The following is a 72,089-nucleotide window of genomic DNA, read 5'->3' as shown; positions in this document are numbered from 1 at the left end:
TTTTCAAAACATTACTAGGGTTTTAGAATTTAACATTCCTAATTAACTTTTAATCAACTTTTAAATTCCAAAACTTAAGGGGAAGTTTTGAAACATTTTTCAAAACATTAGGGTTTTAACTATTTAAATTTCAAAACTACAAAACTTTTGGGTTCAAATTTAAACTATAAAACCTAAAGGGCAAAATATGAAACTTTTCATAACAACAAGGATCAAATAACAAATAATTTTAAATTAACATTTAATCACATAATTATCCATATTTGATTTATTTAATGATTTCTTGCAAAATAATTTATCAATTTACTCAAAATAATTAATCAATTATCTTATAAGGAAACAATTATCTTATTAATTGATAAATATCTTTATTTAGATCAAAAATATAGTCAAATATATCATATAATCGGATTAATATTGATCTAACATAATAAGGTAACTATCCATATGCAAAAACAGCAAGAAAACCCGGGATAAGAACTATCTGACGAGTTGACTCGTCGAGTCAAGCCTGGACTCGTCGAGTCACCCTGGACTCGGCGAGTCCAGCCTCTAGAACACCAAAAATCGAAATTTTCAGATATACAATGCATCAATACAATTGAAACCATCCTAGGCTTTGATACCACTGATGAGTTTTGGTCATAAGACATCCTATGTGCTCATACAAACCCTAATGCTCAGATCTAAGTTTCTCTATTGTACATGCAAGTTATCCAAGACTATAAACCCTAATTCTAGCATTCAAGTAATCATATTAACATAAGAATAAGTTTATAATGTTACCTTGATTTTTATGTAGCAATAACAATCCTAAATCTCCTTGTATTGACTTGGGAAGGCTTAGAGTCACAAGTGTCACTCCTCTAATGGCTTACAAACACCATAAGCAAGTGGAGAAGGTATAAAGAGAGAGGAGAGAGGTTAGAATTCGTCCTTAGGACTCCTTGGGAAGGGATACACGAATTCATGAGCCTTGGGGTCTTTATATAGGTGTAGAGATAGGGTTTCAGTCATTATCCTTATCTAGTTGCTTATCCACAAAGCAACCCATATGATAATCCTTGAATCCTTATCATAGTCGAATTCTAAGGCCTTATCACCTTAAATTCGTTCACCCTAATAATAAGATAATCCTTACCTTATTTTGTAACTATCACATAATTACAAATCAGCCCCTCTAGTTTAATTAATCACACTTGATCACAAAATTAATTCCTAATTAATTATTGATCAATATTAATTAAACAAATATGATTTCTCCTTTAATATATTATTCTTATAACATATTAATAAATCATAATAACCTCTCTCTCTTTATTTATTTCTCCAATCAAGTTGCTTTGGTGAAGGCAACCCAAAAGGACCATGCACCATCGGGTCAAGTACATACCAAAATAGTTATGGACTTAGACACTATTCCAACAACAATCTCCTAGCAGGTTATATGTAGCATATTGAGCTTAGAACAAGACAATACGAGTAACCTCCACAGTTAGGGTTGTTAGAAGAATAAATAACTTCTCTTATAGATAAAGAAAAATAAGATTTAAGCTAAATATAGAATTTTTCACATTCTCAAAACATGATCTAAGCCATTTACATGATTAGCAATTTATAATCGCAATATTTTACACAAAATTCTATCAATTTGGGCGATTCCATTAATGTTCGACAACCAGCTTTTAAGTGTTTTCGGAAATTTTGGATTTTAACTTTAAAAAATAAGTAGTTAATTTTTGCATTTATCACTAAAATTTATCGTTTTTAAATATTCACAAAATATTCTTTGGTTTTTTAAGTGGAATTGAAATTTATATTTAAGTTAACCATGTAATGTTTATTTAAATTAACAATTTAGATATTTTATTCAAATGTTCAAAAGTTGTAGCTTTAAACTGCTAAATATTTACATATAACAACATATTAAATCTAATAAGTTAAGTATAATATGTTAAATGTTAAAGACATAACTTTATATGTAGAAGTAAATATATTATTTTAATATTGAAATTTAGTTTATTTATGATTACACTTTAGGTTTGATATTTATTTAACCTCATTAACCAACTTATAATCATTATTAGAAATACACTATAATTTTTCACTTTTAACTATTTATTAAATATTATTTGGGTTGTTTAAGTTGAACTAAAACTTATATTTAAATTGAGAGTGTAGTGTTATATTTAAATCAACAATTTAATTATTTATCCAAACTGTTCAAAAGTTATAGCTTTAAAAATATAATGGTTTACATACAACATATTAAATATATATATATATATATATATATGTGTGTGTGTGTGTGTGTGTGTGTGTGTAAGTGTGTGTGTGTGTGTGTTTGATATTTATTTAACTTTAGTAACCAACTTATAATCATTATTAGAAAGAAATTGAAAAGTTATGGGAATTTCAAATGAATGTGGTGAAAGGAAAAATTGTTCCTTTATAAGTATACTAGGCGAATACCTGCGCGTTGCGCGGGAATACAACTATGTAGTTAAAATAATAACTTTTACCAAATTATTATTTAATATTCCTATTTTAAAACAAAATGTTAGTAGTAAAGCAAATATATAGTTAACATATTAGTTTTATTAAACATTATTATTTTAATTTTTAAGTCATTGTGATATATACAATTATTTGATAATTTTATAAACTGTTTAAAATTATGTAAATTACATATCAAACGTATGATAATCTATATATAACGGGTAACAAAATGTATGAACAAAAATATGAACTACAACTTTTAGTAACATAAAAATACAAAAACATCTATTATAAAATTTGTATTAAAAAAGATATATATACAACGAATAATAAAATATATGAAAAATAAGCACTACAACTTTCAATAACATAAAAACACTAAAACATCTATTATAATATTTATATTAACTCTTCATATTTAAATCACAAATCACTTCAAATACATTAATGTTTTTAATGAGAAAAACTTTACAACCTTATAAAAGAAAGGAAAATAAAAAATTATTAGTGATTACTAATTAATAATTATAAGTTAAAAACTCTTGAGTTGTAACTAATAAATATACATAAATTAGAAAACTCTTGAGTTATAGTGTGAGTTTCAAATGAATACGGTACTTAGAAATGTGTACTTATTATTATTATTATTATTATTATTATTATTATATCCATCTAAATAATTGGTTTTGATGCATCATTTTAATCCATTCAATTATTAAACATAAAGATATTTAGTTATAAATTTATAACATACATAGGGGCATATATATGTTAAACAAATCACATATAATATATATTTTCGTAAATATCATATGTAATTTTTATCATAGTAATATGGATAAATTATTTTCATATGAACAATATATCATGATAAGTCAATCATAATTACATATCAAATGTTAAAATTTTTGTTATCTTTTAAATATTGTCTTGCAAATATGTTGTGTAAGATAACCCAACAAAAAAATAATAGAAAATAAACATAATCAAAATAGAAAAACTACAATCAAATAAATAATAACATTGGGTGGTTGGATATGTAAATAAAAATATTACATAAATATACATTCAAATAAAAAGAAAAAACTAACATTCGACTACTTTGCTCAAACAAAAAAAAACTTATATCCGTTTTCTGAATCTCCTTTCTTCATTTAACACCATTCAACCATAGAAACTTGATGACAATTCTTCACTAACCTATAATCAAAATGTTTTTCTTGACAAAGAAGAAGCATAAAGATATTCCAAGCAAAACATCAATGTTTGGAGAGTCACATTCAAGATTGAGTAATACATACAAATCATATATAAAGATCAAATGAGAAACTGAATATAAAGAAAAAATAGAAAAGCTTCAGTTGTTTTTGTTGAAAGAAAAAATCATATTACAATTACCATGGATGTGACATAACCCATTTATTCAAATCATCATATTTTTATCATGAATGCTCCAACTATATGAAAACTTTTGAATCACAATATCTTCAACCAAATGACGACTTTTTGTAAGAAAAATGTAATAATATAACTATATATATAATAAGATAATGCAAAAAAAATTATTGAAAATTTATAAATATTATAAATATTATTAATTAAGGAATATAAAAAGTTATGTAGGTTTCAAATCAATATGGTTTGAGAAAACAAAATATCTCTAAACATATGATTTTGAATGGTATGGTTTGAGAAAACAAAATATCTCTAAACATATAATTTTGAATGGTCTCATTTGTACTACTGGAAAAAAAAATATAACACAATCAAACTATGAGTAAAAAAATGATACATTCATCCACAACCATGACTTCTAAAGGTCTTTTAGAAACTTCATCACTACAAATACGTTCTAAAAGAATCGTGTCTATCGAAAAAATTTCTTTTCATTTTCTTATGACATCATTCTTACATGTAAGAGTTTATATAGCATGTTTGGTGTTTAATACTAAATCAATTACTTAGAAGTCATTTGACAAGTCATTTGAGAATATGAAAAGACCAAAGAGTTTCAAATCAATTTGGTGCTTAGAAATATAATCATTTGAAAATATGAAAAGACAAAGGAATTTCAAATCAATATGGTGCTTAAAAAATGCTTCTATTATAAGATATATAAACTAGGCGAATACCCGTGCGTTGCGCAGAATACAATAATATATTTAAAATCTTTACAAATATATGTTTTTTTAATATATCAATGATGTTGTTGTTTTCTTTTATATAATAAATTGGTATAAACATTGTTTGTTTTGAATTATATGAGAATGTAGACATCTTTTAAAATTCTATAATCCTAATTATCTCAATGGTCTCTACGTACGGGTTACTTATGAATAAAATTAAATATAATATATGGTTTGATAATATTTATAGTTGTTATTTTAATTAAGTTTAACAAGTTTATTTGCTTAAGATTTTAATTTCTTTCATTATAAATATTTAAAAAACAAACATTGTTTTTGTTTTTAATGGTAACAATATATTTTTTGTATATAATGTTACTTTTAAGTATTATTGTTGTAAGTTATTTAAAATAATGTATTTGGAAACTCTTAACTATTTTAATTTGGTTTTAGAAATTTAACTCTTCTAAAATTTATTGGATGAATATTGTTAATTTCTTTGATTATAATTATTTAAAATAACAAACATTGTTTTTGTTTTTAAAGATATTATGTTTTTCAAATAATATTATTTTCAACTATTCTTAATGTAAGTTATTTTTAAGCTACTTATTTGAAAATTCTTAATGATTATAAAAAAATAGTCTTATGATTTTTTTTGTTAATCTAGGATAACAATTTAGGTTTAACACTAGAAAGTATAATTTTTAACTATTTATAAAATAGTCTCTCGACTTTTTTCAAGTTTAATTAAAATTTTGATTTAAGTCAACCGTTTAGCATTATCTTGAAATTAATAATTTAACTATTTTGCAAAAAATCATAAATAATACAAAAGTTGTAACTTTAAAATGATAAATTCTGACACACTACAACATATCTAAACTTATAATTTTACTATAATATGTTAAACAATTAATGTCATAATTATATAAATAGAAGTAGAATATGATATTTTAATATTGTAGGTTAGTTAATTTATAATTAGAGTTTAGTTTTTACATAAATTTAACATTATTAACCAATTTATAATAATTATTTAAAAGAAATTGAAAAGTCATGGAGGTTTAAAATACATATAATGTAATAAAAAATGTTTCCTTTATAACTATACTAGGCGAATGCCCGCACGTTGCGCACAAATAACTATATAGTTTGAATATTTCCAAATATATGTTTTCTTAAATATAACAATACTGATGTTGTAATATTTGATATAATAGTTCATATACTAAGTTAATATAATATATTGATTATTTTGAATTATACGATAATATATACAACTATTAAAACTGTAAATAATTTTAATCGTTTGAATGACCTCTATCTGCAGATTACTGATGAATAAAATTAAATATAATATAAGGTTTAATGTTATTTATAGTTGTTGTTGTTAATTATTTTTTTAAAATTTATTTTCTTAACGTTTTAATTTCTATCATTATAATTATTTAAAACATAAAATATAGTTTTTTGTTTTTAAATGTAACAATATAATCATTTATATATAGTTATTTTTAACTATTATTATTGTAAGTTGTTTTAAGCTACTTATTTAAAAACTTTTAATGATCATAAAATATTTTTAAGAAATATTTTAGTTAAATTGATATTACAATTTAGTTTTTGCATTTACCACTACAATTTATCACTTTTAACTATTCACAAAAGATTCTTTGGGTTTTTTAAGTGGAACTAAAATTTATAACTAAGTTGACAATGTAATATTATATTTATATTAATGATTTAGGTATTTTATCAAAATTGTTTAAAAGTTGTAGCTTTAAACTGATAATGGTTTGCATACAACAACATATTAAATCTAATAAATTAAGTATAATAAGTTAAAAGTTAAATACAGAAGTAAAGATATTATTTTAATATTGAAATTTAGTTTATTTATGATTAACCTTTAGATTTGATATTTATTTAACATTATTAACCAACTTATAATCATTATTAGAAAGATACAATAATTTATCACTTTTAACTATTTACAAAATATTATTTGAGTTGTTTAAGTTGAAATAAAATTTATATTTAAGTTGACTCTGTAATGTTATATTTAAATTAACAATTTAAGTATTTTATACAAATTGTTAAAAATGTGTAGCTTTAAAACGATAATGGTTTACATAACAATATATTAAAACTAATACATTAAGTATAACATGTTAAAAGTCAAAAACATAACTTTATAAGTAGAATTAAAGATATTATTTTAATATTGAAATTTAGTTTATATATGATTACACTTTAGGTTTGATATTTATTTAACATTATTAACCAACTTATAATCATTATTATAAAGAAATTAAAAAGTCATGGGAGTTTTAAATGAATGTGGTGAAAGGAAAATGCTTCCTTTATAAGTATACTAGTCGAATGCCCATGCATTGCGCAAAAACTCGTATATAGTTGAAATCTTTATAAACATATTTAAAAAAAAAACAATAATAATATTATTGTTAAATTTGATATAATAATTCATATACTATATTAATATAATATGTTAATTGTTCCGAATTATATAATAATATATAATATATATATATATATATATATATATATATATATATATATATATATATATATATATATATATAGATCTATTATAACTGCATAATCTCAATCGTTTGAATGATATGAGTTAACAATAACGTTGTCGTTATATTTGATATAATATTTTGTATACTAAATTAATATACTATATTAATTATTCTGGATTAGATGATACTATATACATCTATTATAACTACATAATCTCAATCGTTTGAATGACTTCTACCCATAAGTTACTTATGAATAAAATTAAATATAATATAAGGTTTAAGGTTATTTATAGTTGTTGTTATTGTTAATTAATTTTTTAATATTTATTTACTCAACCTTTTAATTTCTATCATTATAATTATTTAAAACATCAAACTTTATTTTTTGATTTTAAAGGTAACAATATAATCATTTATATAGAGTTATTTTTAACTATTTTTATTATAAGTTATTTGAAGCTATTTATTTGAAATTTTTTAATGATTATAAAAATACATTCAGGAAATATTTTAGTTAAATGGACATTACAATTTAGTTTTTGCATTTAGCACTACAATTTATCATTTTTAAGTATTCAGAAAATATTCTTTGAGTTTTTAAGTGGAATTGAAGTTATATTTAAGTTGATATTGTAATGTTATATTTAAATTAACATTTTAAGTATTTTGTCCAAACTTTTCAAAAGTTGTAGTTTTAAACTGATAATGGTTTACATACAACATATTAAACCTAATAAATTAAGTATAATATGTTAAAAGTTAAAGACATAAATTTATAAGTAGAAATAAAATATATTATTTTAATATTCAAATTTACTTTATTTATGATTACACTTTATGTTTGATATTTCTTTAACCTTATTAACCAACTTATAGTCATTATTAAAAAGACACTACATACAAAATATTCTTTGTGTTGTTTAAATTAAACTAAAATTTATATTTTAGTTGACCCTATAATGTTATATTTGAATTAATAATTTAAGTATTTTATACAAATTGTTCAAAATTTGTAGTTTCAAAATGATAATGGTTTACATCCAACAATATATTAAAACTAATAAATTAAGTATAAGATGTTAAAAGTTAAAAAAAAAAAATAACTTTATACGTAGAAGTAAAGAGATTTTTTGATATTGAAATTTAGTTTTTATATGATTAAACTTTATATTTAATATTTATTTAACCTTATTAACAAACATATAATCATTATTAGAAAAAGAAATTGAAAAGTCATGGGAGTTTTAAATGAATGTGGTGAAAGAAAAAAAATACAAGGGATTTTCAAATGAATGTGGTAAAAGGAAAATTTCTTCCTTAATAAGTATACAAGTGAAGAAGATTACCTAGAAGTTTTGATTATAAATTAGAAAAATCCTTCAAACAGAACTATAAAGTCAAAACAAACTTTAACTAAGATTAACGGTGTGAGAAGGCTCCGATTAGAATTATGTGTGTGAAGATTAAACTAATTGTGAATAATGTTTACAAATTATAGAATTAGCTGATTAAGAATTACAACATTAATCAATAATTTAACTTAATGCATGATTGGAAAATTATGTGTGTCTGCATGATCCGCGTGATCATCCTTTGATGGTTTGATTGCACGTTCGTCTCCTGATAAGTGAGGATTAATGAGTTATATTTTGAAATTTTAATGGGTCTTACATAAGTTTGACTATATTATTTTATATATAATCCATAATTTTTATGTATTAAAATATAAAGTTCGCGGTTCGGTTAATAATGGTTCGGTTAACCTATAAAACCATAACCGAACCATTTGTTATCGGTTAACAAAAATTAGAAACCGAACCAACGGTTAGATTATTATGGTTTGGTAATATCGGTTAATTTGGTTATGGTTCGGTTTTTCGGTTATTATGCTCACCTTTAAAGCTACATACATGTTAACAAAGTTAATTGCTTTAACTGATAAATACATTGATGGTTGATTTACCAAAAGGTAATGAGAAATAATTATCAATCCCACTTCATCATCCTGTGATTATAGAAAGATGCATAACACATAAACTTAAAAAATGATCTCAACTATACCTTTACGAACATACCTAAATTTGAACCTTAGTTAATATCTAAAGCTTTACATGGACCTAATTTGAGTTTATATGAATTTATAATAGGAAAAGTTGTAATTGCTTTCTAACATCCATGGAACCATTCACATAACTTTTCAAACCCTACAAATATATTCTATCATTTTGTGGTGACATACATGCAATATGTAATCTACAAATTTATTATATAGGCTAAATATTTCATTTAACTCATCAATTAAATATCATGATTTAAAGAGTTTTTTAGAGTTACAAATCATAATGTATTTGGAAACTCTTAACTATTTTAATTTGGTTTTAGAAATTTAACTCTTCTAAAATTTATTGGATGAATATTTTTAATTTCTTTGATTATAATTATTTAAAATAACAAACATTGTTTTTGTTTTTAAAGATATTATGTTTTTCAGATAATATTATTTTCAACTATTCTTAATGTAAGTTATTTTTAAGCTACTTATTTGAAAATTCTTAATGATTATAAAAAAATAGTCTTATGATTTTTTTGTTAATCTAGGATAACAATTTAGGTTTAACACTAGAAAGTATAATTTTTAACTATTTATAAAATAGTCTCTCGACTTTTTTCAAGTTTAATTGAAATTTTGATTTAAGTCAACCGTTTAGCATTATATTGAAATTAATAATTTAACTATTTTGTATAAAATCATAAATAATACAAAAGTTGTGACTTTAAAATGATAAATTCTGACACACTACAACATATCTAAACTTATAAGTTAACTATAATATGTTAAACAATTAATGTCATAATTATAAAAATAGAAGTAGAATATGATATTTTAATATTGTAGGTTAGTTAATTTATAATTAGAGTTTAGTTTTTACATAAATTTAACATTATTAACCAATTTATAATAATTATTTTAAAGAAATTGAAAAGTCATGGAGGTTTAAAATGCATATAATGTAATAAAAAATGTCTCCTTTATAACTATACTAGGCGAATGTCCGCACGTTGCGCACAAATACCTATATAGTTTGAATATTTCCAAATATATGTTTTCTTAAATATAACAATACTGATGTTGTAATATTTGATATAATAGTTCATATACTAAGTTAATATAATATATTGATTATTTTGAATTATACGATAATATATACAACTATTAAAACTGTAAATAATTTTAATCGTTTGAATGATCTCTATCTGCAGATTACTGATGAATAAAATTAAATATAATATAAGGTTTAATGTTATTTATAGTTGTTGTTGTTAATTATTTTTTTAAAATTTATTTTCTTAACGTTTTAATTTCTATCATTGTAATTATTTAAAACATAAAAGATAGTTTTTTGTTTTTAAATGTAACAATATAATCATTTATATATAGTTTTTTTTAACTATTATTATTGTAAGTTGTTTTAAGCTACTTATTTAAAAACTTTTAATGATCATAAAAATATCTTTAAGAAATATTTTAGTTAAATTGATATTACAATTTAGTTTTTGGATTTACCACTATAATTTATCACTTTTAATTATTCACAAAAGATTCTTTGGGTTTTTTAAGTGGAACTAAAATTTATAACTAAGTTGACAATGTAATATTATATTTATATTAATGATTTAGGTATTTTGTTAAAATTGTTTAAAAGTTGTAGCTTTAAATTGATAATGGTTTGCATACAACAACATATTAAATCTAATAAATTAAGTATAATAAGTTAAAAGTTAAATACAGAAGTAAAGATATTATTTTAATATTGAAATTTAGTTTATTTATGATTGACCTTTAGATTTGATATTTATTTAACATTATTAACCAACTTATAATCATTATTAGAAAGATACAATAATTTATCACTTTTAACTATTTACAAAATATTATTTGAGTTGTTTAAGTTGAAATAAAATTTATATTTAAGTTGACTCTGTAATGCTATATTTAAATTAACAATTTAAGTATTTTATACAAATTGTTAAAAATGTGTAGCTTTAAAACGATAATGGTTTACGTAACAATATATTAAAACTAATACATTAAGTATAACATGTTAAAAGTCAAAAACATAACTTTATAAGTAGAATTAAAGATATTATTTTAATATTGAAATTTAGTTTATATATGATTACACTTTAGGTTTGATATTTATTTATCATTATTAACCAACTTATAATCATTATTATAAAGAAATTGAAAAGTCATGGGAGTTTTAAATGAATGTGGTGAAAGGAAAATGCTTCCTTTATAAGTATACTAGTCGAATGCCCATGCATTGCGCAAAAACTCCTATATAGTTGAAATCTTTATAAACATATTTTAAAAAAAAAAACAATAATAATATTATTGTTAAATTTGATATAATAATTCATATACTATATTAATATAATATGTTAATTGTTCCAAATTATATGATAATATATATATATATATATATATATATATATATATATATATATATATATATATATATATATATATATATATCTATTATAACTGCATAATCTCAATCGTTTGAATGATATGAGTTAACAATAACGTTGTTGTTAAATTTGATATAATATTTTGTATACTAAATTAATATACTATATTAATTATTCTGGATTATATGATAATATATACATCTATTATAACTGCATAATCTCAATCGTTTGAATGACTTCTACCCATAAGTTACTTATGAATAAAATTAAATATAATATAAGGTTTAAGGTTATTTATAGTTGTTGTTATTGTTAATTAATTTTTTAATATTTATTTACTTAACCTTTTAATTTCTATCATTATAATTATTTAAAACATCAAACTTTATTTTTTGATTTTAAAGATAACAATATAATCATTTATATAGAGTTACTTTTAACTATTTTTATTATAAGTTATTTGAAGCTATTTATTTGAAATTTTTTAATGATTATAAAAATACATTCAGGAAATATTTTAGTTAAATGGACATTACAATTTAATTTTGCATTTAGCACTACAATTTATCATTTTTAAGTATTCACAAAATATTCTTTGAGTTTTTAAGTGGAATTGAAGTTATATTTAAGTTGACATTGTAATGTTATATTTAAATTAACATTTTAAGTATTTTGTCCAAACTTTTTAAAAGTTGTAGTTTTAAACTGAGAATGGTTTACATACAACATATTAAATCTAATAAATTAAGTATAATATGTTAAAAGTTAAAGATATAACTTTATAAGTAGAAATAAAATATATTATTTTAATATTCAAATTTAGTTTATTTATGATTACACTTTAGGTTTGATATTTCTTTAACCTTATTAACCAACTTATAGTCATTATTAAAAAGACACTACATACAAAATATTCTTTGTGTTGTTTAAATTAAAGTAAAATTTATATTTTAGTTGACCCTATAATGTTATATTTGAATTAATAATTTAAGTATTTTATACAAATTGTTCAAAAGTTGTAGTTTCAAAATGATAATGGTTTACATCCAACAATATATTAAAACTAATAAATTAAGTATAAGATGTTAAAAGTTAAAAAAACATAACTTTATAAGTAGAAGTAAAGAGATTTTTTTAATATTGAAATTTAGTTTTTATATGATTACACTTTAGATTTAATATTTATTTAACCTTATTAACAAACATATAATCATTATTAGAAAAAGAAATTGAAAAGTCATGGGAGTTTTAAATGAATGTGGTGAAGGAAAAAAAAATACAAGGGATTTTCATATGAATGTGATAAAGGGAAAATTCTTCCTTAATAAGTATACAAGTGAAGAAGAACCAAAAACTTAACTTACCTAGAAGTTTTGATTATAAATTAAAAAAATCCTTCAAACAGAACTATAAAGTCAAAACAAACTTTAATTAAGATTAACGGTGTGAGAAGGCTCCGATTAGAATTATGTGTGTGAAGATTAAACTAATTGTGAATAATGTTTACAAATTATAGAATTAGCCGATTAAGAATTACAACATTAATCAATAATTTAACTTAATGCACGATTGGAAAATTATGTGTCACACCCCAAAACCGGAACGACGGAAACGTTCTGGGGTGAATGACGTCATGTCAAGTATCACAATACATGCATTATAGTAATCAAAATACAACAAAACATTGCATTAATAGTAATAGTTTTACAAGGTTACATTACAACAATTTAAAGTAATACAAGTAAATATAATAAATACGGCAAGGTACTAAGCCATCTTCATCAACAGCTCCGAGGGTGTACCTGTCTAATTGCTGACCTGAGAATACATGTTATTTGAAAAGCGAGTATCAGCATTTTTTCAAATGCTGGTGAGTTCATAAGCATTTAGTGACATTTCATTCGAATAAATTAAGAAAGTAATAGTTTAAGAGATTTCAGTGTATTAGAGTCCTTTCCAGAAAATCCTATATTTTCTTTAATAAAAGCAGCCTTCTACCAAGACTGGTAAGTGATGTAGGGTAAAAAGTAGTTTTCCCTAAATTGCTATCATTATCAAAATACCGAATTTGATTATTGAGGAAAGCAACAACATCAAGGAATATCATATGCCTCAGTAGTGAGGACTGCTGACTAAGGCAAGAACCATAGACTCCAGGAAAGTATCAAACATACGATACACCTGGTTCAGTCTAACAAGTGGAGACACAGACCCCAGCAGGTACCAAATGAAAGATACATCTTATAAGGTCAAACAGAGATAACAGAACCCAGACAGTATCAAATGAAAGATACATCTTGTAAGGTTAAACAGAGATAACAAACCCCAGACAGTATCAAATGAAAGATACATCTTGTAAGGTCAAACAGAGATAACAGACCCCAGACAGTATCAAATGAAAGATACATCTTGTAAGGTCAAACAGAGATAACAGACCCCAGATAGTATCAAATGAAAGATACATCCTGCAAGGTCAAAACAGTGTGACTCTGAAAAGGTGGCATCAGCATACAGTGTAAATCGCTGACGAAATACCGTTACCTTAAAGCCATGAATTATAAGGCAACCCAGGATACTCGTAAATCGCTGACGAAATAAGTGTACAGTGGAACATCCGAGTCGTGAAGTATAAGTGTACAGAGGAACATCCGCGTTATGAAGTATAAGTGTACAGTGGAACATCCGAGTCGTGAGGTATAAGTGTACAGAGGAACATCCGCGTTATGAAGTATAAGTGTACAGTGGAATATCCGAGTCGTGAACTATAAGTGTACAGTGTGGGATACTCGAATCGTGAAGTATAAGTGTACCAAGTATAAGTGTATCACGAAGCAGAGACGACAATAAGTGAAGTAAGAACGTCTATCAAGTATAAGTGGAGTAAAGTCGTTATCCAGTATAAGTGAAGAAGAATCGTATTACTAAGTAAGAGAGTGAATAAGTATAAGCGTCATCAGGTATACGCGACTACAAGTATAGGTGAAAGCGTTACCGAGTCGGAGTATAAAATAAGTATAAGCGAAGCAAAAGTATTTAATAAGTAAAAAAACATACGTCTAAAAGGGAATTCTTTAATGAAAAGCCTTTATGTACAGAGAAAATCACAAATTGTATTCTTTTGTAAAATATGTTTAAAAACCTTAGAGGATCTTTCATAAACCAATTTAGAATGAATTTGGATAAATCAGTATAAGTAAAAGTTATGAAATAAGTAAAAATCATTATAGTGTCCCACTTGGTAAAACAGTGTAAAGTGGTAAAATCTTGTGCATGCGGGTTATCAATCACATGTGATTGACATGATAACTGGCATGTTTAACTTGTATTCCCCTCCCCCTTATAAAACATTTAAAAACATTAAAAGGTTCATTCAGGGGTATGAACTCACCTGGTGTAAGTAGGTCCGACGAGAGTGCTGTTTGGGCGTTCGGTGCCACGTAAGGACTCGAACACACTCAATGACCTATTTAACATATGATAACATATGTTTACATACAATTAGTACATTTAATGCTAATTACATAAATATAGGCGCTCAAAGGAGCGGAAAACACTTTTGGTTAAGTGTTTGGGGTCCCGTGTAGCGTTTAAGGGTGCTATGGGTCTCCTATCAGTTGTGGAACTTTGCTAAACTCAAATACCAAGTGTCTGAATGGGTTTAAAGCATTAACATGGACCATTTTGGAGTTTACGGCCTAACCCAAGGGAGTTTACGGTCGTAAACTCCCAAGGTCATATTCTTGGGTGTTTAATGCTTCTAGCTTACTCATGGGATTTTTCTAAGGACTTTTCATAAAAGTCATGAGTGGGTTTGAGGCCTCTAAGGGCTTGATCTATGAGTTTACGGCCAAGGAACCACTCCTAAAGTAGTTTACAGCCGTAAACTCTAATCCTTAGAGTTTTGGGAAGTTTAAAGCCCCTAATGTCTTTCTAGTGATTTCTAATGAAGTATGATGCTATTTTGGAGGATTAAAACCATCATTTGAGTGGGTTTTGGGGAGTCTACGGCCTAGACAATTTCTTGGGCCGTAAACTCCTTTTTATCCCTCCATTGGTTGTGTTTAAGTCCTTAAATCCTTCCTAGCATTTTATAGAAATAGTCTAAGGCCATTTGGGGGACAAAAACCAACATTTTGGGCATGTTTGGGGAGTTTACGGCCTAAGCATGTGCTTGGGCCGTAAACTCATTTTCATCCTTCATTTTGATGTGTTTAAGTGATCTAAACCCAAAGGAATAAGCCCTTAATTTATGTGTTAAGCCCTAGTGTGGTTTGGGAGTGTTTTTGGGGCCTTTTAACATGATTTTGAGGTGTTTACGGCCTAAGCTTGTGCTTGGGCCGTAAAATCTCTTTTAACCCCCAAATCCATGAGTTTTAATGTTTAAACACTCCTAGGCTAATACCTCAATTTATTTCCAAGCCATTAGAGACAAGTTTGGGTTATTTTGGCCTTGATTTGGGTGTTTACGGCCTAAGGAGGTTCTTAGGCCGTAAACTCCTTTTTCATTGCTTCTAAGTCCGATTTTTGGGCTATAAACTCAATTCAATATGTTTAGAATAAGCTATGGTAAGTGGACTTATAATTTGGAAGCGTTTGGTTGCGGTTTCGGGGCGAAAACGGGTCTAGAGCGAGAGAGTATACAAAGAGAGTGTAAAAAGTCTCCAATGGACTCCACTCACCCTTACATAGGGTTTTGAGTCGGGGCTCAGAGGAATTTTACCCGATACTGCCGTTAAACGGGGCTTTTGGTCGCACCCGATTTAGTGGTCGTGATAATAAACTAATATTTTCCAAGTAAATGGAAATATGTGTCCTGTGTTTTTATTTCCTTTCATCACGACTTAACGGCATGCTTATTGCAACCAAATGGAATGTTTACTAAATTGACGCCCTCTAAGTAACGGAACTTTTATATAGTGGAATATTCTGTTAATGGTGACGGGAAATGTAACGGAACAACTTGGGTTGTCACGTTATCCCCCCGTTAGAGGGAATTTCATCCCGAAATTCAAGTTTAGGCAAGGAAGTAGGTATGAATGGCCAAGTAGAGGTAAGAGAGTACTTCCTATGTGGTTGTCCTCGCATTCCCAAGTGATCTCTGGTCTGTGTTTGTCATTCCAACAGACCCTCGCGTACGGGATGCGGATTCTGTCTTGTGTAGCTAGTGGGTTCCAACTGGTGTATCTACAAGGTTAGGGTTCTCGATGGATTCTATCAAGATGAGTGAGGCACGAAGAGTGTTGTCGGGAAGTCACCTATCAAGTCAAGTCTAAGAAATGGGTCGTCCGGGTGTGAATCCTGTGGTATATCCGAAGGTAGTAGCAGCCTGAAAAAGGGTTGGACCATGTCTCCATGAGGATTTTCGGATGGTCCTACACTCTTGGAAAGGTAGAGCTTTTCAGTACTTAGAACATAGTGTACTTCTATGGAAAGACCATCATTGGCGTGATCGCCATTCCAAAGTTCCTAACGTTCTCTCTCGTACTGGTAGTGTAGTCCTTCAGGTTGGTTCTTAGAAATCTCGAGGGGTCTTCGGTTTAGTGTTTTCTTTCAACTGGCTGATAGAGACTTTGTAGATTGCCGTGAGGATTGTGTGACTATGGTCATCGGATTGCTGTAGAGTGTCTATCTCAAGCTCGTGCAAAGTGAGTCTGCACTTAAGAATCTTGAGATACGGAAACCCTGAGGGTTGGAGAGATAGGGCTTCACCAAACGAGTGTTGGACTATCTCGGGAGGTAGTTCTATTATCTTTGCGTGAGATAGTATTCGTGGAACACCTAATAGTCCAATGAATCTTTAAGACTTCGGTTTATTCTAGCTTGGAAAGTGCGTGCTCCTGCATAACTCCTCGACTAACACCAAGGTTGGTGTCGAGTCTATAATCTCTTTGGGATCAGGGTCACGAGGCTTAACGCAACTATGTTCGCGCCTTACCAAGTATTCTTGGTTACGAAGGTTATCCTGTGGTTCTCGGTACCCTAGTGTCCTCTTTGGAGAATGTATTTTATCGTCTACCGGGTGACGACGGTTTCCTCCATGCAAGAGTGGAGGATGATAGGCACTACCTGTCTGTAACAGGGTAGGTAAAGTGCCTGAGTAGTTAGAGCATCTACTGCCACTACTCTTTTGAAGGTTCTGGGTTTTCTTGGTCTAGGTCTAATCTAGTGGGTATATGATTCATCATTCGAAACTTTACTTGCTCAACCCGCAGTGATTCTCTTGACTTCGGCTCCTATGTTATGGAAGATGGTGAAAGTGTTTTGCTAAGAGGTTTGTGGTAGAGCTAATACCAAGCCTAACCGAAAATACAGCTTATATGCGAGCAGTATACAGTTGAGGTCGGCGGGACGTTCAGCTGTGCGACTCCACCCCAAACCCACAACCCAACGAGGAACAGGGAATAGGGAGGAAACACACACCTTAAATCTTCTTGATCTGAATTATATGCCACCCTTATACATATACCTGATTATAGCGGTCAGTCTCACAAGTTCTATCTTCTGGGTTCACGAACATGATGTGCATGGTGCGAAGGGTTTTTCCGAGGGAATCTACGGAGTATGCTTCGGCTGGTTGTTGTCTTCTGGAGTATCTTGTAGTGTGTTTCGCTTCGGTGTTCATCTGACTACGAGGGGTCGGTCAACAGCGTATGGTACCCTCCCTTGGGTACTTCGAAAAGGTTTAAGATAAGAGGGACGATTGACGGATCGTATTAGGTTGGTTTATTTGTGTTAGGTTCAGGTTCGGAAGAACCTTTATTTGCCGATATGGCTATGGAGAAAGTTCTTTTTACACAGCACTTAAGAATTTACTCACGGTTGCACGAAATCAAACCATGATCAATAGAGTCATCGAAGTTAGCACACTCCAACATGATATAAAGTGAAAATCGATAGAGTCATGTGCCGAACAGGCACACAAGTTCGAGGCGTCTTGGGTTTCATCCTACGTATCACTACCGCGGATACTTGGACCAGTAGAGTCGCTGCGGAACTATAGAGAGTTCTAAGTGTTTCCGAATAGAGTATCTTTTCATGAACGGATTCTCACGAGGCATTTCTATAATCGCCTCACATATACTAGTCATGTATATTTCAGGTGGGGAGAACTGTTGACTGAGTGATCCCGCCCTAAATCCACAACCAAACGAGGAACAGGAGATGAGGCGGCATTCGCTCACTCTAGGTCTGTCCCTCTTAAATATACATGGCCGTAACGTATATGTTTAGCCACTATAGTTTTACCTAATGAATTTTAAATTTTATAACAGTGCTGCGACTTTCGCCTTACTGGAAAGAATTTGCATTTGAATTAGTCTTTTATTGTTCTTAGCTTAGTTATCTGAGATCGAGAGTCGTACCAAAAATCTACCGAGTTCCTTGACGTTTCTCCCTAAGCAGTAGTGTCAGGCTCCTTCTGTGTCTTTGTCTTTCCCTTCGGTTGGGCAGTCCTTCTTGAAGTGTCCAAACTCACCACATAGGCAGCAAACCTGTGTGGCCGCCGCATTGGCGATTGATGCAATACGTTCCACCGGAGTTCTGCATACACGAGTAGTATGCCCCTTCATGTAGCACCTAGCACAATAGAGTTCCCGGCAAGCACCATGATGATGGTAGCTGCACTTGCTGCAGTGGGGAAAGTCTCCTAGATACGGTCTTCTTGGAGTCGGGAGGGAAGGGTTGATAGGGGTACAGACTGCCTCAGCTCGTTGCCCTTCGGAAGGTCCTTGAGCCAAGGTACTTCTCTCCTCTATCTTGAGTTTTCTCTTTAGTGGGTTCGATTGAGGTTCTTGGGTGGCTGAGTATGGAAGTGTTGGTTGTTGCTGTCGATTGCCAGAATTGGAATTCCCGACAGGGCCCTTGCTAACATTGGCGGCGTTAGCATTCAGGTGAGCCATGACAGCTGCTACGGCTGCTGAGACTGCAGCTTGGAATGTAGCTTCATCGAATAGGAGAGTGGGTTTCTTGCTTGCGGATTGGTTATGCTTCTTTGGTGGCATGGTTTTACTACATGAAAAGGAATACAAGGCAATAAGAGACGATGGTTAACCCTAGACATTTCTATCCCGATCGCATTAGGCATAAAAAATTTTCCCGTGCCTCGGGTATTGGTTGTCTTAGTGTTGACCTACATCCCTATGATGTAGACCTGGTAATCGAAGTGGGTGTATGAATATCAGAAAAAGGCCATAAGATGCGAGTCGTTCCTACTAAGTTACCTTTATACTGAGAAAGGTTTCACTCTCCGTCCTGGAGAGATTTGAGGACAGTTCGGAACGAAGCTGTGGAAAGAGAGGCTCATGAGGGCTTATGGCTAAACAACCTCACAGAGGTGTGGGGATCTGCTTTAAGCGTATTACTGGCAACGGGAACAAGGCCATTTACCTAACACATAGCGTGAGCAGTGTAGCCACTAACTCACTAAATTGTATTATTTTATGGGTGTATTAGCGTGACGAACACGAGGAAAAGACACTTCTCGGGCTCCACGTACTGGCTCCCTCGGTCTGCCTCGTATCTTTGACTGGAATCGGCGTTGGTTTCCTTCGGGAAGTTTCCTAGGATTCTCTTCTCGTATGGACATATTGAATTTCTACTCCGCCTTCCCTCTGATTCCAACTATGGGTGTCATTTCTTCATGATGGATGACTGGGAATCTCCGAAGTTTAGGCGAGTTTCTCACCGATGTCCCTAAAAGAACATGGGCACATGGTGTATTCAATAGTCTCGACCCTATTCATTTATTTTCAAACAGGAAATCTCCTCAATGAACCTCTTCGGGGTCGAATTCAACTCTTCTGTTATGCACTGAAGTGGGTAGGGTTTTCTACAGGGTTCGTGCGAGAATGGAAATGTCTAAAGAATCCTAACAGATTATTAACATTTCGTTGGATGATCCATATCGAGTCCTGCTACGATTACATAGGATATACAAATCATATATATCTTAGATCCGATAGGCCTTCGAATACGTGATACTACTCTAGGACCACATCCCAACGAGGAAAAGGAAATAGAGCGAAACCACACATTCTTAGCCTATGGGATCCTTATTATATATAACCTTAGAAGTACACCCTCTATAGTTGTAGGTATATCAATAAGGATCTTTTAGTTCTCACACCAGGTTATTTATGTATTCTAAATACCCCTATGGTATTTTAATTTTTGTTTGGTTCTCGTCTTTGAATTATGATTCTGGTTTTAATGTGAATCTTTTAGCGTTCTAAAATACTCCTATAGTATTTTAACTTTATGTTTGGCTCTAACAAATCCTAGTTGGTAAGTTTCGGACCTGTTGCACACCACAATCACTCCCGAGCACACGTTCATCGCATCTCGAATAAAGGTAGTTGATCAGGTCACATTTATTCCAGCGTACGATTACATAACTGCCCAGATTTGTCTGTAGTGCTCAACATCCGAAGACTTTTATTCTTGTTCTTCTTGTGATACTTGTGATCGAGTGCTTAGATTCCGGATGTTATTATACTTTGGTCAAATATGGTTATATTTTAAAGTATAATTCTTGGTCAGAGTGTTTTATCCCTTTTGTATTTATAGGCTGTATATCTTTTATGAATTGATATACTTAGCTCACTATAAACAATGCTCTGATACCAATCTGTCACACCCCAAAACCGGAACGACGGAAACGTTCTGGGGTGAATGATGTCATGTCAAGTATCACAACACATGCATTATAGTAATCAAAGTACAACAAAACATTGCATTAATAGTAATAGTTTTACAAAGTTACATTACAACAATTTAAAGTAATACAAGTAAATATAATAAATACGGCAAGGTACTAAGCCATCTTCATCAACAGCTCCGAGGGTGTACCTGTCTAATTGCTGACCTGAGAATACATGTTATTTGAAAAGCGAGTATCAACATTTTTACAAATTCCGGTGAGTTCATAAGCATTTAGTGACATTTCATTCGAATAAATTAAGAAAGTAATAGTTTAAGAGATTTCAGTGTATTAGAGTCCTTTCCAGAAAATCCTATATTTTCTTTAATAAACGCAACCTTCTACCAAGACTGGTCAGTGATGTAGGGTAAAAAGTAGTTTTCCCTAAATTGCTATCATTATCAAAATACCGAATTTGATTATTGAGGAAAGCAATGACATCAGGGAATATCATATGCCTCAGCAGTGAGGACTGCTGACTAAGGCAAGAACCATAGACTCCAGGAAATTATCAAACATACGATACACCTGGTTCAGTCTAACAAGTGGAGACACAGACCCCAGCAGGTACCAAATGAAAGATACATCTTATAAGGTCAAACAGAGATAACAGACCCCAGACAGTATCAAATGAAAGATACATCTTGTAAGGTCAAACAGAGATAACAGACCCCAGACAGTATCAAATGAAAGATACATCTTGTAAGGTCAAACAGAGATAACAGACCCCAGACAGTATCAAATGAAAGATACATCTTGTATGGTCAAACAGAGATAACAAACCCCGGATAGTATCAAATGAAAGATACATCTTGCAAGGTCAAAACAGTGTGACTCTGAAAAAGGTGGCATCAGCATACAGTCTAAATCGCTGACGAAATACCGTTACCTTAAAGCCATGAATTATAAGGCAACCCAGGATACTCGTAACCATACTGACTAGAGTTCTAGACGCCCTACAAGCATCTATATAATGTGACATTTGTCTCCCCTTGGCTTGGTAGGCCGTGGACTGTAGCTAGCAGTCAGGGTGCGGGGTTGTCAATCCCGTATAGGCCTATACACACAATGTCCGCTCTCCATACAGGAGACTCTAGTTACCAACTAGACGACGGAGAAGGCCGCGTCCCGAAGATGCATCCCAAATAGAGGATAGTGTATTACTAGGAGGGAGTGGGTTTCTAATGTAAGCGTAGACTAGAGGTCTAGACTCTTAACTGAATTGATTGAAGAGAACTCGTATCTCTATGCTCGTGTACATAATATATAACTAATGAATCGAACGACCTTCAGATGGACATCCGATCCCACCAGACCATATCTCAACGAAGAAATGGAAATAGGGCGGACAAGCCTTCCTAAGTCCTTACATCATTATTTATATGTATCTATACAAGCATAAACATACATCTAACTACGCTTGAGTGTGTATCAAGTGGTATCATACGGTGAAGTATAAGTGTACAGTGGAACATCCGAGTTGTGAAGTATAAGTGTACAGTGGAACATCCGAGTCGTGAAGTATAAGTGTACAGAGGAATATCCGCGTTATGAAGTATAAGTGTACAATGGAACATCCGAGTCGTGAGGTATAAATGTACAGAGGAACATCCGCGTTATGAAGTATAAGTGTACAATGGAACATCAGAGTCGTGAACTATAAGTGTACAGTGTGGGATACTCGAATCGTGAAGTATAAGTGTATCACGAAGCAGAGACGACAATAAGTGAAGTAAGAACGTCTATCAAGTATAAATGGAGTAAAGTCGTTATCCAGTATAAGTGAAGAAGAATCGTATTACTAAGTAAGAGAGTGAATAAGTATAAGCGTCATCAGGTATACGCGACTACAAGTATAAGTGAAAGCGTTACCGAGTCGGAGTATAAAATAAGTATAAGCGAATCAAAAGTATTTAATAAGTAAAAAAAACATAGGTCTAAAAGGGAATTCTTTAATGAAAAGCCTTTATGTACAGAGAAAATCACAAATTGTATTCTTTTGTAAAATATGTTTAAAAACCTTAGAGGATCTTTCATAAACCAATTTAGAATGAATTTGGATAAATCAGTATAAGTAAAAGTTATGAAATAAGTAAAAATCATTATAGTGTCCCACTTGGTAAAACAGTGTAAAGTGGTAAAATCTTGTGCATGCGGGTTATCAATCACATGTGATTGACATGATAATTGGCATGTTTAACTTGTATTCCCCCCCCACCCTATAAAACATTAAAAGGTTCATTCAGGGGTATGAACTCACCTGGTGTAAGTAGGTCCGACGAGAGTGCTGTTTGGGCGTTCGGTGCCACGTAAGGACTCGAACACACTCAATGACGTATTTAACATATGATAACATATGTTTACATACAATTAGTACATTTAATGCTAATTACATAAATATAGGCGCTCAAAGGAGCGGAAAACACTTTTGGTTAAGTGTTTGGGGTCCCGTGTAGCGTTTAAGGGTGCTATGGGTCTCCTATCAGTTGTGGAACTTTGCTAAACTCAAATACCAAGTGTCTGAATGGGTTTAAAGCATTAACATGGACCATTTTGGAGTTTACGGCCTAACCCAAGGGAGTTTACGGTCGTAAACTCCCAAGGTCATATTCTTGGGTGTTTAATGCTTCTAGCTTACTCATGGGATTTTTCTAAGGACTTTTCATAAAAGTCATGAGTGGGTTTGAGGCCTCTAAGGGCTTGATCTATGAGTTTACGGCCAAGGAACCACTCCTAAAGTAGTTTACAGCCGTAAACTCTAATCCTTAGAGTTTTGGGAAGTTTAAAGCCCCTAATGTCTTTCTAGTGATTTCTAATGAAGTATGATGCTATTTTGGAGGATTAAAACCATCATTTGAGTGGGTTTTGGGGAGTCTACGGCCTAGACAATTTCTTGGGCCGTAAACTCCTTTTTATCCCTCCATTGGTTGTGTTTAAGTCCTTAAATCCTTCCTAGCATTTTATAGAAATAGTCTAAGGCCATTTGGGGGACAAAAACCAACATTTTGGGCATGTTTGGGGAGTTTACGGCCTAAGCATGTGCTTGGGCCGTAAACTCATTTTCATCCTTCATTTTGATGTGTTTAAGTGATCTAAACCCAAAGGAATAAGCCCTTAATTTATGTGTTAAGCCCTAGTGTGGTTTGGGAGTGTTTTTGGGGCCTTTTAACATGATTTTGAGGTGTTTACGGCCTAAGCTTGTGCTTGGGCCATAACTCTCTTTTAACCCCCCAAATCCATGAGTTTTAATGTTTAAACACTCCTAGGCTAATACCTCAATTTATTTCCAAGCCATTAGAGACAAGTTTGGGTCATTTTGGCCTTGATTTGGGTGTTTACGGCCTAAGGAGGTTCTTAGGCCGTAAACTCCTTTTTCATTGCTTCTAAGTCCGATTTTTGGGCTATAAACTCAATTCAATATGTTTAGAATAAGCTATGGTAAGTGGACTTATAATTTGGAAGCGTTTGGTTGCGGTTTCGGGGCGAAAACGGGTCTAGAGCGAGAGAGTATACAAAGAGAGTGTAAAAAGTCTCCAATGGACTCCACTCACCCTTACATAGGGTTTTGAGTCGGGGCTCAGAGGAATTCTACCCGATACTGCCGTTAAACGGAGTTTTTGGTCGCACCTGATTTAGTGGTCGTGATAATAAACTAATATTTTCCAAGTAAATGGAAATATGTGTCATGTGTTTTTATTTCCTTTCATCACGGCTTAACGACATGCTTATTGCAACCAAATGGAATGTTTACTAAATTGATGCCCTCTAAGTAACGGAACTTTTATACAGTGGAATATTCCGTTAATGGTGACGGGAAATGTAACGGAACAACTTGGGTTGTCACATTATGTGTGTCTGCATGATCCGTGTGATCATCCTTTGATGGTTTGATTGCACGTTCGTCTCCTGATAAGTGGGGATTAATGAGTTATATTTTGAAATTTTAATGGGTCTTACATAAGTTTGACTATATTATTTTATATATAATCCATAATTTTTATGTATTAAAATATAAAGTTAGCGGTTCGGTTAATAATGGTTCGGTTAACCTATAAAACCATAACCGAACCATTTGTTATCGGTTAACAAAAATTAGAAACCAAACCAACGGTTTTTAAAACGGTTTGATTATTATGGTTTGGTAATATCGGTTAATTTGGTTATGGTTCGGTTTTCGGTTATTATGCTCACCTTTAAAGGTACATACATGTTAACAAAGTTAATTGCTTTAACTGATAAATACATTGATGGTTGATTTATCAAAAGCTAATGAGAAATAATTATCAATCCCACTTCATCATCCTGTGATTATAGAAAGATGCATAACACATAAACTTAAAAAATGATCTCAACTATACCTTTACAAACATACCTAAATTTGAACCTTGGTTAATATCTAAAGCTTTACATGGACCTAATTTAAGTTTATATGAATTTATAATAGGAAAAGTTGCAATTGCTTTCTAACATCCATGGAACCATTCACATAACTTTTCAAACCCTACAAATATATTCTATCATTTTGTGGTGACATACATGCAATATGTAATCTACAAATTTATTATATAGGCTAAATATTTCATTTAACTCATCAATTAAATATCATGATGTAAAGAGTTTTTTAGAGTTATAAATCATAATATTTCAATTAATCATAAATTAATTTATATAAGTTGAATAGTCTTGGGAGTTTCAAATGCATGAGGTTCAAGGAAAAATGGTTTTGGAAGTTTCAAATGCATGAGGTTCAACGAAAAATGTTGGCTTTATATGATATATAGATATAGACTAGTCGAATCTTCACGCGTTGCACATGAACATAATTATTTAATTAAAATAATAACATTTAACAAATTTTGATTTAATACTTATACATATAAAACCATTATCAATAGCAAAACAAACTCTATAGTTAACATATTAGTTTCATTAATTTTAATAAATTTATATCATTAGTTATTTCCACTATTAATTCATGATTTTATAAACCGTTTTATGTTGTGTAAATTATATATCAAACATATATTGATTCCTATGTCTGAAAAACAAAGCAGTATAAAAAATACTACAACTTTGGATGATTTTATAAAGCGTTTTAAGTTGTAGAAATTATATATAAAACGTACGTCGTTTTGTATATAAAACAAATAACAAATAGTATAAAAAACACTATAGCTTTTAATAAAATAAAACACTACAACATTATAACATTTACATTAAACAAAACTTATTAAACACTTATAAATCATTCAAAATGAATATTTAGAAATCAACATACAAATTATATATAGAAACATTATTATAAAAAATTTGTGTTGAAATAACCATTGATAACACAAACTTTTTTTTTTCAACTCTTTCATTTTGAATCACAAATATTTTCAAACATATGATTTTTTAATCAAAAATTACTTATATACTACTAATATAGCTACAATGTGTATAATAAATAAGTGGAAAATAAAAAAACATTGGACATTAATAACCATAAGTTTAAAATTTCTTTTGAATGTAGTGGTAAATATAAAAACAAATTACATTAAATTTGAAATCATAATTACATTTAAATATAAAAAAAAAACTATTGAGTTGTAGTGGGAGTTTTAAACTTTTGATTTGTGTCAAATAATGTAATTTACATATTAACAATTATATGTTATAAAAAAATATAATAATTATTTATCATTGAAATAATAATTTTTATACTAAGTTCTAACTAATATTATAATAATTTTATGTATACGATAAGAAATATATAAAAAGTTTGTGCTTGAAACAAACTGAATTAAGTTTTTGATTTAAAATTATTTTAAACTATACTTATTTTTAACTAAATTATAAATAATTTATTTGAATATTTTGTATTTCCTATATTATTATTATTATTGTTGTTGTTAATATTATTTCAAATAACAATAATTTATTAATGAAATATAATCTATTCTTTAGTTTTATGTTATTTTGAACAATTATTACTTTTTACTAATTAAAAACTATTTATTTGATAGTGGAGCGGAGAGGAGTTTCGTGAGCCACCAATTCAAATCAATACTTAAACAAAATCCCCAGTCATTAAAAGATTCATACGTCATAGAAATGGAAAAAGGAAAGGTTGAGCGCACTAATAATATATACATAGGGTGTACCCTCACTCTAGATAACCATTCGTTTGAAATCGATCTAATTCCAGTCACCATAAAAAGTTTCGACATCATCATTGGTATGGATTGGTTAAGCTCTCATCGTGCCGACATTCTATATTACGAAAGGGCCCTTCGCCTTAATCTGCCAAACGGTGAAACCCTTCTCATCTATGGCGATAAACCCAGTGCAAATTTGCAAGTCGTCTCTTGCGTCAAAGCCCAAAAGTACCTTTGAAAGGAATACCATGCATTCTTAGCCCACACCGTAGATAAGAAACAAGAGGTGAATGACATCAAAGACATTCCCGAGGTGTGCAATTTCCCCGACGTATTCCCAGAAGACCTGCCAGGTGTACCACTCGCACGAAAAGTCGAATTCCGAATCGACTTAATTCCCGAAGTTACTACCCGTTGCCAAAGCTCCATACCGCCTAGCACCAGCAGAGATGCAAGAACTGTCCAGCCAGTTGAATGAACTAATGAGCAAATGGTTCATTAGACCGAGCTTCTCACCTTGGGGAGCACCAGTCCTCTTTGTAAAGAAGAATGACGGATCATTTCGCATGTGCATCGACTATCGAGAATTAAAAAAACTTACCATCAAGAAACGATATCCCCTACCCCGAATCGATGACCTTTTCGATCAACTTCAGGGAGCAAGTTATTTTTCAAAAATCGACTTGAGGTCGGGTTATCATCAGCTGCAAGTTCAAGAAGAAGATATCCCCAAGACGGCATTCAGAACTCGCTATGGGCACTACGAGTTCGTAGTGATGCCATTCGGATCAACAAACGCACCTGCAGTGTTCATGGATCTGATGAACCGAGTATGCCAACGCTTCCTAGATAAATTCTTGATGGTGTTCATCGACGATATCTTGGTCTGTTCAAGGAGCAAAGAAGAGCACAGGCAACATCTGCGACTAGTACTGGAGACTCTAAGAGCCGAGAAGCTTTATGATATGTTTTCGAAGTGCGAATTTTGGCTCCAAGAAGTAGGATTCCTTGGCCACTTGGTAAGCAAGAAAGGAATACACGTGGATCCCTTAAAAATCAAGGCGATTGAAAATTGGTCAGCACCTACAAAGCCAACAGATATCCGACAATTTCTTGGACTCGCAGGCTACTACCGAAGGTTCATACAGAACTTCTCCAAGATTGCTAAACCCCTTACCACTTTGACTCAGAAGGGTGTGGTGTTCAAGTGGGAAGATAAACAAGAAGCCGCCTTCCAAACGTTAAAACGAGCCCTATTCAGCGCACCGATCTTGTCTCTTCCAGAAGGAACTGATGAATTCGTGGTGTATTATGATGCTTCAAATCAAGGTCTCGGATGCGTGCTCATGCAGAGAGGGAAGGTTATTGCTTACGCATCAAGGCAACTTAAGACCCACGAAGTTAACTATACTACCCACGACCTCAAATTGGGAGCAGTAGTGTTCGCCTTGAAGATCTGGAGACACTACCTCTACGGCACAAAGTGCACCATCTTCACCGATCACAAAAGTCTTCAGCATATCCTCAATCAAAAAGAGCTCAACATGCGACAAAGAAGATGGGTAGAGCTACTAAACGATTATGAGTGCGAAATCCGCTATCATCCGGGAAGGCTAATATTGTAGCCGATGCCCTAAGAAGAAAAGAATATTTGAGTTGTCGGGTGAAGTCATTGACAATGACGATCCATTCTCACCTGTTCACACAAATCAAGGAAGCTCAACTTGAAGCCTTGAAACCAGAAAACGCAACGGGTGAGGCATTGAGAGGGATGGATAAAAACCTAGAAGTCAAGGAGGACGGAGCTCGCTACCTCATGAACCGGATCTGGACACCAAAGTTCGGTGGGTTCCGAGATGTTGTCATGAACGAAGCACACAAGACACGATATTCCATCCATCCAGGTTCGGATAAGATGTATCTAGACCTCAAGAAGTTGTACTGGTGGCCGAACATGAAAAGTGAGATTGCTACCTATGTGGGCAAGTGTCTGACTTGCGCCAAGGTCAATGCAGAATATCAGAAGCCGTCAGGACAACTACAACAGCCGGATATACCTGAGTGGAAGTGGGAACGGATAACCATGGACTTCATAACCAAGCTACCTAAGACATCAGGTGGGCTTGACACCATATGGGTAATTGTAGACAGATTGACCAAGTCTGTGCACATCCTGCCAATAAAGGAAACCGACAAGATGGAGAAGTTAACCAGGACATACATCAAGGCAATTGTGCGACTGCATGGTGTACCAATATCCATTATCTCCGACCGAGATAGTAGATTCAACTCACGATTTTGGCAGTCCCTACAGAAATCTCTGGGAACTAGGCTAGCTATGAGTACGGCCTAGCATCCACAAACCGACAGGCAAAGCGAGCGCACCATATAGACATTAGAAGACATGTTGAGAGCCTACATGATAGACTTTGGTAAGGCATGGGATACTCATTTACCACTTATCGAATTTTCCTATAATAACAGCTATCACACTAGCATCAAAGTCGCTCCATTCGAAGCTCTCTATGGTCGCAAGCGCATGTCACCTCTGTGTTGGGCCGAAATGGGGGATACCCAGCTAACTAGGGGGAAAGTCCCTAATAGTACCTTCACTGGTCCTGAAATCATAAGGGAGACCACATAAAAGATTGTTCAAATTCGGAAAAGACTAAAGGCATCTCGTGATCGACAAAAGAGTTACGCAGACAAGCGATGCAAACCCTTGGAATTCCAGCTTGGAGATCGGGTACTACTGAAAGTTTCCCCTCGGAAAGGAATGATACGGTTCGGTAAGCGTGGGAAACTAAACTTGAGGTACATCAGACCGTTTGAAATCCTTCCCAGGATTGGTCCTGTGGCGTACAAACTCCGATTACCACAAGAACTTCGTAATGTACACCCCACATTTCACGTATCCAGCTTAAAGAAGTGTCTTTTGTCTGACGAGACACTTGTAATACCTCTCGACAAAATCGAAGTTAACGAAAATCTCCACTTTGTGGAGGAACCAGTCGAGATCATGGATTGGGAGATCAAAAGAACAAAACAAAGTCGTATTCCTCTTGTGAAGGTTCGTTGGAATGCTAAACGAGGACCTAAGTTCACCTAGGAATGCAAAGATCAAATGAAACAAAAATACCCACATTTCTTCCCAAACTCTTGAAGTCCCAGCCAAAACGTAAATTTCGGGACGAAATTCCCTCTAACGGGGGGATGATGTGACAATAGTCAATTTTTGGTCAAGTAAAAGTCAACAAGTCAAACCAGACGACCCAATTAGCCCTTGTATATTAGGATTTACATTGTGTATTTACTAAACAACTCACCATTTTAATGAGAAAACATCATTGGAAAATTTGTATGTTTAAATTTCCATAGCCATGAAAATGCTAAACATTGAACCAAAGAGATAAAACACTATTGCACATTCATCGGGAGTGTGTGGGGCCTTAAAACATGGCTTAACGGGATTTACGGACCTTGCATTGCAAAGCCAGACACTCAAAAAGGTCACAAACAAAACCTCCCTCAATCATAGTCACTCTATCTCTCTCTCTATTTCAAATCTCTCCCAAATCTCTCTCAAAAGTTCCCGTAACTTTTTATAGTCATTCGAGCCATCCTGACCCTTAACCAGGTCAAAAACGGCTTGAAACGGGGTAAAAACGCGAAAATCAGCCTCAAGGAGCAGAAACTCCTCTTAGAGGCCGAAACCTCTTAGCAACTGAAACCCTAGAACCGAAACCGAGCCCCAACAGCCGAAACCGAGACTTAGCAGCCGAAACCGGGACTTAGCAGCCAAAACCGAGACCTGGCAGTTGAAATCGAGACCCAGCAATCGAACTAGGACCATGACCGAACGTCGCTCTTCCTTGCGCCTTCGCATTGTCGGTCCTCAAGCAAAACCGAGCCTCGTTTTTGTTCTTCTCATCGCGCTCTCGGTTCCTCATCCCCTCCTATCGGTCTCTTTCCCACCTCTCGGTTCCAATGGCTAGGACCGAACCTTCGGCCCTAAACTTCGGATTTTGACACTTTTCACCCATTTTCAATATTTTTAGCATTTTAAGCCTGTTTTTCATCATTTTAACACGGGGTTTTCTCCAAAAATCATATTTTAACATATAAGACCCTAAATATTCATAGTTTAATCATATTTTTATGGAAACCTTTATTTAAAGAATAAAATTTAATTGTTGGTGAAGTACAAAGGTTGAGTGTTGACTTTTCTTTGTATTATGACACAAGCAACCACCATGCCCACCCCATGTCTAACCCAAACTCCTCCCCACCATCCCTAGTCACTTCCTTGTACTTTTCCATCAATCATCAGCCCCTCCTACGTTCTAAAAGCTGGAACAAATCAACCTCTCTCCTCATTTTCACTCACTTGCTCTCATTTCACCAAAATCAAACACAACTTTTCTCTCAAACTTTTTCTCTCTATTTCAAGACTCCAAGGCTGATCATCAAGCTTTATTATACTCTTGGTAAGTATAATTCATCCTCCTTGTGATTATTACACTTCATTCTACTCCACTCATCGATTGTTTACACAAATTCCATCACATTAATGTTAGATCACCGAACCTTCAAGACATCTTCTTAGTGTTCTTGAGTGGAATACTACATATCTCCATCATCAATCTTCTGAAATCACTCAAGGTGAGTTCATACCCCTATATTTTAATATTTTCTTAATTTTTAGGGGGGGGGGGGAATACATGTTAAATCACCAAGAACACAACTAAATGTTTCTAACAGCTTACATCAGAAAAGTTGGACTCCATTCACAAAATGTTTTGGTCAAATAAACCATATTAGTTTTCAAAACTGTACAAGATGAAATTAGTTCAAGTTCTTAGCTTTAAAATGACTACTTGCACATCTCCATACGATTTTTCTACAATTTATGGTGATTTTTACAAAACTGCCTATCATTTCAAGAACCAATGTGGACCAGTCTGTGTTTATGGACGTTTTCACTTAATTTGGAGGTCACTAAAAATCATCGGAAAATTAATAAACAAACTAGACTCATTTTCCAAACTCCCAGAATTTACGGATTCTGATTTAGATCCATTATGAATGCTCTATAAATTTTCTAAGAACAGTAACGGAATCTATTAATAACAAAAAAATACTAACAATTTCATTTCACCTTGTAATATGTCGAGCAATGTGTACATCTTTATGTGAATATATGTTATTGTAAGTAAATGACATTTTGTCTTGGTATAAGGATGCACATCAATTTATAAATGGATTTTGATACATATATAAAAGATAACAAATTGTTATAATCAAAGTACATCCATTCATACGAACATTTGAATAAACTATGTTAAATATAGTTTACGTACTTTACCACTACTGCTCTTGTTTTTTATAAACTATAATATGTACAACACATAATACATACATTTCGAAAGGCTACATTTATACAAAAAAAGGATTTTCAATACATTACACATAAATTTGTTAATAACTTTGTCAAACATTCGCTTCACATTTACCATTAAGTCCTGTATTATAACCAGAGTCTACTGGAGGGAGAGCGTGATAGTTGTATATAGATCTATATTGGGTTTGACGAACCCACGCCTTAACTGCATGCAATAGTTAGACCGACAGATCTAGGGTGACAAATGTCATAAACATTTACGATGCCTAAAGAACGTCGTTTCAAGCCAACTAGGTCATAGCATGGTTATAAATAAACTCACAAAAAGTATTAACAAACATAAGAATTACGGGAATTTCATTTGATTCAAATACGTTTATGTCGATTTAAACACACATCATTTTCTATTAGTAAGAGAGGTTACTTATACATTTTGGTCATCGGATATAAGACTACATTACACATTTTAAGGAAAATTTTGGATTTTTCTGATACAAACATGACATTTACAAGAGAAAGACTTTTATCAAGTTGAAAACAAAAGCTTATGAACTCACCAACCTTTGTGTTGACACTTTTTCAAACAACTTGTATTCTCAAGAAATCACTAAACAGGTATCAAAGTGCATTTTGAGGATGAGACGTTAAGGCGTCAACATTTCATTTTTTGTCAACATACTATAATTGTTTGGGAAACATGTAACTCTTAGAATGATGTAACTCTTTCAATTATATATATGTTGTTTGTGTTTGCTTAAATTACTATTACAATTATGGTTATGATACTATACATGAAGTCCTCCACCCCCGAACGTTTCCGCCATCCTTGGTTTGGGGGTGTGACAATATGTAATCTACAAATTTCTTATATAGGCTATATATTTCATTTAACTCGTCAATTAAATAGCATGATTTGAAGAGTTTTAAGAGTTATAGATCATTATATTTCAATTAATAATAAATTAATTTGTATAACTTCAATAGTTTTGGGAGTTTCAAATGCATGACGTTCAAGAAATAAATGGTCTTTGGAGTTTCAAATGCATGACTTTTAATGGGAGAATGCCACGGAAGAAAAACGTGTTTCTCATTAGATCCAACATTTAGGGGGAGAATGTTGAGTCAAGAAATCTTGAATCTGATGATGTGATATTTATGCATTTCAGTGTGCATTGTCGAGTTGTACTTTGATTGTCACACCATATTTTTTGTAGTCTATGAGAGCACTACTTAAATAATGTTGTAGTCTTTTGTGTAAGGTAGTGAGAGAGTTCTAAACCTTCTTAATTTGTATACATTGACTACCTTCCAGACATTAATGGAGCTGAAAAAGAATTATTTACATTTAGTTTTCTTACATTCCGTTTGATTCATAATTGATCGTTCTTATTCCGCAATGTACAATGAGATCTTACACAACGTAGACTAACATGCGAGCGGATAACTGAGTTGACCGGTTAAATGGTTAATATTCCAAAAATTAAAAGGATAGTAACTAAATTGTAACAAAAAATAATATAGTGTCAAAATCAAATATTTGTGAAAACATAACGATTTTTATACAATTTACCTTTTACTAAATAATAAGTATTTTTTTATATATATTAATAAATAGTAAATTTATGGATTGTAAATATATTATTTATTTTTATCTTTAAATAATTTTTTGATTGGCCCCACATATAATAGCAAGTAAGGTAATTTTTTAAACACTATATCCGACAAGAGAGTCATTTTTTCTTTAGAATTTGAGCCTAGTACTTTACATGTTCGCTATATTTTATTATAAAAATACACTGTAAATGAATTTGTTTAATTGCTTTCCTAATTAACTACTTTGAAATGGACATAATGTAACATCACGCTTCTTGTGGATTCCACCTCATCTATTTAGAAGTTTATATTTGAAAAAGTTATAATTTCGGTCCCTCTGGTATGTTAAAAATTAGATGTATGATTCAAAATATTTTGGTTTTGCACCAATGATCAAAAACCTTAATTTTATTAATTTTATTGTGAGTTTGGACGAAAGTATTTTCAAAACATTTAAAATGATGAATTTACCACTAATATTTACTTTTTCTAATTTTTGGTTTTACAATACTTAAAAAAGAAAAACAAAAACAAAATTGTTTGAGTGTTTATCCTATACCACCCTCTACAAAGCACATGTTGTCATGATCAGATTTTCGACTCTCAAGACTCCCCAAAAAAAGAAAGAGACGGCGAGGACCACTATTATAGGGATGTCAACGGGGGCAAACGGGGCGGGGAGTGCATCTCTCGACCCGCCCCCGAAATTTCCCTGTTTCCCCGCCCCGCCCCCGGAATGTTCAATGTTCCTACCCCCGCCCCCGCCCCCGAATCCTTTTTATTACCCCCGCCCCCGCCCCCGTTCCCCCGCTCCCGATTGATTTTGAGCTACTTTTTTTTGGGCTAAAAGAAGTTGTTATTTAGGCTAAAATAAGCTATTTTGTAGATAACAAATAATTATTTATAGCAGAATTTTATATGTTAAAAATAAAAAAGTTATGACATTTAAAAAAATTATACTAACAACTTAAAAACATGTTTTTTGATGAATTTTGGAAGCTCAAAATCATGTTATTGTTTATTATATTTATATAATTAATATATGTAAATATATGTGTAATTTATTAACGAGGTCCCCATGGGGATTTCGGGACGGGATTGCCTACCTCCGCCCCCGCCCCCGAAATTAAAACGGGGGTTAACCTTGCCCCCGCCCCTGTCCCCGCCCCCGATTTTTTTTAAAAAAAAAACTCCAAACGGGACGGGGCCCCCACGGGAACGGGGTCCCATGGGACTTTTTGACATCCCTACACCATTAGCCATCGTTGCCACTACTGGTCAACATCACTACCACCATCTAATGAACTCAAACACAATTTTCCGTATTTCAAACTCGAGAACTATCAGATTAAGAAGATTAATAACTAAACCAATAGTTTGAACACAAGCACACATATTAAACACACACACACACATCATATATTTTCCACATTTAATCTTATGTTCATCTCACAACTAACACATAAAATTTTGAAAGCAATGGAAAGAACTATCATAAATAGACAATTGTAAATAACAAATATCGATTTTTCTTAAACAAATGAATATCAGTCCTATCACACAAAACCCAGATGTAACAAGGTCTCTAGAAATCAACACATGTTTACAGATCTTTGGTTCCTCAGAGATAACCACTGTCAGCACCGTCAGATCTTTAGGAACCCTAAATCTAGCGCACTGTACCTAGACGAAGACAAAGGATATGGTGAAGTAGGGAAACCCTAAATGACCGATTGGAGTGGCGACACTATGGTCTCAGTGTCACATAGCTCATACCATCCTTGGAGAAGGATATATATAAAGAGAGAAGAAGGCGAAGCTAGGGTTTCTAAAAACGCGACGACGAACACCGACATATGCGTTGAACGGCGACGGTAGAGGTGGCGAGTTTCGAACCTATCTCTATCATTAGACCTCCACCGTAACCAACCTCCTATTTGAAGACCCTTCTTTATCTTTCCATATCTGACGAGAAGGTGTTACACCTAAAAATTGATGGTGGCAGGCTGGTGCTGCTCCGTCAAATCTTCCGGCTGTAAGTGGTGGTGCTGATCGGTGGTGATGGTAGTGTTCATAACTTCTGTCAGTGGTGGTGCTATTTTTTGCTATGTGAAAATCAGATGAAGATGGTAGGAGAGAGAGAGAGAGAGAGAGAGAGAGAGAGAGAGATAGAGAGAGAGAGAGTGGGTTTTTTTCTTCTTTTTATAATCAAAATTTTAAAAAACATAATAGAAAATTTGTAAAGTAATTTAAAAAATGGAAAATATTACGGGCAAATATGTCTTTAAAAAGAGTTTTTAAAATTTTGAACCAAACTCGAAATAAAATGAAAGTTTTGAACCACTAGTACAACTACAAAAAAAGTTGGAACAAACATTTAATTTTTGACATACCACATGGGCTAAACTTGCAATTTTATATTGTATTTACTTGGTTTCATTTCACAAGTGGATGATATTAAATCAACTGCCTCAACTTTAGGATTCTAAAGACCCAACACCTCGATTGGGAAAATGTCGATTCCCTTTCTCTGATAGATCATTATTTTCAAATTAAGTAACAAAAAAAGAGTAAGTTACAAAAAATGGTTTCTCGTATGTGTGTAGAAATGCATGCTCAGTCCTTATTTTTAAAAATTAACTCGGATCGTCTCTTATATTGTTAAAAAAGTGCACATTACGTCCCTTGCAGACGTAAAATGACTATCTTGTCCTTTTTCTTTTCTTTTTCATTTCATTTGTATTTATTTATTATTAATATATATATATATATATATATATATATATATATATATATATATATATATATATATATATATATATATATATATATATATATATATTAAAGATATGAATCTTAGAAATAGTGAAGTTAGGATCTTTTTGACAGAATTGGTCCCTATACTATTGTTGGGCTTTAAAGTTAGGGATAGTAAATTAAGATGTTTTTTGTCAACTTTGCTCCCTATTCTTTAGCTATTTTGACATTTTTTTTATCATTGCAATCAATATTTTTACACTTTTTATGAACCTTTTAATATTTAAAGTTTGGTCACAAAACCTTAACGGTTTGACAGGTTCGATCCATTTTCTAAAAACTTGCTAATTCCTACCCCTTTAGTTCTTTAGCCATTTTGACACTTCTGGTCTTTGCAGTCAAAACTTTTACATTTTTTCATAAAAACATGAAAAAACGGTCTGGGGCAAAGCCTGAGCTTATCATCCTTGCACTTTGTACATCTGTCATATTTATCGATTCGGAAACAACATCGAAAGCTTTTGGCCCCCGCGTAGCAGGGGTAACCTTTCTAGTTATCTATTAATTTATTTATTATCTAAACTAATTATTAACTGCCTATTAAAAAAAGAAATGAGCCTAAACCCTAAGCACGTGCATAACTTGTTTCCACTGAAAACTTCTTCTTCTTCATCAGAAAATCTCCACTCCACCATGAACGCAGACAGCGTTCGCCTGCATCACCACTTAGTACTCCAGTAATCCGACGACTCCAAGGCATCTCCGGTGACTCATATAATCTGACGACTACAATACATCTCTCTGTGTTTGTCATCTCCAACATGTTGGCAAACCTGGATAGAAAGAAAAACACATCGACGAAGTTGGATGGAAATAGAATAATGATAAATCACTCCACCTGCACACCTTCGGTCGGCAGCCACCAACCACCTCGACCGCCAACCACCTCCATCTGCTACTAAAAACATGATATCATATCTCTTGCTCTTTCTTTCTGAAAATCGAGTTTAGATCTAAATTATCACTGGTTTCTTATTAAGATGAATGATTTTAGGGATCGAAATGAATGATTTCCTGGATATTAGTTTATTTTCCGAAAGATGTGAGGGGTAATGTTTTGATTTTCGGTAGGGGATTCAATTTCTCTTTTCTCCTTTGAAAATAAGCCACCATAGTAAGCCTATATTCAAACTCTGATTGAAGGGTTGTGTTTTTCTTATTAGATTCGAGTAAACTGATTTTGACTTTTTGATTTAGCCAAACTGATTTTTCCCTAATTCTCTATGCTCTCCGATTAGAAACACAGAGTGAATGTTGGAAATATGGTTTAGTGGCACTTGGAAATCTGAGAATCGTGATAATCAGTTTCTAATCGAAGTATTTGGGTGGTAATCCCAAATCCTCAATTGGATAAGACTCAGATTATATCAGAGAGAAAGAAAGAGAATGGGAGGATATGATTTCATGAGTACCAGAAATGAGACCAAAAACTGAATTTAGATCTTTGTCTGAAAACTGTCATATGACAGTTTAAAACTATCACAAAACGGTCATAAAACAGGTCAACTGAATAAAAGTCAAAATTGGGTCAATTATTAAAAAAAAAGGATTTCTAATGCATTTTTATATAGTAGCATAACCTATATAAAAAAATTTCGCGCTGACCAGCCAGGGGCTCTGCCCCTTGGATCCCGCTCCTAGGGGCGCTGCCCCAGACCCCTGTTCGTTCAGGGGCTTCGACCTTAAATGACAGTGTACTTTGATACTTGATCAAACTTAAACAAGTGTGTACTCCACACCTTCCTTACTTGTTTAATATTTATCAAGATCACTTTTTGTCAACAAAGTAATATCATTACACTTAAATAACATTAATGATAACAAATCACCAACAATGAAGGGGTTACATGTTTCAGATTTTTGATTAACTGGAGATGTGTGTATAATTCAGGTTTTCAAAAAGATCCACCGCCACTGTTGATTTCTGGAACTATTTGGATTTCATGTTGATTTTCATTTTTGATTTTGATTTCTGAAGCAATTTTGAGATTTCTAAAGCAATTTTCAGTTTCAAGAATCATTTTTTATTTTTATTTTCGTTTTTTGGAACCTGAGGTGGAAGAGGTGCAAATAGAGGTGATCGGAGAAGATGATTGGAGTAGAATTTGAGATAGACGGAGAAGAACATATTAGGAGAAGAAGATAGGTGTGCACATTTCCGGTGGTTTGACGTTTGATAGACCCATAATTTTAATTAAAATATATTTTAATAATTAAAAATAATCACGAATATTAAAAATAAATGAAAAATAAAATTGAAAAGGGCATTACAGTCATTTCATGTCTCGTAAGGAATTAAGTGTATAAATTTAAAATAACGAGAGATGAAATGTACAACTTTTAACTAAATGATGGACGTTCCGATATAATTTTTGAAAATAGAGATTAAACATGCATTTTGACACTTACACGTGGAACGATTCGTGTAATTTACTCTAAAAGAAAAGCGAATCATTGATATATAACTCACTAAATTGAGTTGTTACACTATTAAATCTATTAAGTTAAGAAAAAAAATTAATCGAGTAGACATAATTTGTTTATGGTTGCAATCTCACTAAAACCAAAAATGAAAATATTATGTCACCCCAAAATCACATTTTTTGTTTCTTGGTTATTAGACTATCTTCATCGGTCCTTACAATAACTTTCAACTTGCCACATAGATATATTAATATTCCAGATAAGCTCACTTCTTGTAAATTGTAAAAGGATTGCAACATGATTTGTGGGTTCATCAACCACTAACTTTTATCTTTTTTTTAATGTTTAGAAACAAATTAAATATTCTGTAATTATTCTCTTTCTAAAAATGATGAATTAATGACCCACCATTTGCAAGGAGTTAGCAATGCTCTTATCTTTTATGTAGTTTTGTTATTTTAGGCATAAAGTGATAAAAGTGGAAATTAGATATAGTAGTTTGTTATAAGTCAAACTCCATAAAAAATGAACAAATTGTTTCTAAAATTTCACAAGATATAATTATAAAAGCATTTTAAACAACTAAGGGTTTGTTTGTTTGTTTTTGGTCTCTTTATTGTCTTTTTTATGTATTAAGAATTAAATTTATTGTGTATTAAGAATTAAATTGAAAATGTAGGGATAATAATATCTACATAGATAAAGTGTTTACATCATAAATCAGTTTTTTTTTTTATTAAATAACTTTATGCATTTAAACAAAAGACTATTATATAAAGGAATCTTCATTCTTTTAAGCATCCCCTAACTATTTTATAAAGGAAGCCAAAAAAGAGGTTAAGGTAAAGAGTTATATATGTTGTAAAAAACATGTCATAATATCAGTTCCCTTCCCTTCTGGGTTTCGTTTCAATAAATAAATAAATAAATAAAACCAACATTAGAATGTTCATTTTCCATTAAAAAGACCCAAACGATCAATATATTTTTTATAAACCACTTTGATTTTCGATGATAGTTAATTTCTCTATTTTTTTTACACGGGCAAAAAGTTAAAATACAGCAGTAAGTCAATCAAGTATTGCTCAGCAAAAATCAAAGTACTAGAATTTAAGATGGAAAATTGGACCATATTGAGATTTTGACACATCCCTTTTATAGTCTCCCCCAACCCAACCCAATCCATAGGCATCTCTTCAAAGATGTACAACCTTTATTACACAGCGCCAGTTCTTCACCACTAACATGAGCACCACAATATGTGGGGCTCACATTCAAAATGTGTGGGCCCATGAATCAAATTCTCTTAATCAAGATCTATTTGCAACCACTTTCAACAATCGTGGACAATATTGTATATGATCACAGTTAATTTATTGAGATCATAGACATCAATTGTGTACAGCGGCTTCCTTCACCACCTTGTCAATGACTTCATCTCCCTACAATAATAATAGTACATCCATATGTCACAACACTGCAAAGGCACATGCAAAACACTAACAAAAAATGGAATATGAATATTAACAAATTATAGAGAATAGCAATATACTTCACTATCATTCTCAATACGAGAAATGTACTTTTTTTTCATCATTAGTTGCAAAGTAATTAATTATATTTGTCAATAATAACAATGTAGCTTATGTTATATTCATAACAACCTGTTTATATTTTTACCAATAATAGTAAGCTACTACTCACATTTGGATGCACCGAAATACAGTGTATTTGTTATATATTGCTATTATCGGTTAAGAAATGTAGCTATATTGTCATTATGGGTAAGGAGTCGTAAGTATGGCATGATTGTATAGAAATCTATGTACATTGCAATTATGAGTTACAATATTCAATAACAACTGTAAGTTGCTATTAAGGGTAAAGAAATGTTCTTACATTTCTATTATATGTCAAAAATTAGGTACATTGCCTATATTAATAAAAAAAAAAAGTAAAACATGTTATTTATTGCAATTTGTGTTATATATATAACAGTTAACACGAACACTAAATCACTGATAGTTAAATAACACTCCGGTATTTAAAATTCAAAAAAATTGTGTGGGGAATTTACAAAAACAAGCTTAGAAAAAGTTATAACTAATTTATTTTAAGGGTGTAAGGCGCCTAAGCCCAATGGATCGGAAGCAATGACTTTTGACTTTCATGTTTGAATTTTGAGGTCAAACGAACACACTACACTTCAAGTATGATCATTATGTTATAATTACTTGGGTTATGAAGTAAAATGTAGTAAAAAAGAAAGGATGCATATATATTTTAACTCGAAAAGTTGTGTTTCACCTCTAAAATTCTAACCATGACTTACTGATAATAATATCATTCTAGTATTTGACATTTGTACTGAAGAGTATAACTTAGCATTCAACTCCAAAACTAAAAAATCTATCGTATTCTTGACTTGAAAAACATTTTTATAACCAAAAAAGTCAAACCCTATAAGATATGGTGAATGTCAATACCAGATAATGGTGTGATGAATTCTTTGGCATGTTTCGGTTACTCTGAAATTTTGAAATATTCTGCAATCATCCGAATCGTGGATAAATATTATTTTTTAATTCAATGCAACCAATGACAAAAAGGGTTAAATGTAATGAATAGAAACATTTTCTCATTGATTTTTTTACTAAAAAAATTATGGCAACATCATCAAAATACGAAACAAATTTGACTGCTATAATTAGGTTAGAGGTTTCAAATGATAGTACCCTGATAAGAAAAAAATGAAATATAATCCTAATAACTAGATAGAAATTTCAAAATACATTACCCTGATTAAAAAAATGAAAGCGCAATGTTGTAATTAAACAAAATAAAACTAGGATGCTATAATACACATATGAATAAAATTACAATGGTATTTGTTGAATTTACCCCATTACAAAAAAATATACTTACTTGAGGAAAAGATGGGTGAGGTGGGATGGTTGGGCAGCCCCAAGTTTCGGCTTGTGCCTGGAACATCACAAGAACACACCCATAATCGTCTCGTAAAGTTCAAAAGACTCGGTACACACATTACAAAATGATATATTAGTGTAGAATGACATGTTTACCCCTGGATAGGGATTCCATGGCCAACTTTCAGAAGAATGCCATGCTGGATAATATGGTGGGCACCACATCTGAGGTGGAGGAGGGTAACTATGTGGAGGTCGCCAAGTAGGATATACTTGGTTAGAGTGATATGGAGGAGGGTAGGTCACACTGGGCTTTTGTGGATAGTAGTTTCTTGCTGTTGAATGGTGCCTAGTTTGAGGCCTTTTTCGGTCACTTTCCTTGGGCAAAATATGTCTCCGTTGTGATCTATATTTCTACTTAAATCATAACAAATATATATATATATATATATATATATATATATATATATATATATATATATATATATATATATATATTAGTTTTAGATAAAAACAATCATGGGAGCAGAAATAGAACTAGGACTGGACAAGCTTTATAAGGCTATTTGTTTCCTGTCCCACCTTTTTTGGGTTGAAGAAAAACTGCAATTCCTGTCCTATTGTCCTGTCCACAAGGCATGCAAAATGTAGTACAACTTATCATATTATATTATGTGTAAGAACCAAGGCGTACTAACCTGGAGATGACTTGCGACATTATGCCTAGTCAAACTATCTATGTTCATAAGTTCTAATATACGTGAAGGTATGGCTTGATCAACACCAAGTTGCTCCACGGCTTGTACGAATTTCTTGTGTAGTTCACTACTCCAATCTACCTTAAACACATGTTCTATTTAAAATCACAAACAATCATCACACAAATGTAATCATGGAGTATATTGGCCCATACACAATTGATTTTCTACAAGTATATGAGGCACATTTACATCATACATAACATTTGTATCAGGAACATGCATAATGTGCCTCATAAGGCCCATCAAGTGGGAGGTAAATCGCGTAGCACTAGTAATATTTTGGCCATGCCAGGGTCTAAACCGTAGACCTCCTATGAGAAATCTAGTAACTCAACCACTAGGATCTCGCATCTCAAGGACTATATGAGGTATAATATGTACAACGCACGACGTGCCTAATATATATATATATATATATATATATATATATATATATATATGACTATATGAGGTATAATATGTAAAACGCACGGCATGCCTAATATATATATATATATATATATATATATACACACACACACACACACACACACGCACGCACACACACAAGTACATACCGAATGTTCCTAATACATACATATAAGTGTTGGAATAGTGTCTAAGGCTGCAACTATATTAGGCAAGTATTTGACTCGATTGTGCATGGTCCTTTTGAGTTGCCTTCACTATAGCAACTTGGTAGGATGATTTATTATGAGAGAATAGATATTATTAATATGGAATAATAATATAGTTATTTGATTAATATAATTCATAGATTAATTAGTATTAATTTGGTGACTTAAAGAGATTAATTAAATAAGAGGGTATAAACTGTCAATTGCTTGATAGTTAAACTTTAGACTGTAAATCCTTATTGGATAAAGGGTTGGACCAATTCTAGGCTAGGATAAGTCCTAAATTCGTCCAAAGCATTATCTTGGAAGGATTTGGATTGCTTTGAGTAATAGTTATCCAACTAGGGTTTAAGTTGTAACCCTTAAGGAGTCTACAAGTATAAATAGACCCTATGGGATAGAGAATTCGACACATCTTCTAAAGTAAGGATACTCTGGTCGAATTCCATCCCCTCTCCTCTCTCTCTCAAATCATCCTCTTTGCTAGTTGGTGTTTGTAAACCATTAGAGGAGTGATAATTGTGACTCTAAAGCTCCAAGAACAAGAAGATCAAACAAGTGTTTCAAGGTATGCTTATAACTTTGGTTTTGTGTTGTTCTTATACCTAATAAGTCATTAGGAGTCTTGGATTCAATGCATGTGGAATTAGAGAAACCTAGATCCGAGCATTAGGGTTTGTATGCGCACTTAGGAATGTTCTCATGTACAAAACCCTTCAGTGGTATTAGAGCCTTGATTGGTTTCTATTAAATTGATGCTTGAATGTTTGAATCTTAACTGAAAATTTCGATTTTTATGTGTCTGAGTCATGGATTCGGCGAGTCCCATAGTGGACTCGGCGAGTTGGCCTGACTCGGTGAGTCCAGTGTGGGTACTCGGCGAGTCCGAGCGTCAGGATTAGCCAAAAACGGGATTTTTTCATATTTATCTTATGGAAACTTGCCTTAATTATATTAGATCAACCCTAATCCGATTTTATGATATATATGACTATAATTTTGATCTAATTGAAGATAATTATCAATTAATAAAATATTTAATTTCCTTATATGATAATTATTAATTAAATATGGATAATTATGTGATGTAATTGTTAATTTAAACTATTTTTTATTTGATCATTTATGTTTTAAATGTTTAAAATCTATCCTCAAGTTTTGAAATTTATGTTTTGTGATTAAAAGTTTAATTTATACAATTTAAATTTCAAACCCTAGAATTTTACAAGTTTAAAATCCAACCCTATACTAATATAATATTACAAGATTAATATCTATATATGTATGACTTAAATGCTAGTCTTACCGTTAGTAGGCCTCATTCACGAAGCCGGTCTATAAGGTGGGTATAAGGTTGCGGCCTATAAAATGACACTTAATGGGTGTACACTCACACCCACCGCTCGCTTGATTGGTGGAGGGTCGTTAGCCGAACGGGTATGATAGGGCAACCTCATCCTCTCATTAAAAGTATAATAAGAAATACAAAGTAACTACATGTTTTCTTAAAATTTCCCAATCTTAGTTACTTTAGGAAAAGTGAATTGATGTAATCCCATTAAATTACACTTTGCACCTTGCTAAGAAGTTAGTGGAGCGTGTGTGGTTACCGGCACACTAATTGGTTCTAAGCGAAGGTGGCAAAGGGTGATTCATTGTTTATCATAGTTCGATGGAGCGTGTGTGGTTTACCAGCACATCGAGTAGGTGATCGTTACAATGAAGGCACCATGTGAATTTGCATGGTAATTCACACCCGCTTTGTGATCCTCAGTATCCCAATCACAAACAAGATGGGCATATCGAGATTTAAACATGCCATTGAAAAGTTTCAATGAATCTCATCCGAACCTAGGAATTCTCAATACATTTAGGACTTAAAGTTACGTTTTTCATGGTGGAGAATTAGTGAATCGTCATCCACTTACCTTCAAATTGTTTGCATGTTAGATTACGACATCCCTTTTCTAATGTGTAAATATTGTTGTTGGATCCTAGCCTTAATTTTCTTATTGGGTGAATATTAGGGATTCACATTCTAATCTATCTTTGTCCTTTCTATTTATAGATGTCGAACGCCAACAATGCTGCTGCGAGTTCTTTCAATTTGATGAGCCTTTGTCAAAAGGTCACCTTTGATGGAACGAACTTTAGCGAATGGATAAGATACATTCGCACGATTGCTCGCTATGAGGATAAGGAGTATGTCCTCGATGAGAAGCTCGCGAAAATCAACCCCGAAATTGCTACTCCCGCCGAAATCACCGCTTTTGAAACTCACGAGCGTGACGCAACGAAAGTGCATTGCATCATGATCGCGACTATGAACTCCGAATTCCAAAAGTCCTACGAGGACATGTATCCGTACGAAATGCATCAAGACTTATTGGAGAGATACCATCAAAACGCGAGACAAGAGCGTTATGAGATTTTCACGAACATGATTTCTACTAAGATGGGTCATGGAGAGTCTCTTACCGTGCACTTGCAAAAGATGCACATGTATGTCGACTGCCTTCGCAAGTTAAATGTTGACTTTGGGGAAGACTTGGCGATCGACATGGTGCTTCACTCTTTGCCTCTATGCTACAATCAATTTAGGATGACCTATCACATGAACAAAGAGGAGGTCACCGTAAGCAAACTCCAAGGTCTCTTGAGGGTCGCTGAGAGCAACTTCAAGGACAAGTCTGTTGCACCAACTCCCAATCCGTGCGCTGCTCCTGTCTTGGCAATTGGACAAGGAAAGGGAAAGAAGAGGAAGGCTTCGTCAAAGAACCATCACAAGGTGAAAGCCCGAGATGGTGCCTCTTCTAGTGGAACCAAAGTTGATCCCGCTAAGCCTTGCTCTAACCCAAAGGAAGCAGAGTGCCACCACTGCCACAAGATAGGACATTGGAAGAGAAGTTGCCCGGAGTACCTGCAAGCCATCAAGGAAGGAAAGATCAAGCCATCTTTCGCAGGTATATATACAATTAAATCTAACGATTCATCTCACAATACTTCTTGGGTTCTTGATACCGGTTGTGGTTACCACATTTGTTCTAATGTGCAGGGACTAAGAAGAAGTAGAGACGTGGAGCATGGAAGAATAAATCTAATCATGGGGAACAGAAGATCGTTGCCTGTGACCAAGACTGGAGTGTATTCTTTAGTGCTTAGGAATAGTTTATCTTTAGATTTGAACAATTGTTGCTATTCGCCAGAAATGGCTAGAAACATCATTTCTTTTCATGGTTTGTTTAGACAAGGTTTTAGATTTTCTTTTAATAATGAGAATGGTTCTATTTTAGCTTATCTAAATGGTGTCTTTTACTTTGAAGCTATACCATGTAATGGAATTTATGAAACTGTTATGATTGTTGATAACTTAGGAAATGATGTTTTGTACTTAGATTCTTCCAATAGTATGGATAAGGCATCTTTATGGCATTGTCGTCTTGGACATGTCTGTTGGATTAATGTCTAAGTCCATAACTATAATTGGTAAGACTTGACCCGACCCGGCATGGTCCATTTGGGTTGCATACCATCATGCACTTGGATAGACTATAATGAGAGAAATAAGACACTTATGGTTATTAATATATTATAAGTTCTAGTATATTAATAATAAGAATAATGAGATTATTTAATTAGTATTGATCAAGAATTAATCCAGCATTAATTGAGTGATCAAAAGAAGACTAATTAAATATATGGGTTGATTGTGTAAATCATCCATACTTGTATAGTGGGCTAATGCTCCATGGATTGTCTAGTTGGGCCAAAACCCATATGATGCTCCATGGATGCTCCATGGTGTATTTGAACCCATGGATCCAAGGAAATGGAAAGTCATGACAATTAGGGTTTACCCTAATTGTATAACTATATCAGCATCTTATTCTTGAGGAAAAATCGGCCACTAGTGAGAATAAGAAAGGGCTAGCCGATTTCATGAAGTGTAGAATTCTCTCTAAGCTATTCTAAGTGTTTTGATGATTGTGAACCATTTGAGGTGTCACACTTGGGGCACTAGGCACTCAAGCTTCATGAAGACAAGCACCATCAAAGAGGTATGTATTCTATCTTGTTATATTGATAGTTTTGTATGCTAGTTTAGGATAATACCTTGGATATTCATATTTGCATGTATAATAGACAAAACATAGATCCAAGGTATTTAGGGTTGCATGTACACTTAGGAGTGTTAGAATGCTCATAACCCAACAGTGGTATCAGAGCCTAGGCTTGTTTTCTTGTTATACTTGCAATAGAAGCTGAAAAATCGAGTTTTGTTGCTGTCTACCCAGCAGACTCGCCGAGTTCATGAAGGGACTCGACGAGTCCAAGGCAAAATGCATCCAACTCGCCGAGTTATGTTCATGCACTCGACGAGTTGGACCCCAGACAACATATTTTCGAGTTTTTTGGCTAGAAATGGAGTAGGAACATTACCCTAAGTTGTTTTTGAACTTATAAACTTGTTTTTGTTGTGGTAATGTTCATGCTAATCCATTTTCAAAGATAATTGTCAATAGATTCATGTTTTGTATTAGTTTAAAGACTAATTACATGAAAAAGTTTGATTTGAATTATCTTGTTCTTATGAGTTGCTTAGATTAATAGAAAAGTTAATTGAAATAGTTGTTTTCAATCCATTTTAATCTAAGAGTTGAGTATAAAATGTGTTTGTGTAACTTGTCCTCAAGTTACATGAAGAGTCACATTAAAGACTCATAAAACTCATAAAATTGGCAAAGGTTACAAAAAAAATGAAGAGTCTAGTTCTAATTAATTGGAGTTATGACTCCATAATTTGTCCTCAAGTTATGGAGGACCAAGAGTCTCTTCATTAAATAAATATAAAAAAAAATAAAAAAAATAATGTAACCTTAATTAATTCCATAAGTTATATAATAAAGAAAAAGTTAAATCTTTATTAGTTTAAAGTTTTCTATAATTTGTCCTCAAGTTATGGAACTTGAAGAGTTTTTGGATTAAAACTACTTTAAATACATAAGTTATGGAATTAATTAGTTTTGAATAGTTTCAAAACTTGCCCTCAAGTTTTGGAATTTGTAAAGTTTTCTCTTATGAATACTTTAATTCCAAGTTAGCCCTTAGAATTTTAAAAGTTAAAATTCAACCCTTATACTTTATAATATTATAAGTTAATAATATATACATGTATAAGAGTAAAGTCGGTCTTACCGCTAGTACGCCTCATTCACGAAGCCGGTCTATAAGGTGGGTATACGGTTGTTGCCTATAAAATGGCAACTTAATGGGTGTCCACTCTCACCCACCGCTTGCTTGACTGGTGGAGGGTCGTTAGCCGAACGGGTTTGACAGGACTATAATTCTACCTTCATTAAAAGTATTAATGATAAATACTAAGTAACTAAACTCTTAATAATTCCCAATAATAGTTACTTAGGAAAATGTGAATAAGGTGCTAATCCATGAAATTACACTTTGCACTTTGTTTGAGTCGGTTAGTGGAGCGCGTGTGGTTAACCGGCACACTAACTCGTATTTAACAAGGTAGGCAAAGGGTAACTTAATGTTTATCATAGTATCGATGAAGCGTGTGTGGTTAACCGGCACATCGATTAAGGGGTAAACACTTAAGGGTACCAAGTAATTTGCATGGTTACTTCACACCTTGTTTTGTGATCCTCGGCATCCCAGTCACAAAACCTGAAGGGCACACTCGAGATTGAAACATGCCATTGAACAGTTCAATGAATCTCAAAAATATCTAGGAGTTTCAAAAACCAATTAAAACCTAATAATACATTTCGTTTATCTTGGTGGAAATTGGTGAATCGTCATTCGCCTACCTTCAAGTATTTTATAGCTTGGATTATGGCATACCTCTTCTAAGTTATAAAATAGTTTGTTGGGTCCTAGCCTTAATATTTCATATTGGGTGTCATATTAAGGACTTTAAAATCAACTATCTTGAATATCTCCCAAAACATGTCTGGTTTAGACATTTATGATCTTCCCAAATCTCTTGAAACAAGCTTTCCTAATGAAGATGATGTCCCATGGATATCATACTTCTTTCTCCTCCTCCAATTATTCTCCCTAACCCACAAGTTCTTGAAAAGTTTAAGGTCACTCAAGCCCTATTGGCAAGGCAAGGTCTAGGTGTGATCACATCTTGGAGATGTAGTCACATATTGACAAGCCGGGAGACAAGGGTGTCAAAGTCTTGAGAAAGTTGGTGGTTCAATCACTTTCTAAGTCACATAGTGAGTTCTTTTGGAACACCTATGAAACAGACTAAGACAAGACCCTTAATGATCTTATCTATTTGTTAAGATCAACTTCCTCTAAACTTTATTGACATTGACAATGGTGACACTGGAAATACAGAAAAAACATTCTCTTCCCAAGGAAAGGGATTGACCATAGTCAACTAGGTTGACCAAATGGTAAAGAGAAAAAGGCTAAGTCTGTAATAGTCCTGTGTACCATTATCAAAGGGTCCATATGTTTATATTGCCAAAGGAAGGTGCATTGGTTGCGAAGCTGCCAAATTTACCTAAGGATGTTAAAGTCAATAAGATTGACTCTACTTCAGGTAAAGTCCACTAATCTATCTCTGTTAAGTTTCTATTCTGAGATTCCTGATACATGATGTGACTGGGTCACATGTTAATGTTTTAAGAATCAAAGAAAAGTAAAGGAACTTAAAGAAAGAATATGCTGAATCTGATGGCATAGATGGATTTCTATCGCGTAGTTTGAAAATCGGATTCTTGAGCTACTTCTTAGGAGTTATGAGATATTGCTAAGGAATAGATAACAACAAGTTTTCATATGGATTGTAAGGATAAGTTTTTCCGCATAGTTTTAAAATAAAAGAAAATTTTGATTTTATTTATTTTAAAAATATCCTTACAATGGCATTTGAGGAAAAATTGTTGCTTATATGATTCCATTAATAGCAAGAGTGGAAATATGAAATTGATTCCTTCATTTGTGGTAATGTCTAAATTTACCAAATAAGGAAAGATTCTCATCACCAAGTCTCAATTAGACCGAAACTTGGAATCATGCAAGTTGTATAGCATGATGAATGAGAACTTTCAAGTATTGGAAAAATTAAGACTAATTACTTGTTCACATGGATGTGTGAGTCAAGTAATGGACTAAGGAATTGAGTACATAGTCATGTGCACTGATTAAGTGCACCACAAAAGATTCATCAGACTATTCGTCATAGTTTACTAAAGCTCAGTAAATATGATTATACTTACAAGCTTAAGTGTAACTCTGAGACATTGGAAAAGGTTCCAATGTAAGGCAGAACGAATAAGAAGAATCAAATTAGGAAGAAGGATAAAAGTTTCTCAAATCTGAAAAGATGGGAGAGTACTTTAGTATCAGTTTTATGATCATCTTAATGATATAGAAACCATATCACAAATTCATACTCTAAGGACGTCTTAGTGCATTGTTATGGCTAAGAAGAGAGGTCATGAATTGTTGGATTGGTTCAGATCAAGGAGATGAGTCATACTTCGTTCCAAAACAATTCTTAGAGTCATACTCCAAGATTGTGACATTGAGTGACATAAAAGAAGGTTTAAAACACTTGTCAAATGTAAGAGTAAAAGTTTTCTACTCTCGTACATTTGAAATTGGTAAGTTGTGATGTTTTGGATAAAACAAAGACCAACTTAGGCCAATTGTGTGAAGTGTTCGTCTTGATTAGAATCCGCACTATCTCTTGGATGTTTGACAAGGGAGTCTTATAGGTCAAGAGGACAGTGGGAGTCTTAAAGGTCTTGAAAGTCTCAAGAACTAATCAAGAATAAAACCTAAAGTTCTTCACTAGCACACGACTTGAGGTTTATAACCTATCGTGTTGACATAGTCTGTGCCCATTCCAGTTAAAGTTGAGTTCTTAGAGTTCTCAATTGGTTGCACAACAACTTGGAAGCAATGGCAGGCCCTTGAGCTGCCAGGTGGCAAGAAATTAAGATTGAGTTCAGTCCATATGAGTTTGGGTTTGTCATTATCCTTGTCTTGTGACTATGGTTATGACAATTCACATGGATAAGAACACATACACCATTAAATCTAAGTGTCATAAGGTTTCTCTTCGATTCATGAAAATGATGGTGAGGAAACACTTTCACTAAGTAGATTTTAGTTAGATAGCAATTGTGATATTTGCATTCTCAAAGTCGTTAGTGGAGCGTGTGTGGTTTACCGGCACACTAACTTGGACTTGTGAGAAATGGCAAAGGTCAAAACGATCAAGACTATGATTACGGCATCCCTTTTCATAGTTCTTAAAATTGTTTTGACACACCCATGAGCTATCTAAGGGAAGGTGTATGTTTTTGATAAAGTCTTATCAAAACAATCTAGTATCAGAAATCTGAACTTTGGTAAAAAAGTCAATAAAGTATTGATTTCTAGAAGTCCAGCTGTTTTTTGAGTACATGTCAAAGCTAGTGGGAGCATAAGTGTTATGCTAATAATCATCATGTTAGTGGGAGCATGATAATTATGATAAGTATTGCAAGTTAGCAATGTTAATTATAGAAAACAAACGGTTTCAACTGGGAAAGAGTTGTTTTGCTATAATTAAGGGAGAGGAAATTATACTTCATCTCAAATCTATAAGCTTAGATCGTGAGGTTTTAATCATTTAGTCAAGGATATATATGAATTTCATGTTGGAATGGCTCAACATAAGGAAATTCTATATATGGGTCCATTATTTGCGTTCTAAAATTCGATTATGATTACGGCATCCCTTTTCATAATCTGAATTATGAGAACTTGGCAAATAGAAATGGAAATGTTATAGCAAAAGATTGGTTTAGTCTTTATGTGAGACATCATGAATCGTGTCCCATATGCTTCGGATATAGGATCGATTACATGTGCTATATTCATCCTTTCTAAAAGTTTCCAAATGCCTGGGGCATTAAGAAGGGAAAAAGTTTAGAACTGGATATGACTAAAAGGATTAAACAATTGTCGAGGACAATCTAAGGTTTACCAAAGATTGGTTGCTCAAGGACAGTTGGAAGTATAGTGATAATTCTGGAAGGACCATATTGACATAATCTGTAAGGAGGCAACTCTTGTTCAGAAGTGATAGTCGAAATGGAATCTGGAAATGTTTCAAAGTTAGAATTTTCAATCTGTGTAAGATTAAGGAAACTTAATGCAAGAAGGATGGTTCCAAGGAGTTGATCTCCTTTGGAATACTCTGTAATGATTGTTGCCAAGTCTTTGTGAATTTGTGCATAATCGTTACAAGAGGATCAATGCATATAAGTTTAGAATCTAACAGATTTCAGTAAATGGCATGAATTTGGAATTCTTGCATTTGCAGTAAGGATTTGGGAGTGTGAAAAGAGAATCATTGAAGATTATGTTCAATTGATCTAGTTCACAAAGTAAAGATCATAGACAAACATAGTATGCATACTTGGTGTATGGCATGACTAGTGTTTAGAAAAACATAGTGTACATGCTTGGAGCATGGGACAACTATTGTTTTAAATTCAAGAATAATGTTGATAGCTGAAACAGTATACAATGAATAATGTGTAATCATATGGTGATAAATAAAAGGTGTTTTATTTATATTCATAAGTTCTGAGACCATATTGGATTCAATTATTAGTGTGTTTCACTTTGCATGTTTTGACTTCCCGAATAAACTAGGTTATTCTTCCGAAATGACTAATTTATTCAAACCATCCACAGTCAGTCATATGTTGGAAGCAGATATGAATTAAGACTGTCATGGGTTGGCTTGTAGAGGTCTAAGTTGTTGGACAAATGGCTACAACACTCATGAGTGCTCATAAGTTCTGAGTATTGGATTCAACCCACGCTCATTGGAATCACTTCATGGATTTTATCACGAGTGATCATGAGACGATAATATCTTATATTCTTCAAACCTAGAGATATGAGTTGTTACTATGAGTTGGTTGTACATTGATTGCACGAAACCGCATTTGGTAACTCGGTGCTATAAAACGTGTCTTTGTGTACGATTCAACAAGTAGTAGAACAAGCCATATGAGTCGAAGTTTATCCATTCCTTTTACCTTCGGGATAAAAGCGATATCTGTGGGCCCCTCGATGATTTGATGATGACAAATGGAAGTGCTCGGCCGGGCCAGGACTGATTTGATTTGTTCAATTAGTCAGTCGTCATAAATCAGAAATCGGGAAACAACAAATGGACAGAGAGAATGATTATAATCCATGTCTCAGTCCATATGATATCTAGAATGGAGGAATATATGATCCCTTATCTAATGGACAAGTTATTGACAAGATCAGAGTTCATCTACAAGGTCAGAGTTCGACAGAAGCTTTTGAGAGCTACGATTGCCAGTTGGTTCCTGAAGTCATGCGCAATAATAGTTTTAGACTTATCCAAGTGGGAGACTGTTGGATTAATGTTTAAGTCCATAACTATAATTGGTAAGACTTGACCCGACCCGGCATGGTCCATTTGGGTTGCATACCATCATGAACTTGGATAGACTATAATGAGAGAAATAAGACACTTATGGTTATTAATATATTATAAGTTCTAGTATATTAATAATAAGAATAATGAGATTATTTAATTAGTATTGATCAAGAATTAATCTAGCATTAATTGAGTGATCAAAAGAAGACTAATTAAATATATGGGTTGATTGTGTAAATCATCCATACTTGTATAGTGGGCTAATGCTCCATGGATTATCTAGTTGGGCCAAAACCCATATGATGCTCCATGGATGCTCCATGGTGTATTTGAACCCATGGATCCAAGGAAATGGAAATTCATGACAATTAGGGTTTACCCTAATTGTATAACTATATAAGCATCTTATTCTTGAGGAAAAATCGGCCACTAGTGAGAATAAGAAAGGGCTAGCCGATTTCATGAAGTGTAGAATTCTCTCTAAGCTATTCTAAGTGTTTTGATGATTGTGAACCATTTGAGGTGTCACACTTGGGGCACTAGGCACTCAAGCTTCATGAAGACAAGCACCATCAAAGAGGTATGTATTCTATCTTGTTATATTGATAGTTTTGTATGCTAGTTTAGGATAATACCTTGGATATTCATATTTGCATGTATAATAGACAAAACATAGATCCAAGGTATTTAGGGTTGCATGTACACTTAGGAGTGTTAGAATGCTCATAACCCAACAATGTCAACAAGAAACGCATAACCCAACTCCAAAAGGATGGAGTGTTGGAGTCATTCGACCTTAGGGAAGATGACACATGCGAATCTTGTTTACTTGGAAAGATGACTAAGTCACCCTTCGCTGGTACGTGCGAAAAGGGTGAGGGTCTATTGGACCTCATACATACCGATGTATGTGGACCGTTTAGATCTACCACGAAGGATGGAAACCGCTTCTACGTGACTTTTACCGATGACTATAGTAGATATGGGTATATCTACTTAATCAAGCAAAAGTCAGAAACTTTTGAAAAGTTCAAAGAGTTCAAGAATGAAGTGGAGAATCAATTGGGCAGGAAGATCAAGATGCTTCGATCCGATCGAGGAGGAGAGTACCTAAGTCTTGAATTCCACGATTATCTCAAGGAGTGTGGAATAGTTTCACAATTGACGTCACCTAGGACACCACAATTGAATGGTGTGGCAGAAAGGCGTAATCGAACCTTGTTGGACATGGTTCGCTCTATGATGAGTCGTGCTTCACTATCTATCTCTTTTTGAGGGTATGCCTTAGAGACTGCCGCCCATATCCTTAACCGAGTCCCTACTAAGAAGGTTGCCAAAACACCTCACGAGATGTGGATTGGGAAAGCTCCTTCGTTAGCACATATCAAGGTTTGGGGTTGTGAGGATTTCGTAAGACGAGATACTCACGACAAGCTCGAACCTCGTAGTGAGCGATGTATTTTCATCGGCTACCCGCAAAAATCCTTTGGATATCTCTTCTATAGACCGAAGGACAATGTTGTCTTTGTTGCGAGGAGAGGAGTTTTCCGAGAGCGATAACTCATAAGCCAAGGAGACAGTGGGAGGCAAATCGATCTTGAAGAGATTCAAGAATCGATAGATGAAGGAACCTCTACTGCTGGTTCTCAACTCGAGGAGGAAACTCCGGTTGACCCAATTGACGTATCATTACCTCTTAGACGTTCTGAGAGAGTTAGCTTTCAAACCCAGTTGTATGGTTTTCATATTACTACCGAAGGGGACACGTATATTAGTGATAGTACACTAATAAATCTTGATGAACCTAATAGCTATAAGGAAGCCATGGCAGGCCCGGAGTTTGCGAAATGGAAAGAGGCAATGGATAGCGAGATCCAATCCATGTATGATAACCAAGTTTGGAATTTGGTTGACAATGTGTCTGGACGTAAGACCGTTGGGTGCAAATGGATCTTCTAGAAGAAGACCGACGTGGATGGAAAGGTACACACGTATAAAGCGCGATTAGTTGCGAAGGGCTTTACTCAAACTCCCGGAGTTGACTATGAAGAGACCTTCTCACCAGTTGTGAAGATAAAATCTATTAGAGTGATGCTAGCTATTGCCGCATTTCATGATTATGAGATTTGGCAAATGGATGTCAAGACCGCTTTCCTTAACGGAAAGTTGGCTGAGGATGTTTACATGGCTCAAACAGAGGGGTTTGTGGATCCGAAGCATCCGAATAGAGTGTGTAAGCTTGAGAAGTCCATTTATGGACTTAAGCAAGCGTCTCGTAGATGGAATCTTTGCTTCGATGAGAAAGTCAAAGAGTTTGGATTTGTACGAAGCGAAGATGAATCGTGTGTATATGTCAAAGCCAGTGGGAGTGTAGTAAGCTTCCTCGTTCTATATGTCGATGACATATTACTCATAGGAAACGATGTCCCGACTCTGCAGAAGGTTAAGTCCTGGCTCGGGAAGTGCTTCGCTATGAAGGACCTCGGAGAGGCTTCCTATATTTTGGGAATAAGGATAGTAAGAGAAAGAAGTAAGAGACTAACAGGACTTAGTCAGAACACTTACTTAGAGAAGGTACTAAAACGTTTTAGTATGGAAAACTCGAAGAAGGGAGAATTACCGATACAAAGCAATGCCAAGTTGAGTAAGACTAAAAGTCTGAGTACTGAAGCCGATATATCTGAAATGAGCCGAGTTCCATACGCTTCCGCAGTTGGCTCAATCATGTATGTTATGACTTGTACTCACCCTGATGTAGCCTTTCCTTTGAGCATGGTTAGTAGATATCAAGGGAACCCTGGCAGAGTCCATTGGATTGCGGTGAAGAATATCCTTAAGTACCTTCGGAGGACGAAGGAATGGTTCTTAGTCCTCGGAGGGTATAGTGATGCCAGTTTTCAGACTGAAAGGGACAACTACCGTTCGCAGTCGGACTGGGTCTTTACCCTGAATGGAGGAGCAGTAACTTGGAAAAGTTCCAAGCAGGAAACCATAGATGATTCAATGTGTGAATCAGAGTACATTGCAGCGAGCAAAGTGTCGAAGGAGGCAATATGGCTAAAGAACTTCATTAGTGATCTTGGAGTTCTACTTGCCATAAAGGAGCCCATGGACATTTTCTGTGATAATGAAGGTGTGGTTGCCTTGACCAAGGAACCGAGGGATTATGGTAGATCACGACATATCGACAGAAAATATCACTTTATTAGACATCGTGTAGAAGAAGGACAACTCGTAGTGAAGAGGATATCATCAGAAGATAACGCAGCAGATCCGCTTACGAAGGGACTGAGTAGGGTTAAGCATTTGCAGCATGCTAGGAGTATCGGGCTGAAGGATGATATTAGCATAGATTAGATAGTATTAGATGTTGGATTAGTGTCTAAGTCCATAACTATTTTGGTATGTACTTGACCCGATGGTGCATGGTCCTTTTGGGTTGCCTTCACTAAAGCAACTTGATAGGATGAATTATGGAGAGTAAGGATTAAATATGATTTATTAATATATTATGGGAATAATATATTAAAGGAGAAATCATATTGTTTAATTAATATTAGTCAATAATTAATTGGTAATTAGTTTTGTGACTAAAAGAGATTAATTAAACTTAAGGGACTGGAATTGTAATTATAAGATAATTGCAATTTGGGCCATGGATTGCCTTGTATTAAGGGATGGACGAATTCTAATGGGAAACCCATAAGGAAATCATCCATGGGCTTAATTAAAGGAGTCTATGGGTTGCTTAGGGCTTAAGCATCCAAATTAGGGTTTCCTTGTTAGATAACCATAATAGCCCAACTATATAAAGACCCCTTAAGGCTCAAAAACGTGGCTAAGCTTCTTGTAAAGGTTTACACACGTTTTTGGCAGCCTCCAACCTCTCTCCTCTTCATCCTCTTGCTTATGGTGTTTGTGAACCATTAGAGGAGTGACACTTGTGACTCTAAGCCTTCCAAAGTCAATTCAAGGAGATTTGTGATTGTTATTGCTACATAACAATCAAGGTAATACTATAAACTTATTCTCATGTTAATATGATTATATGTATGATAGAATTAGGGTTTATAGTCTTGGATTCAAAGCATGTACAATAGAGAAACCTAGATCCAAGCATTAGGGTTTGTATGAGCACATAGGATGTCTTATGACCAAAACCCATCAGTGGTATCAGAGCCTAGATTGTTTTCTATTGTATTGATGCTTGATATAACTGGAAAATTTGGTTTTTTGGATTCTGGAGGCTGGACTCGCCGAGTCCATGGCTGAACTCGCCGAGTCCATGCAGACTCGACGAGTCCAAGGCTGACTCGACGAGTCAACTCGTCAGACAGGCGGATTTTCGGGATTTTTACCTATTATGACTTAGGATAATTACCATAATTGTTTAAACTTAATAAAATTCGAATTTTGTTAATCCTTTATGATTATCCTTGTCAAAATAAAAGATTTTGGTCATCTAATTAGATAATTGTTACCTTATTTGATATATGTGAAGTTATGGAAATTATTTGATCATTATCTTGCAAGAATTTGAACTAGATCTAATTAGATAACCACCAATTATAGTTAATTGCCTTATTTGAATTATGTGATCTAGAATATTCTTGACAAAGTTTGGAATAGTTTCAAATTAATCCCTTTAGGTTTTATAGTTTAAATTTGAACCCCAAAAGTTTTGTTGTTTTGAAATTTAAATAGTTAAAACCCTAATGTTTTGAAAAATGTTTCAAAACTTGCCCTCAAGTTTTGGAATTTAAATTTTGATTGAATAGTTTAATTTTGATGCATATTTAAATTCTAAACCCTTATGGTTTGAAATGTTTCAAAACTTGCCCTCAAGTTATGGAATTTAAAGGTTGATTAAAAGGTTAATTAGAAATGCTAAATTCTAAAACTCTTGTATTGTTTTGAAAAGGTTCAAATCACACCCTTATGGTTTTATTAATTAATTAAGGTGTATAATTAAAAGAGATTTAATAAATCCATAAAAGTTTAGGCTAACCTTTTAATTGAATTAAAAGTGTAATTGTTAAAGTTAACCATATAGTATTTTAAAAGTATAAAATACACCCTATACTATATATATAACATTAAAAGTCTAACATTATATATATGTATGAGTAAAAGTCAGTCTTACCGTTAGTAGGCCTCATTCACGAAGCTGGTCTATAAGGGGTGTTTAAGGAAATTGCCTATAAAATGGCGATTGAATGGGTATCCACTCTTACCCACCGCACTCTTGACTAGTGGAGGGTCGTTAGCCGAACGGGTAGGATAGGACGAAACCTTCCATTATAAGTATAATGAAATACAAAGTAACTAAATGTTTTTCAAATTCCCAATCTTAGTTACTTAGGCAAAAGTGAATTGATGCAATTCCATGAAATTACACTTTGTGCCCTTGCGAAGACGTTAGTGGAGCGTGTGTGGTTTACCGGCACACTAAATGGTTCTAAGCAAAGGTAGCAAAGGGTGACTCAATGTTTGTCATAGTTCGGTGGAGCGTGTGTGGTTTACCGGCACATCGAATAGGTGATTGTAACATGTGAGGGCACCATGTAGTTTGCATGGTTATTCACACCCGCTTTGTGATCCTCGGCATCCTAGTCACAAACAAGAGGGGCATATCGAGATTTAAACATGCCATTGAAATGTTCAATGAATCTCAAAGGATCTAGGAGTTTTCATAGATTTAAAACTTAAATTTCTTTTTCGTTTATCATGGTGGAAATTAGTGAATCGTCATTCACTTACCTTCAAATGTTCTGCAATTTGGGTTACGACATCCCTCTCCCGAGTTGTAGGATATTGTGTTGGGTCCTAGCCTTGGAATTTCATTTGGGTGATTTACCAAGGACTCAATCAATCAACTAACTTGAATTCGTTTTTTCTCCCGATGTCAAAGTTCGACAACTATGGTCTTCTCAAGTCCCGTGGAACAAGCATTCCACATGAAGATGATATTCCATGATTCGATCGAGGAACAAGAAATCATGCTTCACTTCCTCCTCCTGCTCCAATTATTCTCCCTAACCCACAAGATTGTAAAATTGAAAGGTTCAATATCACTCAAGCCCTTTTGGCAAGTAAACATAAAGAGGGCAAGTCGGTGTGTGCACACGTCTTAGGGATGAAGTCACACATTGATAGATTAAGAATGATGGGATCCGTTGTCGGTGAAGCGATGGCTGTTGATTGGGTTCTTCAGTCACTTCCTAACTCGTATAGTGAGTTCGTAAGAGAGTACTACATGATGAACTACGACGTGACCCTTATAGATCTCACCTATATGCTTATTGCTGCTAAATCAGCAATGGTTTGGTGCAATAGAAAAGCAAAGTTGATTGGTGAATCTGCCTTCAAGACCTCTATGGATATAGACAATGGCAATGAAAGACATGCAATGATCGAAAAGTTTGATCATAAGAGAAAGGCGATGTCTAAAGTAGTTCCATGTGTTGTTCCAAAAGAGTCAATTTGCTTTTATTGCCAAGAGAAGGGGCATTGGAGATGAAGTTGCCCTATTTACCTAAGAGATCTAAGAGATGGGAGAGTCAAAAGTATGACTACGCTTTAGGTAAGAATCCACTATCTAACTCCATTAAGTTCCTATTCATTGATTCTTAATACATGATGTGATAAGATTGCATTTAAATGTTTTGAAGGATCGGTGAAAAGAAAGGAAGCTTGATAAGAGAGCAAGATGAATCTAATCACAAGAGATGGATCTCGATCTCATGGACTTGAAGATTGGATTTTGAGCTTAGATAGTTATGATAGAGTTGTTAGAAATTTTCTTTTACATAGTTTTCAATAGATTTTGCATTGTAAGGACAAATGTTTTTCCGCTGCTTTTTATAAATAAAACAAATTTTGTTTGACTTATTTATTTGTTTATTTCCTTGCAATGAAATCGTTATGAAAATTGATGTTTGAATATTTCTACAACGAATGGATGTGATTCTTAGTTATGTTATTTATGGAAATTGGACTAATTCATTGACAAAGTGTCAAGTGAAGGACTAGGAGATCGAGTACACAAAGTTGTGTGTTGATCAAGTTCACCATAAGAGTAACAAAGATATTCGTCATGATTTACACTTACAAGATTAAGTGTAATTTTGAATTGATTAAAGGGTTTAGATCAATAGCAAAATGAATAAGAAGAATCAAGTAGGCAGAAAGATAAGAGTTTCTCCATTTTAAGAAGAAGGGAGAGTAGCTTTTATGCCTTATGATAGGTCTTAATGATTAAGAACCATATCTCAATTGATCCTCTAATGAGTCTTGGTACAATTGTATGTCCAAGAAGAGGAATCAAAGATTGAAGAAATGGTCAAATCAAGAAGTCAATCATACTTCGTTCCAAAACAAGTCTTAAAGTCAAGATTGTGACATTGAGTGAATAGTATTAAGAAGGTTTATAACATTCATCAATTGTGGAAAGTTGTGATGTCTTGGATAAGACAAAGACCAACTAAGACCAAAATTATGAAGTGTTTTGTTTTGATATAAGCTACACTAACTCTTGAATATTTGTTTGTCAAGAAATGTTTTTGATAAGAGAATCTTATATGTCAAGGAGTCAGTGGGAGTCTTAATGGTCTCGAAAAGTTTCAAGAACAAATCAAATAAACCTTATCGATCATCACTAGCACACGAGTTGAGGTTTACAACCTATCGTGAAGACATTATTTTGTTTCTGTGCCAATCCAATCGAGTTAATTATGCATGTGAGTCCTATGAGTTCTCATTTGAATGCGTAAAAGGCAAGGACCTTGATCAATGAAAGGTGCATTGATAGGAAAAAGGTAAGATGCTTAACTACTTGGAAAACATGGTGGGCAGCTGTGCTACCATAAGGCAAGAAATCAAGATTAAGAAAGTTCGATCCATATGAGTTTGAATTTGTCGTAAACTTTGGTTTTTAACAAATTCACATGGATAGGAACACATACACTGTTTAAATCTAAGTGTCATAAGGTTTCCTCCTTCATGAAAATGATTGTGAGAAAATGCTTTCACTAAGAAAGATTTTAAAAGATAGTGATTGTAAAATTGCATTCTCGAATTCGGTCATGGTTACGGCATCCCTTTCCATAATTTGAATTGTGAGGTTTGGCAATTAGTCTTAATTGTTAAGACACACATATGAACTATCTAAGGCAAAAGTGTATAAGTTCAAGAAGTCTTGATAAAAGATTATCAAAGCACTAAGTACTAAAAACATGGACTTAAGAAATTCAATAGGTATTGTTTTTTCTGAAAGTTAAGATGTTTATGAATACATGTCGAAGCTAGTGGGAGCATAAGTGTTATGTTTTATAATAATCATCATGATAGTGGGAGCATAAATGTTATGACTGTATGATTATTAAGGCAAGTATTGCATAGTTGGCAATATTAATTATAGAAAACAAGAGTCATACTTTGCAAAGTTGTAAGAGTTGAAAGGTTGTTTTGCTATAATTAAGGGAGAGAATATTATGCTTCATTTCAACAATTGATAAATTTAGTCAAAGGTACATAGTGTGTTCTTAAAGTTTCGATTATGATTACGGCATTCCTCTTCACAATTCGAATTTTGAGAACATAGAAAATAAAACATTGTGCGTCGTGTCCCATACGCTTCGAGTATAGGATCGATTGCAAATGATTTAATGTTTGACCATTCTAAAATTTTCCAAATGTCTAGTGCATTTAGAAGGAAAAGGGACTAGAATTGGTTTTGACTAAAATAATTAAACAACTATCAAAGGACAATCCAAAGTTCGACGAGGATTGGTCGCTTGTGAGTAGTTGGAAGTATAGTATTGGAAATTTTGGAAATGTTTCCATATTGGATGGACAATATCGACATCATTACGAATAGATAAGATTCTATTAAGAAATTAGTTGTCATATGGAAAAATATGGAAGCGTGTCCATATTGGGAAGTAAATATTGAAAATCTATGTCTAGATTAGAAACTTATATGCAAAAGGATGTTCAAAGGAACGTACTTTGAGTGAGAGACATCATATCTAAGGAATTGTCTTGTAACAATCTCCGATAGAGGAATTTGTAATATCATTGGAAATAGTCTTTGAGACTTTGGTGCAGTGACATTACAAAAGGATCGTTGCATAAAGTGTTAGAATCTAGTATATTCTATAAGTAACAAGAATTTGATATTCTTACACTTAAGAAAATGGATTTGGAGTTGTAAAATGAGAATGATTGGAAATGTGTTCAATTTGTCTATTTCAAAAAGTAAGAACCATAGGTAAACATTGTGTGCATGCTAGGAGCATGGGACAAGTGTAATAATTCAAGTAAGAAGTTGATTACCCGAAACGACAAATAATGAGTAATCGATATGGTGATAAATAAAACGTGTTTTGTTTATACTCAAAGGTTTGAGGTCATATGGGATTAGTATTATTCTTGTGTTTCACCTTGCATGTTTTGACTTCCAGAATAATTGAGTTTATTAAGAATAATCGAATTATTCGAACGGGCCACAATCATTCATATGTTGGAAGTAGATATGAATGAAGACTGTCATGAATTGGTGTGTGGATTGTCTAGAAAAGTATTAGACATAAGCAAATGTTTGTTGCAACGTTCATGAGTGCTTATGAATATGATTTGAGCATTGGATTAAACCCACGCTCACTTGGATCACTATCTCGAGTGATTAGTGAGACGATAACATCTTATATTCTTGAAACCGAGATGTGTGAGTTGTATCTTGCTAATCGATTGTACATTGATAATATGTAAACGCACTAGTAACTTGGTGTTATAAAACATATTGTTGTGTGTGATTTGGTTAGTGACTGCAAGCGAGCATTGTATCAAAGTTTATCCATTCCTTTTATCCAAGGTAGGATAAAAGCGATATCTTTGGGCCCCTCGATGGTTTAGTGATGACATACGTAAATGCTCGGCCGGGCTAGGGCTAATTTGATTTGGTCAATTAGTCTGTCGTCATAAATCAGAAATCGAGAAGTAGTACAAAGAGAATGATTAGAAATCATATCTCAGATGATATCAAGAATGGAGGAATATATGATCCCTTATCTAAGGACACGCGTATCTGATAGGATCAGAGTTGACAGCGGCTTTGGAAAGCTACGATTGCAGATCGGGATCTGAAGTCATACGCAGAATAGTTGTTAGACTTATCCAAGTGGGAGACTGTTGGATTAGTGTCTAAGTCCATAACTATTTTGGTATGTACTTGACCCGATGGTGCATGGTCCTTTTGGGTTGCCTTCACCAAAGCAACTTGATAGGATGAATTATGGAGAGTAAGGATTAAATATGATTTATTAATATATTATGGGAATAATATATTAAAGGAGAAATCATATTGTTTAATTAATATTAGTCAATAATTAATTGGTAATTAGTTTTGTGACTAAAAGAGATTAATTAAACTTAAGGGAATGGAATTGTAATTATAAGATAATTGCAATTTGGGCCATGGATTGCCTTGTATTAAGGGATGGACGAATTCTAATGGGAAACCCATAAGGAAATCATCCATGGGCTTAATTAAAGGAGTCTATGGGTTGCTTAGGGCTTAAGCATCCAAATTAGGGTTTCCTTGTTAGATAACCCTAATAGCCCAACTATATAAAGACCCCTTAAAGCTCAAAAACGTGGCTAAGCTTCTTGTAAGGGTTTACGCACGTTTTTGGCAGCCTCCAACCTCTCTCCTCTTCATCCTCTTGCTTATGGTGTTTGTGAACCATTAGAGGAGTGACACTTGTGACTCTAAGCCTTCCAAAGTCAATTCAAGGAGATTTGTGATTGTTATTGCTACATAACAATCAAGGTAATACTATAAACTTATTCTCATGTTAATATGATTATATGTATGATAGAATTAGGGTTTATAGTCTTGGATTCAAAGCATGTACAATAGAGAAACCTAGATCCAAGCATTAGGGTTTGTATGAGCACATAGGATGTCTTATGACCAAAACCCATCATTAGAAACGTGTAATAGATAAATGTAATTAACATTTGATGATTAAATATAGGAGTTTTATTTATAAGTAATGTTACTGTCTTATGTTAATTGTTTAACTATTGTTTCACTTTGCATGTTTTGACTTCCAGAATAATTGAGTTTATTAAGAATAATCGAATTGTTCAAATAGTCCACAATCGTTCATATGTTGGAAGTAGGTATGAATGAAGATTGTCATGAATAGGTGTGTAGAGTGTCTAAATAGTTTTATACATAGTAAAAGATTGTTGCAACGTTCATGAGTGCTTATGAACTAGTTTTGAGCATCGGAACAAACCCGCGCTTGCTGGAATCACCTTATGGAATAAGATAGTAAAAGGTGATCGCAAGACGATAATATCATATAGTCTTAAAACCTAGATATATGATTTGTTATTGGTTAATTGATTGTACATTGATAATGCGAAAACGCATTGGTAACTCGATGTTATAAAACGCATTATTGTGTGTAGTTGGTTAATGAATAAGTAAATGCATATAAGTCGAAGTTTATCTGTAACTTTATCCTTTGAAGGAAAAAGTGATATCTCGGCCGCTCGATGATTTGGTTTGACTTATGTGCCAGGCTCGGTTAGAACTGAATTGATGTGTTCGATTAAGTTCTATGTCAAATAAATCGGAAATTGAGAAACAAAATGCCGGACTAACTATTCCATAGTATTGTCAGCATGATATCTAACAGAGGACTGTATAATCCCTTATCTGAAGGACAAGATTGATTAGATCAGAGTTTGACAGTGTCTTTGAGAGCTACGATTGCAAATCGGAGTGTGCCTGCGCATATAGTTACCAGACTTATCCAAGTGCGAGACTGTTGGAATAGTGTCTAAGGCTGCAACTATATTAGGCAAGTATTTGACCCGATTGTGCATGGTTCTTTTGGGTTGCCTTCACCATAGCAACTTGGTAGGACGATTTATTATGAGAGAATAGATATTATTAATATGGAATAATAATATAGTTATTTGATTAATATAAGTTATAGATTAATTAGTATTAATTTGGTGACTTAAAGAGATTAATTAAATAAGAGGGTATAAACTGTCAATTGCTTGATAGTTAAACTTTAGACTGTAAATCCTTATTGGATAAAGGGTTGGACGAATTCTAGGCTAGGATAAGTCCTAAATTCGTCCAAGGCATTATCTTGGAAGGATTTGGATTGCTTCGAGTAATAGTTATCCAACTAGGGTTTAAGTTGTAACCCTTAAGGAGTCTACAAGTATAAATAGACCCTATGGGATAGAGAATTCGACACATCTTCTAAAGTAAGGATACTCTGGTCGAATTCCATCCCATCTCCTCTCTCTCAAATTATCCTGTTTGCTAGTTGGTGTTTGTAAGCCATTAGAGGAGTGACAATTGTGACTCTAAAGCTCCAAGAACAAGAAGATCAAACAAGTGTTTCAAGGTATGCTTCTAACTTTGGTTTTGTGTTGTTCTTATACCTAATAAGTCATTAGCAGTCTTGGATTCAATGCATGTTTAATTAGAGAAACCTAGATCCGAGCATTAGGGTTTGTATGCGCACTTAGGAATGTTCTTATGTACAAAACCCTTCAATAAGTATGTACCGCACACAGTGTGCCTCACACTTAAACATACAAGTATGCATTAGGCACGAGCATAGCGTGCATCATAAATTATATATAAATTATCTATGAGGCACAGTGATTTCAGGATTAATCAAATAAACCATATCAATCATCATCTTTACCTTGATCTTTCTTCGACCGGATTTACTAGAACGTGAAACAGGATGCTCGCATGCTTCGTTTTGCTTCTTACCATCATTTTTAGGATCGGGGCAACATTCATTATTTGAAGGCTTGTTGATTCCCTCATCCAAACTCTTGTAGGAGTTTGTCTCCATAATAATATTATCAACAAATAAATGATCATCACAAGTAATTTCGACAAATTTGGACTCACCATCATGTTCGACACTCTCTTTCTCAGTTGAGAGATTAGTTTGATCTTCATTATCAACTAGCCTTATTCCTTGCTTCAACTGTGGGGTTGATGGAGCTGGATATTTATCATTTTCAACTGATACCTCCTCATTATGTTCTTGATTTTGAATGATTTCTTGCTTTATACCTACTTCTTCCAAATGAATCAGTTGTTCATTTTCATCCTTTGGTCCTGCATTGAACGCCTGCTTGAAGTTTTCACAATCCCGTTATTAGAAAACAAGTGAAAGGTAATGAATTTATTAGTTCACAATAGAAATTAAACTTACTTACCTTGTAAGCCAAATGTTGCCATATGTTTTGGAGTTTATCTTTGGACAATGGTTTCTCAAGGAACTATCATTGAGACTTCAATATTAAAACGATTTTGATAATGTTTTCTTTTGACTTAATTGGGAAAAGATTTAGTCCACTGATCAATATATACAATTTAATATGTTAAGCATATATGCATGTTTTTTTATTAGTACATAAAGAATGACTTAGATAGTTCGTAAAAAAAAAAGAGGTTTTTTCACTTTGTCGTAACTTGAGATACTTGCTCACATTAATATTTTTTTCTGTTATTTTCTAAAATATATTTTAAACATCATTTTTCAAGATGATACTCAATAGGGGAAAAACATAAACGTTGCCTAAGACTAGTTGGTTATTAAAAATATGAATAAATGCAAGAAATAATAATATACTTTCATTTATTCATTCATTTTAGCATTGTATTTTCATTTTTTCCCTTTACAACATTGAATTTTCCAAAAAAAAAATCTTATCAAGGAAGTGGATTGTAAAAAAATGTACTAACTATAGCATTTTACTTTCACTATTAATTATCTTATTAGGACATTGTGCTTTGAAAAATCTACCTAGTTATAGTAAGAAAATTTGCATTATATTAAGATGACATTGGTAGATTTTTTAAAGTGCAATGCTTTAACAGGACAAAGTGAAAGTACAATGCATTAATCAACAAATCTGTTGCTTTTTATTGCATTTAACCCTTAAAAACAATCTTGTATTGAATAAAACCTACTGCTATGCACTTCATCATGGTACTGATGCAATTCACATCTGAAGTCACTGCAATCAAAACCGGAAGAAACTCAATTTATGTTGGTATTAAGAGATTTATCATCATAGAAATTTAGATTAGTGGTTAAGGAGGCATACTGATTGTAGGCAAGTCTTTCGCCCTTTCAAGAAATTTAAACCTTCCATCTTGGTTACCTGCTCTCACCTATCACAAAATATAAAAATACATAAAACACCTCAAATTGAAGCCAATAAATCAAGAACAGGCTCAAAAGGAGGCAACCGGGTGCCACTTTGTAACACCCATATCTGGAAAATATTAATTTCCAAAGACTTAGCACCAACAGTATACATGTCATCAAAAAAATATATCAAATTCAAAAAACTTCAATACCTCTACTATAGCTACATGGAAGCCTTTAGATTTTTCCGAAATGGCCGATAATGCATCATTCTCACTATAGAAAGCAGAAACTGCACACATTAATGCCAAAGTGAGATAACCTCCAGTGTATATGGTGAATATTTGCGATAATAAAGAGCTTAGAGACTTATTAGAGGTGTTCAAAAATATCCAATATCCGATACCCGATATTAAAATCCAATCCGAAATTATCCGAATTTTCTGATTTGGATTTGGATATTGATTTCAAAAGATTTCGGATTTCTGACATCCGAAATTTATTTATTTAATACTTATATTTATATTCTGTTTTAAGTGAAAGGGGAATCGATTTTTCCTTTTAGCATTATTATTTTATAGACTTCTGATTTTCTAAATGGTCTTACTGCACATCTGATTTGAGTTCAAGAGTCAAAATGTAACTTTGGTTTTAAACCCTTCAAAATTTAAGCTAAATACTATGGAATATTATAGTATATTAATATTAATTTTCTATTCGTTATGTGAATAGATTTACTTCAAAACTCATAAAATAACTTTATGATTTCTTTCTCAATGTTATAACAAACTAGGAAAGCCCCCAATATGAATATATACAATCTATAACATATTATATACAAATTAAAACGAATGTGATATGAACGATGAAAAATTGCAAACATATGGAACCAAAACTGAAAGGTAATAGTTTATGTATTGAACATAAAAATATTATCCGGTTTTGAACACATTTAGATGTAATTCTACTAAAACACTGACTCAAAAGATAAACAACTTAAATACTCGAACTCCATTTCCGTGATCATCAACATACGAGAAGAGTTTTTCTTTTATCTTAATTTTTTTTTTTGCACAACACATGATTAAGACAATCTCAAGAACATAAATTATAATAAAGTAAAGAGCTTCAACTAAACATGTGGAAATGTCATGCACAATAAATTCACAACTAAATAAATCAAGAACAGTTTGGAGTTAAAGTAACTAACCAACATAATCCATTTCTTCAAGTTTTGATTTTATTACAGTTGCAGAATTGATGTCTTCATCAAGGAGCAAGACTCTAAGACCCTAATAACTCATTTGCAGTGCAAACCATAGCTGTTCGGCATCGTTTATATAATCAAAACTCTCTACTCGTCATCACTTTTCTCATTTAGAAACTCTGCATAAAAATCCACATCGAAAAATTAATCTCATCAGTCTTGGATTCGCATAACATAATGCATCTTTTAGAATCTTGATGGGTAGATAAGTGATCAGATATATATTAGTGTTGAAGATCCGGACATCATTAAGCGAAGCAGTTGCTAATGATAGAATAATTGTACATGTAATAAATAAATTTTAATTAATAAAAATTGTAAAATCTAAGCAACAGATGATTTCTGCATAATAACTTTCCTCATCTGAGAATTCATAATTTAAGAAATCTTGTTTATCATAACTATGCATAGCCATAGATATAAAAAAAAATCATAAAGTAGATTCACTTTTAATAATGATTCATAGTATTAAAAAAAAGCATATACTATTTGTAGTTCATAACCCATTATGCAAAGCACATGTTGATTATTCACACACACTGACACCAAACAGAACACACAGAAGTTCTTGCATCATGATTAAAACACAACAAGAACCAACCATTTTGAACATAATTACAATCTGTCGTTGAAAGTCGAATCATCAAATCAAGAAAAGATTTAATTTATATGAACATCAAATATGACTTTGGCATGAGGATTCAGTGTGGCAAAACAACAGATGGAATTTGTCAAGAAAGATTCGAGGATTAGCTGAAAAAAAAAGCTTTAGAGGAAGAACAAAAGGGTAAGTAAATATAGAGTAAAAAGGTTTGACAAATGCATGCAAGTTAAAAGGGAGAGTAAGAAAAGCGGAAACTAAAGTTACACTTGATTCGTCGGAATGAAAGTAAGTATAGAAGTGCATCCAGCTGAAGAAAAAACATGAACAAGAAAAGGAGATATAATTTTAGGACCTTTACTAAAAGGATTAATGAAAAGCCATGGGTGCAACTGTTATGCCTTTCCTTGTATTGAGAGAGATGGAGAAGGATGAGACCAAAGTATATGCAGAAAAAGAAGAAAAAAAGTTCTGTACTAATTGGTCATGAGATCTAACTTTCAGAATGGGAGTATTTTGTTTTTGAAAAAAAATCACTTAATCATTGTTCCAACCACCATATTTAAATATGTTTGTCAAACATCAACTTATTTGACATGGTTTTATCGATACAAACTAACTATTTTTTTTATTACAATCAACGACTTATTTGACATTTTATTCGATACAAAGCGAAACATTTTTTAAGTTGTTACTGATTTTATTAAACAAACTATAAAATACTTTTAAAGTTGTAAAAAAAAAACCTAATATATTGTCTGAAATTTATATGTTACGACATATTATTATAAATTTGTATGTGATGTACATATTACACTTTCACGCTAACTTTGTTATAAATTTGATCTAAATTTGTTTTCTTACAAATTTGTTCCAAACACTTTTGTTCATATTCATTCTTTTACAATATATTTAAAAGTTTTAAAGACTTTTTACACAAACTTTTAGAAAAAAATTATAATCTTTTTTACAAACGTTTTTACGAATCATTTTTTAAAAAGTTACAACTTGTTTTAAACTTCCTTTACAACTTTTTTTTTTTTTTTTTTTTTTTTTTTTTTTTTTTTTTTTTTTAAATTTTAAAATTATCTAATTTTTTTATAGCCTTTTTTAAACTTATTGCACGCCATCTCTAAATGTTTTTACTAACATTTTCATTACCAAGTTAAAATTATTTTTAAACTTTTTTAGAACAATGTTAAAAGAAATATAACTTTTTACTAACATTTTTAAAACTAAATAGTAGCTGATGAATTGTTGAACCGGAAGTTTATTGTAAATAAGTGTACTGTCATACCCCGAAACCGATGGCGGAAACATTCCTGGGCGGAGGACGTCATGTAAAATATCACAACCAATGTACATAGCAAACATAGTAAACACAAAACATTACATTGCATATGAATATTTACATTTATTTGAAAGCAAAATAATACATGTTTTATTTATATATCAGTACGAACAAAAGTAAAGACGAGACTTCTAAACGCCCCGTCTTCTCCAAAAGAACGCGAGATACCTATCT

General features: G+C 33.0%; 1 pseudogene across 1 annotated transcript; it reads right to left on the bottom strand.

The window, feature by feature from the left end:
• Window positions 1-41,113: 41,113 nt before the first annotated feature.
• LOC145002795 (two-component response regulator-like APRR2) lies at window positions 41,114-70,078 on the bottom strand (annotated as a pseudogene). Its single transcript, XR_013661874.1, has 10 exons — window positions 69,907-70,078; window positions 68,909-68,988; window positions 68,653-68,719; window positions 68,492-68,562; window positions 67,759-67,821; window positions 67,230-67,670; window positions 43,348-43,488; window positions 42,806-43,063; window positions 42,648-42,704; window positions 41,114-41,164 (listed from the first exon to the last, which is right to left on the bottom strand). The product of XR_013661874.1 is annotated as a two-component response regulator-like APRR2 (transcript).
• Window positions 70,079-72,089: the final 2,011 nt, after the last annotated feature.

Source organism: Lactuca saligna, chromosome 6 (assembly GCF_052625555.1).
Source record: "Lactuca saligna cultivar CGN05327 chromosome 6, ASM5262555v1, whole genome shotgun sequence".
Classification (NCBI taxonomy): Eukaryota; Viridiplantae; Streptophyta; class Magnoliopsida; order Asterales; family Asteraceae; genus Lactuca; species Lactuca saligna.
The sequence above is the reverse complement of the archived record's forward strand: the minus strand, read 5'-3'. Positions and strand labels throughout refer to the sequence as shown.